Source organism: Eutrigla gurnardus, assembly GCF_963514095.1.
Source record: "Eutrigla gurnardus genome assembly, chromosome: 7".
In the NCBI taxonomy this organism is placed as follows: Eukaryota; Metazoa; Chordata; class Actinopteri; order Perciformes; family Triglidae; genus Eutrigla; species Eutrigla gurnardus.
The window spans coordinates 28,766,036-28,838,124 of record NC_139921.1 but is presented as its reverse complement, the minus strand read 5'-3'; the positions used below and the strand labels follow the sequence as shown (position 1 = coordinate 28,838,124).

At 38.8% G+C, this 72,089-nt stretch overlaps 2 protein-coding genes and 1 long non-coding RNA gene across 5 annotated transcripts; 1 reads left to right on the top strand and 2 right to left on the bottom strand.

Annotated features, from left to right (window-relative positions):
- Positions 1–27,406: 27,406 nt before the first annotated feature.
- Positions 27,407–42,166, bottom strand: nsd2 (nuclear receptor binding SET domain protein 2). 2 transcript variants are annotated; one of them, XM_084012565.1, is made up of 22 exons: positions 41,824–42,166; positions 39,708–40,341; positions 39,020–39,176; positions 38,733–38,893; positions 38,084–38,524; positions 37,593–37,812; positions 37,064–37,173; positions 36,855–36,963; positions 36,627–36,742; positions 36,130–36,219; positions 35,846–35,972; positions 35,003–35,203; positions 34,246–34,425; positions 31,575–31,731; positions 31,282–31,484; positions 30,741–30,844; positions 30,297–30,566; positions 29,710–29,826; positions 29,275–29,416; positions 29,036–29,142; positions 28,630–28,828; positions 27,407–28,167 (listed from the first exon to the last, which is right to left on the bottom strand). In XM_084012565.1, the coding sequence occupies exons 2-22, from the start codon at positions 40,308–40,310 to the stop codon at positions 27,842–27,844; spliced, it is 4,140 nt and encodes a 1,379-aa protein (XP_083868691.1). In that variant the 5' UTR covers positions 40,311–40,341; positions 41,824–42,166; the 3' UTR covers positions 27,407–27,841. The 2 variants fall into 2 exon arrangements, with proteins under 2 accessions (XP_083868691.1, XP_083868690.1); XM_084012564.1 differs by having other exon boundaries at positions 38,733–38,896; positions 41,824–42,164.
- A 1,377-nt stretch (positions 42,167–43,543) lies between these two features.
- letm1 (leucine zipper-EF-hand containing transmembrane protein 1) lies at positions 43,544–64,892 on the top strand. 2 transcript variants are annotated; one of them, XM_084013212.1, is made up of 15 exons: positions 43,544–43,889; positions 48,317–48,374; positions 48,805–49,306; positions 53,488–53,631; positions 53,989–54,126; positions 54,511–54,714; positions 54,799–54,918; positions 55,550–55,681; positions 55,904–56,062; positions 56,178–56,273; positions 56,801–56,833; positions 57,631–57,765; positions 57,841–58,034; positions 59,740–59,896; positions 60,451–64,892. In XM_084013212.1, exons 1-15 carry the CDS (start codon positions 43,805–43,807, stop codon positions 60,601–60,603), a joined length of 2,310 nt encoding a protein of 769 aa, XP_083869338.1. In that variant the 5' UTR covers positions 43,544–43,804; the 3' UTR covers positions 60,604–64,892. The 2 variants fall into 2 exon arrangements, with proteins under 2 accessions (XP_083869338.1, XP_083869339.1); XM_084013213.1 differs by lacking the exon at positions 56,801–56,833 and having other exon boundaries at positions 43,545–43,889.
- Positions 61,192–66,321, bottom strand: LOC311015775. The gene is made up of 2 exons (XR_014597409.1): positions 62,254–66,321; positions 61,192–62,220 (listed from the first exon to the last, which is right to left on the bottom strand). It is a non-coding gene; the product is annotated as an uncharacterized lncRNA (long non-coding RNA).
- Between the last annotated feature and the right edge of the window lie 5,768 nt (positions 66,322–72,089).

Below are 72,089 nucleotides of genomic sequence, written 5' to 3'. Positions count from 1 at the left end.
ATGTTGTAAAAATGATGTAAAAGTCCTAACATATGCTTCTATATCGCGTGTCAATCAAAATCTGAGTGTAGTGAGTGCAAAATAGTTATAAAAAGGCTAAGTCATATTCCCCCCACCCCAAAAAAAAAGTCATACTATAGCACGTCGAAAATTCACGAAAAAGTCAGTCAGAATATATTCATAAAAAAATATTTAAAATTGTTAAAGAGTCATAAAAATCGCTCATCTCGCTTGATGCACCAAGTCTCAGTGTAGTGAGTCCAAAACAGCCATAAAAAGCCATGATCAATTTTTTCAGGAAAAAAAAAGTCACACTATAGCATGTCGAAAAAAAAGTGAAAAATCGACAAAATTCATAAAATGTTGTAAAAATGATGTAAAAGTCCTAACATATGCTTCTATATCGCGTGTCAATCAAAATCTGAGTGTAGTGAGTCCAAAACAGTCATAAAAAGGCTTATTCATGGCAGGCAGGTGGTTGAGTGGTTTGAGTGCATGCCATTTACCCATGTCTGCATATATGCAGCAACCTCAGGTTCGAATCCCAGCTGGATATCCTTTGATATATGTCACATCCCCCTCTCTCTCCCATGTTTCCTCTCTATCCACCGCTAAATACAAAGGTGTCTATGCAAGAAAATAATCTTGAAAAAAAAAAAGCCTTGATCATATTGTTAAAAAAAGGTCATGCTATAGCATGTCAAAAATTCACGAAAAAGTCAGTCAGAATATATTCATAAAAAAAATATTTAAAATTGTTAAAGAGTCATAAAAATCGCTCATATCGCTTGATGCACCAAGTCTCAGTGTAGTGAGTCCAAAACAGCCATAAAAAGCCATGATCAATTTTTTCAGGAAAAAAAAAGTCATACTATAGCATGTCGAAAAAAAAGTGAAAAATTGACAAAATTCATAAAATGTTGTAAAAATGATGTAAAAGTCCTAACATATGCTTCTATATCGCGTGTCAATCAAAATCTGAGTGTAGTGAGTCCGAAACAGTCATAAAAGGCTTATTCATGGCAGGCAGGTGGTTGAGTGGTTAGAGTGCATGCCATTTACCCATGTCTGCATATATGCAGCAACCTCAGGTTCGAATCCCAGCTGGACATCCTTTGATATATGTCACATCCCCCTCTCTCTCCCATGTTTCCTCTCTATCCAACGCTAAATACAAAGGTGTCTATGCAAGAAAATAATCTTTAAAAAAAAAAGCCTTGATCATATTGTTAAAAAAAGGTCATGCTATAGCATGTCAAAAATTCACGAAAAAGTCAGTCAGAATATATTAATAAAAAAATATTTAAAATTGTTAAAGAGTCATAAAAATCGCTCATATCGCTTGATGCACCAAGTCTCAGTGTAGTGAGTCCAAAACAGCCATAAAAAGCCATGATCAATTTTTTCAGGAAAAAAAAAGTCATACTATAGCATGTCGAAAAAAAAGTGAAAAATCGACAAAATTCATAAAATGTTGTAAAAATGATGTAAAAGTCCTAACATATGCTTCTATATCGCGTGTCAATCAAAATCTGAGTGTAGTGAGTGCAAAATAGTTATAAAAAGGCTAAAGCTGTATCCGAAACCGCATACTACCGTACTGCCTACTACATACTGCGTTAGTATATACTGTATACTGCGTACTGAATGTGGGATTCAGTATGCTACTTCAGCAGACCGACGCCGTTCACACCGCAGTATGCAGTATGCAAGTTTCCCAGAATGCATTTCGTGGCGACCGGCAGCGGTAGTTGTAAAACAGGCGAAAAGCTGTTTTATTTCCCGCTGTAGCGCTGTTATTATGTCACTTTATTAAATTTTAATATTTTTTCATGCGAGAAAGTAACCGTTTAGATCCCCAATGTGCGGTTAGTTTACCCAAATGACGGCTGTTTAGTAATTTGCCTCGATGTTTTCGGAGAAGTGAAGCTCCGGAAGGAGCGGGTCGTCTCAGAGGCAGCAGCCCGTCTCCAGAGGTGTTCCGCCGGCCAACATGCGTCGTCGTCCCGGGGGAGACAGCAAGCCAGTTATCTTAACCGCTGTTTGTAGTGGACAGTATACAGTATATAGCGCTGTCTCGGGAGCTCTACATGTACAGAAATCACCAAATATTAATAAAAGAGAGTACTTTTTTTCATTTCATATGTACAACAGCCTGGATTTCTATTGTAGGCTACCTATATAGCTTTCGTCACAATAATCAAGTAGCCTATGCACTGTACCAGGCCCGGAGTGGCTAATCGGGAGGACCGGGACAATTCCCGGTGGGCCGGTCTGACTTTTGGGCCGCGAGGGCCGGTGTTCAATTATGATTTTTATTTATTTTTGTGCCGGTGTTCAGTCATGGCACTGAGTGGAGTGGATATCACGTGTATGCGTCGCGGGGATTCCCGCAGGTAAATAGACACAAGAACCCAGCCGAACTGTCGGGACTATCACCCTCCGAGCTGGCTGAAAAGCCCGCGGACATCGGTCAAACACCGGCCCGCCCAGGTCCACAAGAGTCCACACAGGCGGACTCTCCGTCGAACGCGAAACGCCAAGACGCGCCGCACGCAAACCAGCCGGGAAACAGACAGCTGAACACGGCCGAACTATGGGCACTTGTGCCCACAAGGCTGTGTGAAAATACACGGAATTACAAGGCTTTAGAGAACAGTGCGCTATTGTATGCTTAACATGTAAAGTTATAATTACATTATTTTAATATAATAGGTCGTGATCTAAAGTGGGCCGGTCTGAGGTATGAAACTCCAGGGCTGAAAATGAGTCCCACTCCGGCCCTGCACTGTACTTATGTAAACAAATATAAACGCCGTACTGCTCCGGCGTTTTTTTTTTTTTTTTTCGTCCCAGCTCCGGCGTTTGTATTTCCCTGGAAACGCTCTCTTGCTCCGTCATTACTCGATTTATCCAGGCTCCAGCGCATTGCATTGTGGGAAACAGTAGGCAGAGTAGACTGGTCGGATGCATACTGGAAATATTCTCCGAATCAGTACGACATCCGGGAACTTTTCGCATACTGCAGATTTTGCTTTTGTTTGCATACTGCATACTGCATACTACATTTTGGCCAAATCAGTACGTACTAGCAGTATAGTATGCGGTTTCGGATACAGCCTGTGTCATATTCCCCCCACCCCAAAAAAAAAGTCATACTATAGCATGTCGAAAATTCACGAAAAAGTCAGTCAGAATATATTCATAAAAAAAATATTTAAAATTTTTAAAGAGTCATAAAAATCGCTCATATCGCTTGATGCACCAAGTCTCAGTGTAGTGAGTCCAAAACAGCCATAAAAAGCCATGATCAATTTTTTCAGGAAAAAAAAAGTCATACTATAGCATGTCGAAAAAAAAGTGAAAAATCGACAAAATTCATAAAATGTTGTAAAAATGATGTAAAAGTCCTAACATATGCTTCTATATCGCGTGTCAATCAAAATCTGAGTGTAGTGAGTCCGAAACAGTCATAAAAAGGCTTATTCGTGGCAGGCAGGTGGTTGAGTGGTTAGAGTGCATGCCATTTACCCATGTCTGCATATATGCAGCAACCTCAGGTTCGAATCCCAGCTGGACATCCTTTGATATATGTCACATCCCCCTCTCTCTCCCATGTTTCCTCTCTATCCACCGCTAAATACAAAGGTGTCTATGCAAGAAAATAATCTTTAAAAAAAAAAGCCTTGATCATATTGTTAAAAAAAGGTCATAAATGTCAAAAATTCACTAAAAAGTCAGTCAGAATATATTAATAAAAAAATATTTAAAATTGTTAAAGAGTCATAAAAATCGCTCATATCGCTTGATGCACCAAGTCTCAGTGTAGTGAGTCCAAAACAGCCATAAAAAGCCATGATCAATTTTTTCAGGAAAAAAAAAAGTCATACTATAGCATGTCGAAAAAAAAGGGAAAAATCGACAAAATTCATAAAATGTTGTAAAAATGATGTAAAAGTCCTAACATATGCTTCTATATCGCGTGCCAATCAAAATCTGAGTGTAGTGAGTGCAAAATAGTTATAAAAAGGCTTAGTCATATTCCCCCCACCCCAAAAAAAAAGTCATACTATAGCACGTCGAAAATTCACGAAAAAGTCAGTCAGAATATATTAATAAAAAAATATTTAAAATTGTTAAAGAGTCATAAAAATCGCTCATATCGCTTGATGCACCAAGTCTCAGTGTAGTGAGTCCAAAACAGCCATAAAAAGCCATGATCAATTTTTTCAGGAAAAAAAAAGTCATACTATAGCATGTCGAAAAAAAAGTGAAAAATCGACAAAATTCATAAAATGTTGTAAAAATGATGTAAAAGTCCTAACATATGCTTCTATATCGCGTGTCAATCAAAATCTGAGTGTAGTGAGTGCAAAATAGTTATAAAAAGGCTAAGTCATATTCCCCCCACCCCAAAAAAAAAGTCATACTATAGCACGTCGAAAATTCACGAAAAAGTCAGTCAGAATATATTAATAAAAAAATATTTAAAATTGTTAAAGAGTCATAAAAATCGCTCATATCGCTTGATGCACCAAGTCTCAGTGTAGTGAGTCCAAAACAGCCTTAAAAAGCCATGATCAATTTTTTCAGGAAAAAAAAAGTCATACTATAGCATGTCGAAAAAAAAGTGAAAAATCGACAAAATTCATAAAATGTTGTAAAAATGATGTAAAAGTCCTAACATATGCTTCTATATCGCGTGTCAATCAAAATCTGAGTGTAGTGAGTCCGAAACAGTCATAAAAAGGCTTATTCATGGCAGGCAGGTGGTTGAGTGGTTAGAGTGCATGCCATTTACCCATGTCTGCATATATGCAGCAACCTCAGGTTCGAATCCCAGCTGGACATCCTTTGATATATGTCACATCCCCCTCTCTCTCCCATGTTTCCTCTCTATCCAACGCTAAATACAAAGGTGTCTATGCAAGAAAATAATCTTTAAAAAAAAAAGCCTTGATCATATTGTTAAAAAAAGGTCATGCTATAGCATGTCAAAAATTCACGAAAAAGTCAGTCAGAATATATTAATAAAAAAATATTTAAAATTGTTAAAGAGTCATAAAAATCGCTCATATCGCTTGATGCACCAAGTCTCAGTGTAGTGAGTCCAAAACAGCCATAAAAAGCCATGATCAATTTTTTCAGGAAAAAAAAAGTCATACTATAGCATGTCGAAAAAAAAGTGAAAAATCGACAAAATTCATAAAATGTTGTAAAAATGATGTAAAAGTCCTAACATATGCTTCTATATCGCGTGTCAATCAAAATCTGAGTGTAGTGAGTGCAAAATAGTTATAAAAAGGCTAAGTCATATTCCCCCCACCCCAAAAAAAAAGTCATACTATAGCACGTCGAAAATTCACGAAAAAGTCAGTCAGAATATATTAATAAAAAAATATTTAAAATTGTTAAAGAGTCATAAAAATCGCTCATATCGCTTGATGCACCAAGTCTCAGTGTAGTGAGTCCAAAACAGCCATAAAAAGCCATGATCAATTTTTTCAGGAAAAAAAAAGTCATACTATAGCATGTCGAAAAAAAAGTGAAAAATCGACAAAATTCATAAAATGTTGTAAAAATGATGTAAAAGTCCTAACATATGCTTCTATATCGCGTGTCAATCAAAATCTGAGTGTAGTGAGTCCGAAACAGTCATAAAAAGGCTTATTCATGGCAGGCAGGTGGTTGAGTGGTTAGAGTGCATGCCCTTTACCCATGTCTGCATATATGCAGCAACCTCAGGTTCGAATCCCAGCTGGACATCCTTTGATATATGTCACATCCCCCTCTCTCTCCCATGTTTCCTCTCTATCCAACGCTAAATACAAAGGTGTCTATGCAAGAAAATAATCTTTAAAAAAAAAAGCCTTGATCATATTGTTAAAAAAAGGTCATGCTATAGCATGTCAAAAATTCACGAAAAAGTCAGTCAGAATATATTAATAAAAAAATATTTAAAATTGTTAAAGAGTCATAAAAATCGCTCATATCGCTTGATGCACCAAGTCTCAGTGTAGTGAGTCCAAAACAGCCATAAAAAGCCATGATCAATTTTTTCAGGAAAAAAAAAGTCATACTATAGCATGTCGAAAAAAAAGTGAAAAATCGACAAAATTCATAAAATGTTGTAAAAATGATGTAAAAGTCCTAACATATGCTTCTATATCGCGTGTCAATCAAAATCTGAGTGTAGTGAGTGCAAAATAGTTATAAAAAGGCTAAGTCATATTCCCCCCACCCCAAAAAAAAAGTCATACTATAGCATGTCGAAAATTCACGAAAAAGTCAGTCAGAATATATTCATAAAAAAAATATTTAAAATTGTTAAAGAGTCATAAAAATCGCTCATATCGCTTGATGCACCAAGTCTCAGTGTAGTGAGTCCAAAACAGCCATAAAAAGCCATGATCAATTTTTTCAGGAAAAAAAAAGTCATACTATAGCATGTCGAAAAAAAAGTGAAAAATCGACAAAATTCATAAAATGTTGTAAAAATGATGTAAAAGTCCTAACATATGCTTCTATATCGCGTGTCAATCAAAATCTGAGTGTAGTGAGTCCGAAACAGTCATAAAAAGGCTTATTCATGGCAGGCAGGTGGTTGAGTGGTTAGAGTGCATGCCATTTACCCATGTCTGCATATATGCAGCAACCTCAGGTTCGAATCCCAGCTGGACATCCTTTGATATATGTCACATCCCCCTCTCTCTCCCATGTTTCCTCTCTATCCACCGCTAAATACAAAGGTGTCTATGCAAGAAAATAATCTTTAAAAAAAAAAGCCTTGATCATATTGTTAAAAAAAGGTCATAAATGTCAAAAATTCACTAAAAAGTCAGTCAGAATATATTAATAAAAAAATATTTAAAATTGTTAAAGAGTCATAAAAATCGCTCATATCGCTTGATGCACCAAGTCTCAGTGTAGTGAGTCCAAAACAGCCATAAAAAGCCATGATCAATTTTTTCAGGAAAAAAAAAAGTCATACTATAGCATGTCGAAAAAAAAGGGAAAAATCGACAAAATTCATAAAATGTTGTAAAAATGATGTAAAAGTCCTAACATATGCTTCTATATCGCGTGCCAATCAAAATCTGAGTGTAGTGAGTGCAAAATAGTTATAAAAAGGCTTAGTCATATTCCCCCCACCCCAAAAAAAAAGTCATACTATAGCACGTCGAAAATTCACGAAAAAGTCAGTCAGAATATATTAATAAAAAAATATTTAAAATTGTTAAAGAGTCATAAAAATCGCTCATATCGCTTGATGCACCAAGTCTCAGTGTAGTGAGTCCAAAACAGCCATAAAAAGCCATGATCAATTTTTTCAGGAAAAAAAAAGTCATACTATAGCATGTCGAAAAAAAAGTGAAAAATCGACAAAATTCATAAAATGTTGTAAAAATGATGTAAAAGTCCTAACATATGCTTCTATATCGCGTGTCAATCAAAATCTGAGTGTAGTGAGTGCAAAATAGTTATAAAAAGGCTAAGTCATATTCCCCCCACCCCAAAAAAAAAGTCATACTATAGCACGTCGAAAATTCACGAAAAAGTCAGTCAGAATATATTAATAAAAAAATATTTAAAATTGTTAAAGAGTCATAAAAATCGCTCATATCGCTTGATGCACCAAGTCTCAGTGTAGTGAGTCCAAAACAGCCATAAAAAGCCATGATCAATTTTTTCAGGAAAAAAAAAGTCATACTATAGCATGTCGAAAAAAAAGTGAAAAATCGACAAAATTCATAAAATGTTGTAAAAATGATGTAAAAGTCCTAACATATGCTTCTATATCGCGTGTCAATCAAAATCTGAGTGTAGTGAGTCCGAAACAGTCATAAAAAGGCTTATTCATGGCAGGCAGGTGGTTGAGTGGTTAGAGTGCATGCCATTTACCCATGTCTGCATATATGCAGCAACCTCAGGTTCGAATCCCAGCTGGACATCCTTTGATATATGTCACATCCCCCTCTCTCTCCCATGTTTCCTCTCTATCCAACGCTAAATACAAAGGTGTCTATGCAAGAAAATAATCTTTAAAAAAAAAAGCCTTGATCATATTGTTAAAAAAAGGTCATAAATGTCAAAAATTCACTAAAAAGTCAGTCAGAATATATTAATAAAAAAATATTTAAAATTGTTAAAGAGTCATAAAAATCGCTCATATCGCTTGATGCACCAAGTCTCAGTGTAGTGAGTCCAAAACAGCCATAAAAAGCCATGATCAATTTTTTCAGGAAAAAAAAAAGTCATACTATAGCATGTCGAAAAAAAAGGGAAAAATCGACAAAATTCATAAAATGTTGTAAAAATGATGTAAAAGTCCTAACATATGCTTCTATATCGCGTGTCAATCAAAATCTGAGTGTAGTGAGTGCAAAATAGTTATAAAAAGGCTAAGTCATATTCCCCCCACCCCAAAAAAAAAGTCATACTATAGCACGTCGAAAATTCACGAAAAAGTCAGTCAGAATATATTCATAAAAAAATATTTAAAATTGTTAAAGAGTCATAAAAATCGCTCATCTCGCTTGATGCACCAAGTCTCAGTGTAGTGAGTCCAAAACAGCCATAAAAAGCCATGATCAATTTTTTCAGGAAAAAAAAAGTCATACTATAGCATGTCGAAAAAAAAGTGAAAAATCGACAAAATTCATAAAATGTTGTAAAAATGATGTAAAAGTCCTAACATATGCTTCTATATCGCGTGTCAATCAAAATCTGAGTGTAGTGAGTGCAAAATAGTTATAAAAAGGCTAAGTCATATTCCCCCCACCCCAAAAAAAAAGTCATACTATAGCACGTCGAAAATTCACGAAAAAGTCAGTCAGAATATATTAATAAAAAAATATTTAAAATTGTTAAAGAGTCATAAAAATCGCTCATATCGCTTGATGCACCAAGTCTCAGTGTAGTGAGTCCAAAACAGCCATAAAAAGCCATGATCAATTTTTTCAGGAAAAAAAAAGTCATACTATAGCATGTCGAAAAAAAAGTGAAAAATCGACAAAATTCATAAAATGTTGTAAAAATGATGTAAAAGTCCTAACATATGCTTCTATATCGCGTGTCAATCAAAATCTGAGTGTAGTGAGTCCGAAACAGTCATAAAAAGGCTTATTCATGGCAGGCAGGTGGTTGAGTGGTTAGAGTGCATGCCATTTACCCATGTCTGCATATATGCAGCAACCTCAGGTTCGAATCCCAGCTGGACATCCTTTGATATATGTCACATCCCCCTCTCTCTCCCATGTTTCCTCTCTATCCAACGCTAAATACAAAGGTGTCTATGCAAGAAAATAATCTTTAAAAAAAAAAGCCTTGATCATATTGTTAAAAAAAGGTCATGCTATAGCATGTCAAAAATTCACGAAAAAGTCAGTCAGAATATATTAATAAAAAAATATTTAAAATTGTTAAAGAGTCATAAAAATCGCTCATATCGCTTGATGCACCAAGTCTCAGTGTAGTGAGTCCAAAACAGCCATAAAAAGCCATGATCAATTTTTTCAGGAAAAAAAAAGTCATACTATAGCATGTCGAAAAAAAAGTGAAAAATCGACAAAATTCATAAAATGTTGTAAAAATGATGTAAAAGTCCTAACATATGCTTCTATATCGCGTGTCAATCAAAATCTGAGTGTAGTGAGTGCAAAATAGTTATAAAAAGGCTAAGTCATATTCCCCCCACCCCAAAAAAAAAGTCATACTATAGCACGTCGAAAATTCACGAAAAAGTCAGTCAGAATATATTCATAAAAAAATATTTAAAATTGTTAAAGAGTCATAAAAATCGCTCATCTCGCTTGATGCACCAAGTCTCAGTGTAGTGAGTCCAAAACAGCCATAAAAAGCCATGATCAATTTTTTCAGGAAAAAAAAAGTCACACTATAGCATGTCGAAAAAAAAGTGAAAAATCGACAAAATTCATAAAATGTTGTAAAAATGATGTAAAAGTCCTAACATATGCTTCTATATCGCGTGTCAATCAAAATCTGAGTGTAGTGAGTCCAAAACAGTCATAAAAAGGCTTATTCATGGCAGGCAGGTGGTTGAGTGGTTTGAGTGCATGCCATTTACCCATGTCTGCATATATGCAGCAACCTCAGGTTCGAATCCCAGCTGGATATCCTTTGATATATGTCACATCCCCCTCTCTCTCCCATGTTTCCTCTCTATCCACCGCTAAATACAAAGGTGTCTATGCAAGAAAATAATCTTGAAAAAAAAAAAGCCTTGATCATATTGTTAAAAAAAGGTCATGCTATAGCATGTCAAAAATTCACGAAAAAGTCAGTCAGAATATATTAATAAAAAAATATTTAAAATTGTTAAAGAGTCATAAAAATCGCTCATATCGCTTGATGCACCAAGTCTCAGTGTAGTGAGTCCAAAACAGCCATAAAAAGCCATGATCAATTTTTTCAGGAAAAAAAAAGTCATACTATAGCATGTCGAAAAAAAAGTGAAAAATCGACAAAATTCATAAAATGTTGTAAAAATGATGTAAAAGTCCTAACATATGCTTCTATATCGCGTGTCAATCAAAATCTGAGTGTAGTGAGTGCAAAATAGTTATAAAAAGGCTAAGTCATATTCCCCCCACCCCAAAAAAAAAGTCATACTATAGCATGTCGAAAATTCACGAAAAAGTCAGTCAGAATATATTCATAAAAAAAATATTTAAAATTGTTAAAGAGTCATAAAAATCGCTCATATCGCTTGATGCACCAAGTCTCAGTGTAGTGAGTCCAAAACAGCCATAAAAAGCCATGATCAATTTTTTCAGGAAAAAAAAAGTCATACTATAGCATGTCGAAAAAAAAGTGAAAAATCGACAAAATTCATAAAATGTTGTAAAAATGATGTAAAAGTCCTAACATATGCTTCTATATCGCGTGTCAATCAAAATCTGAGTGTAGTGAGTCCGAAACAGTCATAAAAAGGCTTATTCATGGCAGGCAGGTGGTTGAGTGGTTAGAGTGCATGCCATTTACCCATGTCTGCATATATGCAGCAACCTCAGGTTCGAATCCCAGCTGGACATCCTTTGATATATGTCACATCCCCCTCTCTCTCCCATGTTTCCTCTCTATCCAACGCTAAATACAAAGGTGTCTATGCAAGAAAATAATCTTTAAAAAAAAAAGCCTTGATCATATTGTTAAAAAAAGGTCATAAATGTCAAAAATTCACTAAAAAGTCAGTCAGAATATATTAATAAAAAAATATTTAAAATTGTTAAAGAGTCATAAAAATCGCTCATATCGCTTGATGCACCAAGTCTCAGTGTAGTGAGTCCAAAACAGCCATAAAAAGCCATGATCAATTTTTTCAGGAAAAAAAAAAGTCATACTATAGCATGTCGAAAAAAAAGGGAAAAATCGACAAAATTCATAAAATGTTGTAAAAATGATGTAAAAGTCCTAACATATGCTTCTATATCGCGTGTCAATCAAAATCTGAGTGTAGTGAGTGCAAAATAGTTATAAAAAGGCTAAGTCATATTCCCCCCACCCCAAAAAAAAAGTCATACTATAGCACGTCGAAAATTCACGAAAAAGTCAGTCAGAATATATTCATAAAAAAATATTTAAAATTGTTAAAGAGTCATAAAAATCGCTCATCTCGCTTGATGCACCAAGTCTCAGTGTAGTGAGTCCAAAACAGCCATAAAAAGCCATGATCAATTTTTTCAGGAAAAAAAAAGTCATACTATAGCATGTCGAAAAAAAAGTGAAAAATCGACAAAATTCATAAAATGTTGTAAAAATGATGTAAAAGTCCTAACATATGCTTCTATATCGCGTGTCAATCAAAATCTGAGTGTAGTGAGTGCAAAATAGTTATAAAAAGGCTAAGTCATATTCCCCCCACCCCAAAAAAAAAGTCATACTATAGCACGTCGAAAATTCACAAAAAAGTCAGTCAGAATATATTAATAAAAAAATATTTAAAATTGTTAAAGAGTCATAAAAATCGCTCATATCGCTTGATGCACCAAGTCTCAGTGTAGTGAGTCCAAAACAGCCATAAAAAGCCATGATCAATTTTTTCAGGAAAAAAAAAGTCATACTATAGCATGTCGAAAAAAAAGTGAAAAATCGACAAAATTCATAAAATGTTGTAAAAATGATGTAAAAGTCCTAACATATGCTTCTATATCGCGTGTCAATCAAAATCTGAGTGTAGTGAGTCCGAAACAGTCATAAAAAGGCTTATTCATGGCAGGCAGGTGGTTGAGTGGTTAGAGTGCATGCCATTTACCCATGTCTGCATATATGCAGCAACCTCAGGTTCGAATCCCAGCTGGACATCCTTTGATATATGTCACATCCCCCTCTCTCTCCCATGTTTCCTCTCTATCCAACGCTAAATACAAAGGTGTCTATGCAAGAAAATAATCTTTAAAAAAAAAGCCTTGATCATATTGTTAAAAAAAGGTCATGCTATAGCATGTCAAAAATTCACGAAAAAGTCAGTCAGAATATATTAATAAAAAAATATTTAAAATTGTTAAAGAGTCATAAAAATCGCTCATATCGCTTGATGCACCAAGTCTCAGTGTAGTGAGTCCAAAACAGCCATAAAAAGCCATGATCAATTTTTTCAGGAAAAAAAAAGTCATACTATAGCATGTCGAAAAAAAAGTGAAAAATCGACAAAATTCATAAAATGTTGTAAAAATGATGTAAAAGTCCTAACATATGCTTCTATATCGCGTGTCAATCAAAATCTGAGTGTAGTGAGTGCAAAATAGTTATAAAAAGGCTAAGTCATATTCCCCCCACCCCAAAAAAAAAGTCATACTATAGCACGTCGAAAATTCACGAAAAAGTCAGTCAGAATATATTCATAAAAAAATATTTAAAATTGTTAAAGAGTCATAAAAATCGCTCATCTCGCTTGATGCACCAAGTCTCAGTGTAGTGAGTCCAAAACAGCCATAAAAAGCCATGATCAATTTTTTCAGGAAAAAAAAAGTCACACTATAGCATGTCGAAAAAAAAGTGAAAAATCGACAAAATTCATAAAATGTTGTAAAAATGATGTAAAAGTCCTAACATATGCTTCTATATCGCGTGTCAATCAAAATCTGAGTGTAGTGAGTCCGAAACAGTCATAAAAAGGCTTATTCATGGCAGGCAGGTGGTTGAGTGGTTAGAGTGCATGCCATTTACCCATGTCTGCATATATGCAGCAACCTCAGGTTCGAATCCCAGCTGGACATCCTTTGATATATGTCACATCCCCCTCTCTCTCCCATGTTTCCTCTCTATCCAACGCTAAATACAAAGGTGTCTATGCAAGAAAATAATCTTTAAAAAAAAAAGCCTTGATCATATTGTTAAAAAAAGGTCATGCTATAGCATGTCAAAAATTCACGAAAAAGTCAGTCAGAATATATTAATAAAAAAATATTTAAAATTGTTAAAGAGTCATAAAAATCGCTCATATCGCTTGATGCACCAAGTCTCAGTGTAGTGAGTCCAAAACAGCCATAAAAAGCCATGATCAATTTTTTCAGGAAAAAAAAAGTCATACTATAGCATGTCGAAAAAAAAGTGAAAAATCGACAAAATTCATAAAATGTTGTAAAAATGATGTAAAAGTCCTAACATATGCTTCTATATCGCGTGTCAATCAAAATCTGAGTGTAGTGAGTGCAAAATAGTTATAAAAAGGCTAAGTCATATTCCCCCCACCCCAAAAAAAAAGTCATACTATAGCACGTCGAAAATTCACGAAAAAGTCAGTCAGAATATATTCATAAAAAAATATTTAAAATTGTTAAAGAGTCATAAAAATCGCTCATCTCGCTTGATGCACCAAGTCTCAGTGTAGTGAGTCCAAAACAGCCATAAAAAGCCATGATCAATTTTTTCAGGAAAAAAAAAGTCACACTATAGCATGTCGAAAAAAAAGTGAAAAATCGACAAAATTCATAAAATGTTGTAAAAATGATGTAAAAGTCCTAACATATGCTTCTATATCGCGTGTCAATCAAAATCTGAGTGTAGTGAGTCCAAAACAGTCATAAAAAGGCTTATTCATGGCAGGCAGGTGGTTGAGTGGTTTGAGTGCATGCCATTTACCCATGTCTGCATATATGCAGCAACCTCAGGTTCGAATCCCAGCTGGATATCCTTTGATATATGTCACATCCCCCTCTCTCTCCCATGTTTCCTCTCTATCCACCGCTAAATACAAAGGTGTCTATGCAAGAAAATAATCTTGAAAAAAAAAAAGCCTTGATCATATTGTTAAAAAAAGGTCATGCTATAGCATGTCAAAAATTCACGAAAAAGTCAGTCAGAATATATTAATAAAAAAATATTTAAAATTGTTAAAGAGTCATAAAAATCGCTCATATCGCTTGATGCACCAAGTCTCAGTGTAGTGAGTCCAAAACAGCCATAAAAAGCCATGATCAATTTTTTCAGGAAAAAAAAAGTCATACTATAGCATGTCGAAAAAAAAGTGAAAAATCGACAAAATTCATAAAATGTTGTAAAAATGATGTAAAAGTCCTAACATATGCTTCTATATCGCGTGTCAATCAAAATCTGAGTGTAGTGAGTGCAAAATAGTTATAAAAAGGCTAAGTCATATTCCCCCCACCCCAAAAAAAAAGTCATACTATAGCACGTCGAAAATTCACGAAAAAGTCAGTCAGAATATATTAATAAAAAAATATTTAAAATTGTTAAAGAGTCATAAAAATCGCTCATATCGCTTGATGCACCAAGTCTCAGTGTAGTGAGTCCAAAACAGCCATAAAAAGCCATGATCAATTTTTTCAGGAAAAAAAAAGTCATACTATAGCATGTCGAAAAAAAAGTGAAAAATCGACAAAATTCATAAAATGTTGTAAAAATGATGTAAAAGTCCTAACATATGCTTCTATATCGCGTGTCAATCAAAATCTGAGTGTAGTGAGTCCGAAACAGTCATAAAAAGGCTTATTCATGGCAGGCAGGTGGTTGAGTGGTTAGAGTGCATGCCATTTACCCATGTCTGCATATATGCAGCAACCTCAGGTTCGAATCCCAGCTGGACATCCTTTGATATATGTCACATCCCCCTCTCTCTCCCATGTTTCCTCTCTATCCAACGCTAAATACAAAGGTGTCTATGCAAGAAAATAATCTTTAAAAAAAAAAGCCTTGATCATATTGTTAAAAAAAGGTCATGCTATAGCATGTCAAAAATTCACGAAAAAGTCAGTCAGAATATATTAATAAAAAAATATTTAAAATTGTTAAAGAGTCATAAAAATCGCTCATATCGCTTGATGCACCAAGTCTCAGTGTAGTGAGTCCAAAACAGCCATAAAAAGCCATGATCAATTTTTTCAGGAAAAAAAAAGTCATACTATAGCATGTCGAAAAAAAAGTGAAAAATCGACAAAATTCATAAAATGTTGTAAAAATGATGTAAAAGTCCTAACATATGCTTCTATATCGCGTGTCAATCAAAATCTGAGTGTAGTGAGTGCAAAATAGTTATAAAAAGGCTAAGTCATATTCCCCCCACCCCAAAAAAAAAGTCATACTATAGCACGTCGAAAATTCACGAAAAAGTCAGTCAGAATATATTCATAAAAAAATATTTAAAATTGTTAAAGAGTCATAAAAATCGCTCATCTCGCTTGATGCACCAAGTCTCAGTGTAGTGAGTCCAAAACAGCCATAAAAAGCCATGATCAATTTTTTCAGGAAAAAAAAAGTCACACTATAGCATGTCGAAAAAAAAGTGAAAAATCGACAAAATTCATAAAATGTTGTAAAAATGATGTAAAAGTCCTAACATATGCTTCTATATCGCGTGTCAATCAAAATCTGAGTGTAGTGAGTCCGAAACAGTCATAAAAAGGCTTATTCATGGCAGGCAGGTGGTTGAGTGGTTAGAGTGCATGCCATTTACCCATGTCTGCATATATGCAGCAACCTCAGGTTCGAATCCCAGCTGGACATCCTTTGATATATGTCACATCCCCCTCTCTCTCCCATGTTTCCTCTCTATCCAACGCTAAATACAAAGGTGTCTATGCAAGAAAATAATCTTTAAAAAAAAAAGCCTTGATCATATTGTTAAAAAAAGGTCATGCTATAGCATGTCAAAAATTCACGAAAAAGTCAGTCAGAATATATTAATAAAAAAATATTTAAAATTGTTAAAGAGTCATAAAAATCGCTCATATCGCTTGATGCACCAAGTCTCAGTGTAGTGAGTCCAAAACAGCCATAAAAAGCCATGATCAATTTTTTCAGGAAAAAAAAAGTCATACTATAGCATGTCGAAAAAAAAGTGAAAAATCGACAAAATTCATAAAATGTTGTAAAAATGATGTAAAAGTCCTAACATATGCTTCTATATCGCGTGTCAATCAAAATCTGAGTGTAGTGAGTGCAAAATAGTTATAAAAAGGCTAAGTCATATTCCCCCCACCCCAAAAAAAAAGTCATACTATAGCACGTCGAAAATTCACGAAAAAGTCAGTCAGAATATATTCATAAAAAAATATTTAAAATTGTTAAAGAGTCATAAAAATCGCTCATCTCGCTTGATGCACCAAGTCTCAGTGTAGTGAGTCCAAAACAGCCATAAAAAGCCATGATCAATTTTTTCAGGAAAAAAAAAGTCATACTATAGCATGTCGAAAAAAAAGTGAAAAATCGACAAAATTCATAAAATGTTGTAAAAATGATGTAAAAGTCCTAACATATGCTTCTATATCGCGTGTCAATCAAAATCTGAGTGTAGTGAGTCCAAAACAGTCATAAAAAGGCTTATTCATGGCAGGCAGGTGGTTGAGTGGTTTGAGTGCATGCCATTTACCCATGTCTGCATATATGCAGCAACCTCAGGTTCGAATCCCAGCTGGATATCCTTTGATATATGTCACATCCCCCTCTCTCTCCCATGTTTCCTCTCTATCCACCGCTAAATACAAAGGTGTCTATGCAAGAAAATAATCTTGAAAAAAAAAAAGCCTTGATCATATTGTTAAAAAAAGGTCATGCTATAGCATGTCAAAAATTCACGAAAAAGTCAGTCAGAATATATTAATAAAAAAATATTTAAAATTGTTAAAGAGTCATAAAAATCGCTCATATCGCTTGATGCACCAAGTCTCAGTGTAGTGAGTCCAAAACAGCCATAAAAAGCCATGATCAATTTTTTCAGGAAAAAAAAAGTCATACTATAGCATGTCGAAAAAAAAGTGAAAAATCGACAAAATTCATAAAATGTTGTAAAAATGATGTAAAAGTCCTAACATATGCTTCTATATCGCGTGTCAATCAAAATCTGAGTGTAGTGAGTGCAAAATAGTTATAAAAAGGCTAAGTCATATTCCCCCCACCCCAAAAAAAAAGTCATACTATAGCATGTCGAAAATTCACGAAAAAGTCAGTCAGAATATATTCATAAAAAAAATATTTAAAATTGTTAAAGAGTCATAAAAATCGCTCATATCGCTTGATGCACCAAGTCTCAGTGTAGTGAGTCCAAAACAGCCATAAAAAGCCATGATCAATTTTTTCAGGAAAAAAAAAGTCATACTATAGCATGTCGAAAAAAAAGTGAAAAATCGACAAAATTCATAAAATGTTGTAAAAATGATGTAAAAGTCCTAACATATGCTTCTATATCGCGTGTCAATCAAAATCTGAGTGTAGTGAGTCCGAAACAGTCAGAAAAAGGCTAAGTCATATTCCCCCCACCCCAAAAAAAAAGTCATACTATAGCATGTCGAAAATTCACGAAAAAGTCAGTCAGAATATATTCATAAAAAAAATATTTAAAATTGTTAAAGAGTCATAAAAATCGCTCATATCGCTTGATGCACCAAGTCTCAGTGTAGTGAGTCCAAAACAGCCATAAAAAGCCATGATCAATTTTTTCAGGAAAAAAAAAGTCATACTATAGCATGTCGAAAAAAAAGTGAAAAATCGACAAAATTCATAAAATGTTGTAAAAATGATGTAAAAGTCCTAACATATGCTTCTATATCGCGTGTCAATCAAAATCTGAGTGTAGTGAGTCCGAAACAGTCATAAAAAGGCTTATTCATGGCAGGCAGGTGGTTGAGTGGTTAGAGTGCATGCCATTTACCCATGTCTGCATATATGCAGCAACCTCAGGTTCGAATCCCAGCTGGACATCCTTTGATATATGTCACATCCCCCTCTCTCTCCCATGTTTCCTCTCTATCCAACGCTAAATACAAAGGTGTCTATGCAAGAAAATAATCTTTAAAAAAAAAGCCTTGATCATATTGTTAAAAAAAGGTCATAAATGTCAAAAATTCACTAAAAAGTCAGTCAGAATATATTAATAAAAAAATATTTAAAATTCATAAAGAGTCGTAAAAATCGCTCATATCGCTTGATGCACCAAGTCTCAGTGTAGTGAGTCCAAAACAGCCATAAAAAGCCATGATCAATTTTTTCAGGAAAAAAAAAAGTCATACTATAGCATGTCGAAAAAAAAGGGAAAAATCGACAAAATTCATAAAATGTTGTAAAAATGATGTAAAAGTCCTAACATATGCTTCTATATCGCGTGCCAATCAAAATCTGAGTGTAGTGAGTGCAAAATAGTTATAAAAAGGCTTAGTCATATTCCCCCCACCCCAAAAAAAAAGTCATACTATAGCACGTCGAAAATTCACGAAAAAGTCAGTCAGAATATATTAATAAAAAAATATTTAAAATTGTTAAAGAGTCATAAAAATCGCTCATATCGCTTGATGCACCAAGTCTCAGTGTAGTGAGTCCAAAACAGCCATAAAAAGCCATGATCAATTTTTTCAGGAAAAAAAAAGTCATACTATAGCATGTCGAAAAAAAAGTGAAAAATCGACAAAATTCATAAAATGTTGTAAAAATGATGTAAAAGTCCTAACATATGCTTCTATATCGCGTGTCAATCAAAATCTGAGTGTAGTGAGTGCAAAATAGTTATAAAAAGGCTAAGTCATATTCCCCCCACCCCAAAAAAAAAGTCATACTATAGCACGTCGAAAATTCACGAAAAAGTCAGTCAGAATATATTCATAAAAAAATATTTAAAATTGTTAAAGAGTCATAAAAATCGCTCATCTCGCTTGATGCACCAAGTCTCAGTGTAGTGAGTCCAAAACAGCCATAAAAAGCCATGATCAATTTTTTCAGGAAAAAAAAAGTCATACTATAGCATGTCGAAAAAAAAGTGAAAAATCGACAAAATTCATAAAATGTTGTAAAAATGATGTAAAAGTCCTAACATATGCTTCTATATCGCGTGTCAATCAAAATCTGAGTGTAGTGAGTGCAAAATAGTTATAAAAAGGCTAAGTCATATTCCCCCCACCCCAAAAAAAAAGTCATACTATAGCACGTCGAAAATTCACGAAAAAGTCAGTCAGAATATATTAATAAAAAAATATTTAAAATTGTTAAAGAGTCATAAAAATCGCTCATATCACTTGATGCACCAAGTCTCAGTGTAGTGAGTCCAAAACAGCCATAAAAAGCCATGATCAATTTTTTCAGGAAAAAAAAAGTCATACTATAGCATGTCGAAAAAAAAGTGAAAAATCGACAAAATTCATAAAATGTTGTAAAAATGATGTAAAAGTCCTAACATATGCTTCTATATCGCGTGTCAATCAAAATCTGAGTGTAGTGAGTCCGAAACAGTCATAAAAAGGCTTATTCATGGCAGGCAGGTGGTTGAGTGGTTAGAGTGCATGCCATTTACCCATGTCTGCATATATGCAGCAACCTCAGGTTCGAATCCCAGCTGGACATCCTTTGATATATGTCACATCCCCCTCTCTCTCCCATGTTTCCTCTCTATCCAACGCTAAATACAAAGGTGTCTATGCAAGAAAATAATCTTAAAAAAAAAAAGCCTTGATCATATTGTTAAAAAAAGGTCATGCTATAGCATGTCAAAAATTCACGAAAAAGTCAGTCAGAATATATTAATAAAAAAATATTTAAAATTGTTAAAGAGTCATAAAAATCGCTCATATCGCTTGATGCACCAAGTCTCAGTGTAGTGAGTCCAAAACAGCCATAAAAAGCCATGATCAATTTTTTCAGGAAAAAAAAGTCATACTATAGCATGTCGAAAAAAAAGTGAAAAATCGACAAAATTCATAAAATGTTGTAAAAATGATGTAAAAGTCCTAACATATGCTTCTATATCGCGTGTCAATCAAAATCTGAGTGTAGTGAGTGCAAAATAGTTATAAAAAGGCTAAGTCATATTCCCCCCACCCCAAAAAAAAAGTCATACTATAGCACGTCGAAAATTCACGAAAAAGTCAGTCAGAAAATATTCATAAAAAAATATTTAAAATTGTTAAAGAGTCATAAAAATCGCTCATCTCGCTTGATGCACCAAGTCTCAGTGTAGTGAGTCCAAAACAGCCATAAAAAGCCATGATCAATTTTTTCAGGAAAAAAAAAGTCACACTATAGCATGTCGAAAAAAAAGTGAAAAATCGACAAAATTCATAAAATGTTGTAAAAATGATGTAAAAGTCCTAACATATGCTTCTATATCGCGTGTCAATCAAAATCTGAGTGTAGTGAGTCCGAAACAGTCATAAAAAGGCTTATTCATGGCAGGCAGGTGGTTGAGTGGTTAGAGTGCATGCCATTTACCCATGTCTGCATATATGCAGCAACCTCAGGTTCGAATCCCAGCTGGACATCCTTTGATATATGTCACATCCCCCTCTCTCTCCCATGTTTCCTCTCTATCCAACGCTAAATACAAAGGTGTCTATGCAAGAAAATAATCTTTAAAAAAAAAAGCCTTGATCATATTGTTAAAAAAAGGTCATGCTATAGCATGTCAAAAATTCACGAAAAAGTCAGTCAGAATATATTAATAAAAAAATATTTAAAATTGTTAAAGAGTCATAAAAATCGCTCATATCGCTTGATGCACCAAGTCTCAGTGTAGTGAGTCCAAAACAGCCATAAAAAGCCATGATCAATTTTTTCAGGAAAAAAAAAGTCATACTATAGCATGTCGAAAAAAAAGTGAAAAATCGACAAAATTCATAAAATGTTGTAAAAATGATGTAAAAGTCCTAACATATGCTTCTATATCGCGTGTCAATCAAAATCTGAGTGTAGTGAGTGCAAAATAGTTATAAAAAGGCTAAGTCATATTCCCCCCACCCCAAAAAAAAAGTCATACTATAGCACGTCGAAAATTCACGAAAAAGTCAGTCAGAATATATTCATAAAAAAATATTTAAAATTGTTAAAGAGTCATAAAAATCGCTCATCTCGCTTGATGCACCAAGTCTAAGTGTAGTGAGTCCAAAACAGCCATAAAAAGCCATGATCAATTTTTTCAGGAAAAAAAAAGTCATACTATAGCATGTCGAAAAAAAAGTGAAAAATCGACAAAATTCATAAAATGTTGTAAAAATGATGTAAAAGTCCTAACATATGCTTCTATATCGCGTGTCAATCAAAATCTGAGTGTAGTGAGTGCAAAATAGTTATAAAAAGGCTAAGTCATATTCCCCCCACCCCAAAAAAAAAGTCATACTATAGCACGTCGAAAATTCACGAAAAAGTCAGTCAGAATATATTAATAAAAAAATATTTAAAATTGTTAAAGAGTCATAAAAATCGCTCATATCGCTTGATGCACCAAGTCTCAGTGTAGTGAGTCCAAAACAGCCATAAAAAGCCATGATCAATTTTTTCAGGAAAAAAAAAGTCATACTATAGCATGTCGAAAAAAAAGTGAAAAATCGACAAAATTCATAAAATGTTGTAAAAATGATGTAAAAGTCCTAACATATGCTTCTATATCGCGTGTCAATCAAAATCTGAGTGTAGTGAGTCCAAAACAGTCATAAAAAGGCTTATTCATGGCAGGCAGGTGGTTGAGTGGTTTGAGTGCATGCCATTTACCCATGTCTGCATATATGCAGCAACCTCAGGTTCGAATCCCAGCTGGATATCCTTTGATATATGTCACATCCCCCTCTCTCTCCCATGTTTCCTCTCTATCCAACGCTAAATACAAAGGTGTCTATGCAAGAAAATAATCTTTAAAAAAAAAAGCCTTGATCATATTGTTAAAAAAAGGTCATGCTATAGCATGTCAAAAATTCACGAAAAAGTCAGTCAGAATATATTAATAAAAAAATATTTAAAATTGTTAAAGAGTCATAAAAATCGCTCATATCGCTTGATGCACCAAGTCTCAGTGTAGTGAGTCCAAAACAGCCATAAAAAGCCATGATCAATTTTTTCAGGAAAAAAAAAGTCATACTATAGCATGTCGAAAAAAAAGTGAAAAATCGACAAAATTCATAAAATGTTGTAAAAATGATGTAAAAGTCCTAACATATGCTTCTATATCGCGTGTCAATCAAAATCTGAGTGTAGTGAGTGCAAAATAGTTATAAAAAGGCTAAGTCATATTCCCCCCACCCCAAAAAAAAAGTCATACTATAGCACGTCGAAAATTCACGAAAAAGTCAGTCAGAATATATTAATAAAAAAATATTTAAAATTGTTAAAGAGTCATAAAAATCGCTCATATCGCTTGATGCACCAAGTCTCAGTGTAGTGAGTCCAAAACAGCCATAAAAAGCCATGATCAATTTTTTCAGGAAAAAAAAAGTCATACTATAGCATGTCGAAAAAAAAGTGAAAAATCGACAAAATTCATAAAATGTTGTAAAAATGATGTAAAAGTCCTAACATATGCTTCTATATCGCGTGTCAATCAAAATCTGAGTGTAGTGAGTCCAAAACAGTCATAAAAAGGCTTATTCATGGCAGGCAGGTGGTTGAGTGGTTTGAGTGCATGCCATTTACCCATGTCTGCATATATGCAGCAACCTCAGGTTCGAATCCCAGCTGGATATCCTTTGATATATGTCACATCCCCCTCTCTCTCCCATGTTTCCTCTCTATCCAACGCTAAATACAAAGGTGTCTATGCAAGAAAATAATCTTTAAAAAAAAAAGCCTTGATCATATTGTTAAAAAAAGGTCATGCTATAGCATGTCAAAAATTCACGAAAAAGTCAGTCAGAATATATTAATAAAAAAATATTTAAAATTGTTAAAGAGTCATAAAAATCGCTCATATCGCTTGATGCACCAAGTCTCAGTGTAGTGAGTCCAAAACAGCCATAAAAAGCCATGATCAATTTTTTCAGGAAAAAAAAAGTCATACTATAGCATGTCGAAAAAAAAGTGAAAAATCGACAAAATTCATAAAATGTTGTAAAAATGATGTAAAAGTCCTAACATATGCTTCTATATCGCGTGTCAATCAAAATCTGAGTGTAGTGAGTGCAAAATAGTTATAAAAAGGCTAAGTCATATTCCCCCCACCCCAAAAAAAAAGTCATACTATAGCATGTCGAAAATTCACGAAAAAGTCAGTCAGAATATATTCATAAAAAAAATATTTAAAATTGTTAAAGAGTCATAAAAATCGCTCATATCGCTTGATGCACCAAGTCTCAGTGTAGTGAGTCCAAAACAGCCATAAAAAGCCATGATCAATTTTTTCAGGAAAAAAAAAGTCATACTATAGCATGTCGAAAAAAAAGTGAAAAATCTACAAAATTCATAAAATGTTGTAAAAATGATGTAAAAGTCCTAACATATGCTTCTATATCGCGTGTCAATCAAAATCTGAGTGTAGTGAGTCCGAAACAGTCATAAAAAGGCTTATTCATGGCAGGCAGGTGGTTGAGTGGTTAGAGTGCATGCCATTTACCCATGTCTGCATATATGCAGCAACCTCAGGTTCGAATCCCAGCTGGACATCCTTTGATATATGTCACATCCCCCTCTCTCTCCCATGTTTCCTCTCTATCCACCGCTAAATACAAAGGTGTCTATGCAAGAAAATAATCTTTAAAAAAAAAAGCCTTGATCATATTGTTAAAAAAAGGTCATAAATGTCAAAAATTCACTAAAAAGTCAGTCAGAATATATTCATAAAAAAATATTTAAAATTGTTAAAGAGTCATAAAAATCGCTCATATCGCTTGATGCACCAAGTCTCAGTGTAGTGAGTCCAAAACAGCCATAAAAAGCCATGATCAATTTTTTCAGGAAAAAAAAAAGTCATACTATAGCATGTCGAAAAAAAAGTGAAAAATCGACAAAATTCATAAAATGTTGTAAAAATGATGTAAAAGTCCTAACATATGCTTCTATATCGCGTGCCAATCAAAATCTGAGTGTAGTGAGTGCAAAATAGTTATAAAAAGGCTTAGTCATATTCCCCCCACCCCCAAAAAAAAGTCATACTATAGCACGTCGAAAATTCACGAAAAAGTCAGTCAGAATATATTAATAAAAAAATATTTAAAATTGTTAGAGTCATAAAAAACGCTCATATCGCTTGATGCACCAAGTCTCAGTGTAGTGAGTCCAAAACAGCCATAAAAAGCCATGATCAATTTTTTCAGGAAAAAAAAAAGTCATACTATAGCATGTCGAAAAAAAAGTGAAAAATCGACAAAATTCATAAAATGTTGTAAAAATGATGTAAAAGTCCTAACATATGCTTCTATATCGCGTGTCAATCAAAATCTGAGTGTAGTGAGTCCAAAACAGTCATAAAAAGGCTTATTCATGGCAGGCAGGTGGTTGAGTGGTTTGAGTGCATGCCATTTACCCATGTCTGCATATATGCAGCAGCCTCAGGTTCGAATCCTGGCTGGAGATCCTTTGATACATGTCACATCCCCCTCTCTCTCCCATGTGAAAAGCATAGTCGTAACGGCATTCAGGCAGCTGCGATGACAACTGTCACTGATCTGGGTTCATTAACAGACTGTACTGTCCGTACGTCAACAAAAAATTTCCATCACTTTTTTCGACACTATACAATGACTTTTTCCATCCCTTTTTCAACATTTTCCGACATACTGACTTTTTTTTTTTTATCACTTTTTGACATACTACCGACTTGTTTCGACACTATGCGATGACTTTTTCGTCACTTTCATTACTTTTTCCAACATACTATACTATGACTTCTTGACATTTCTCATCACTTTTTGACATACTATGACTTTTTAAAAAAAAATTTCCATCACTTTTTTTTGACACTATACAATGACTTTTTCCAACATACTACACTGACTTTTTTCGATTTTTTTTCCCATCACTTTCGACACTATGTTGACTTTTTCGTCACTTTTTTCAACATTTCATGACTTTTTCCCAACATACTATACTATGACTTTTCGTGACTTTGTTTTTTGACATACTACTGACTTTTTTCCACCACTTTTTCCGGCATACTATACTGACTTTAGAAAAAAAAAAAAAAAAAAATCACTTGTTTAGACTATGCGATGACTTTTTTCGTTACTTTTTCCGACATACTATACTATGATTTTCGTGATGTTTTCCATCACTTTTTGACATACTATGACTTTTTTAAAACATTTTTCCATCACTTTTTCAACACTATATGATGACTTATTTTGACATTATCATGACTTTGTTTCAACATTTTTACTGACTTCTTCGTAGTATTTGTTGAAAAAATTCTGTTGAAAAAAAGTAAAAAAGACAACACTACACACACAGAGAGCGATTTGATTCTCTGCTCAAGTTTCGGTGACAGTAAAGGGGTTCAAGCCATAAGAGCAAATTTAAAAAGGAGTGTTCGTTACCAAAATGACAATGGTGCATGTTTGTTCACTTTTTATTGCATGATTCAACAGACGTGAAATCCTGCACAAGTGTTTCAGCACTGCATCAAGAAAAAAAAACAAAACAAAACATACAATGTCAGAGAAATCGTATGATATTTACAATAGATGCATCACTATTACCACTTATACATTATGTACATATTAGTCTCTGGTTTACTATGACAGTAGTTACAGAATGAAACCCCTACTCACACATTACACTTCAGCTCTACAGGGAAATACAGTGCTTACAAAAATAACTGGCTGGACTACATTCACTCAACACAAGTCAAGGTTAGGATACATACAAAGTCGACAATACTCTCATGAGACTCGCTGCACCTCTGGACATGTCCCATTCACACGCCCTGGGAAAAAAGAACGACAACGCCAAAAAAAAAAAAGGTGCGGTTATTAAAAAAAGAAAAAAGGCTGCGTGTTTGGTGAGATTCAGGTACTAAAATTAAACCAGCCACATGTTTATGAATGACAAGACATATTAAACGGTGCAAGAATTGTTTGTAGCAATTTAACCAAACCTGTAAAAAGAGAGCCAGACTGAGGATTTTCGTTGATTTCAACAATTATCACGGTTAACCTGGTGAAAAGAAACAAGGGCCAGCTTTTGTGTTTTCCATCTTTTTTTTGTTTAACCATCGTGCATCCGAAATACTTTCAAGGCATTTCAGGCTCAGCTCTTACATAATCAGCACCAGTCTAATAGACTTTGGGCTCATCACTTTCCAACATATGCGAGTATGGCGCTTTAAGTACAGCCGAGGTTTACGAAGTGCAGCTGGAACACAGACAGTTAAACGTCCGACGTGTCCTAAATGTAACACTGTACTCTCCAGTTTTCTCAGCCAGTAAGTACAAAAATGGGAAAACTGACTAAAAACGAGAGTTGAAAGATGTTAGCCAGTGTGTCGTTAGCCTGCGTCAAAAGTATTAAAACAACAAGCAGAATGCAGACTAAAAACCTCCTGAGGATTAAAACAAAGTAAAATGTTGAGGTCCGTCAGCTACAGGTGAACTACTCGATGCATTTATCATGAATAAAAAGCTCAGCCGGTTGACAGAAATGCGAATCACATAATGTGTGTACATAAAATCTTTGTACCTCAGATTTCAGATACTTAGTTGGAAAAATAAACAGCACCTTATTGTTTAGGACTCAAAACAACAACACACAACAAAAATCGCACTTAATCCTTCATTTATCTGGTTTTAGCGTCGAGCAGAACACAAACCTCCCAGTAGTGTTTTTATGACAGACGGCGGTTTAAGAGCGCGGTCACTTTAATACTTATCGTCACCCCTCATTTTCTCTGGACAGGCAGGTTGATAAAAAAAAAAAGATTTAAATCTAAACTGTAAAACTGAACTAAAACAAAAACAACAGGTTGTAAAATAGCAAACAAATGTCTACGGTTAAATATAACCTACATAACAGAAGTAAAGAAGTCCTCCGAGGCATATCGTGGTGTTTTTGATATTACATCTGGTGTGTGTGTGTGTGTATATATACACACACACACACACACACTATATATAAAAAAAAATAAAAATCAATTTGGCAACCTGTTTGATGTCTTACACTATTCCAGTAATCATATTTTTGGTCTTTTGATATATTTATATATTATATATATATAATATAATATATATATAATATATATATATATATAATATACTGTATATATATATATATATATTCATATTCCAGCTGGTTCATGTTCTTTTCTGCAGATACCAACTGGTTTCTTTTGTCATTCTAAAAATCAGGGGGAAAAAAAAATATATTCAAAAGACAACAAAAAAAAAAGGCAGTTTGGTTGGTGAAATGATTAAAGTAGAAAATCCACCAGCTGACCTGTGACCTCTGCTGATTTGTGCTTTACCACAGATTGTTTGCCTCAGGGCAGACGAGTAGAAAATAAACCTGAAAATAAAAATAAAGGTTTGAGCGGCGAGCGAGAGGCCGCTGCCAGGCTTGTGAGAGATCAGCGGCTTTCCCTGATGATGAAGACGTACAGTGATGTTTGTGATATTGGAGACGTTATACGGGGGTTAGATTTGTTCATGAACCGGGGAGGAGGTGTCGAGAGCCTAGTTTCGGCTCACTTTTACGCCTCTGCTGCTTTCCTCTTGGAGCGTTTTGTTTTGGCCTCGGCTCCTTCTGCCTTCGTCGAGCCTTTGGGAGGACGGCCGCCGCCGCTGATGGTGGCAGTAGTGGGGGTCTTTGTTGTGGCGTCGGAGTTGACGCCCTGATCCTGGTTGTCCGTTCCCTCCAGCTCGTCGTGCTCCAGACAGCACAGCTGTCCCGTGGGGGGCCAGGAACGCAGCGCCCCCTCCTGGTGAGCCTTGCAGAAGGAGTTGGGGCAGAGCTGGCAGAAAGCCTCAGAGTTTTTGCCGCAGACGTCACAGTGGTGCCAGGGGCAGTCCCAGCGGCCTGCAGGGGGCACCGGCGAAGGAAGACGGACACAAAGGTTAGAATATGTCAACTAAAAACATGAACTAAAAACACTGGACAGAAGCAGGAATAAAGCTCTGGAAACTAATCAAAATAATCCTGAATAGAGGAACTGGAAAGTTATACGAGCAAAGACAAACCCTTGTTTAAATATAAAGCAAACTTTACATAAACATTACATAACAGTGACATTATGACTTCACAATCAAAAAAATTTATCTTTTTGGTTTAAAATGTTTTAGCCATTCGAAGCAGAGATTTCCTACAAATTAACAATTAAAATAATTTAATTTGAAATAAAAATATTCTTTAAAAAGATCTTAGTGGATGTGGAAGAATATAATTAAACTGCATTTGTTTATGTTTTCTTATTGATAAGCAATACACATTAATAACACCAATAATAATAATTACGGTGAACATCCATATTCCATTTCTTACCGAAGGGTCTCTTGGTGCGGTTCAGGCAGGACAGGTGATAAGCTTTGGTGCAGGTCTTCTTGCCACAGAGAACCAGCTGCCCTCCGTCTCCGCAGCGGAAACAGTCGTCGTCGGACTTCTTCTTCCCCTCCGCTTTCCTCCTCTTGTACTTTCTCTTCAACCGCTTTGCTTTCGGCTCTGCTGTTTGGCCGTTTGAGTTCTGCAGAAGGAGAAGACGCCGACAGGTTGGGATGAATTCAATCAATGTGTGAAAATCTAGTGTCATTTTATTCAACTTTTAAATCATCTTAAAAAAGAAAAAATGTCACTTATATTGTATGAATTTAAAGTAATTAAAGTAATTCAAACGATGTTTCTATGATTCTAAATTGATTAATGACCCAACAGCTCAGACGACGACGCTCACCTTGGGCCGATCACCAAGAAAGCCGCTGCAGTTTGGCGCTCCGCAGCGACAGACGGTCTTCTCATTCCCGAGGCAGTCCAGGTTGTAATTAAAGGTCAGCTCAGTCCCTGAAACACACAAACATATTTAGGAAGCTGAAAAAGATGCACACTTCTTATTTAGTTTCCCCCTTTAATTATTCTTCAAACAGACGGGAACGTGCAGACGAAGCTCTAAAATCAGCCTGGTTTCTAACTCACCAGCTGGGATGTCACAGACGGCGAACAGTCCGACCCGCGTGTCTCCGTTCACCGTCCACTTCTGCGTCTCACAGTTGGGCTGACAGCTGTGGTTCATGAAGCGCGAGTAGTTTCCCTTCGGACCAGCGTCAATGATCCGGTCCTTGGAAACACGAAGAGCAAGGGCATCCACGTTAATTTACAGCATTTAGGATAAATAGGTTGTAGTGGTAATGTTGGTCCAGGAAACTGCGGAATAAACTCTAATTAACAAATGTATTATTTATAGGATTCAGCTGTCAGCAGATCTGGAAATGTTGCAGATCTGGGTCTGGCAACATTCCCAACACAATACATCTGTGTTGATCCCGCTCCCGGTAGAAATAGCACCGCTGCTGAGGAAACAGCATCCTGAAACACTGCGGAGCAAATTAAAACGTCCACTCGGACACCGACCTTGTCGATGGTGAGCATGTAGAAATCAGAGATGTTGTTCTCCTGGGCGTACTTGATCCTCGCCCTGCACTCCTCCTCGTCTATGAGCTCGCCGATGTACTCGTTCACAAACTCGCCCTGGTTGAGAAACCGAACAGAAAATGTCAGATTTCCAACGATCCAGGTGTTTTTATAAAAAAAGGATGAGCGTTGGACATCGCCTTTAAAAATAAACTATTCACATCCCTTGAAATGTTTGTTTTATCCCATTAAATATTAAAGATATATCTACTAATAATACACAATAACCTACATAAATAAATACTTTTTGATAAAGTTCCTGAAATATCTATTTTTCTTGTCATTCATCAGTCGACAAAACGCCAATGAGCCAATATTGGAGGATTTAACTCATTACAGTAACTGAAATAGGGATTTGTACAAGAAAAATACATAAATTATTACCAACATTGTGCAGAAAACATAACTAAGATGTTTTAATTAAACTAAACTATCCAAAAACACACATTTGAACCTTTAATGGGATCAATGGTACGACCTACAAAAACAAACCAAACGTTTTATGGCAGGAGGGTCTCTGGCTTTACCTTCTTGATATCCCGGAGAGCGATCAGGCCCCAGCCCTTGCCGGGCGTCTTGATGATCTTGGTTTCTGGGTACAGGCGTTTGGTGAAGTCCTGGTTGCAGCAGCGTTCCCCGCTGGGACACACCTGAGGGTGGCACTCGTACTGCAGCATGCGGTTCAGACACTCGGACTCAAACCCGCACGGCCTCTCGTCCGTCAGCTTGCAGTTACACTTGGGGATCTCGGAAATGTCGGCGGTGTAGACCTGGACTTTACCAAACGGTCTGTTGACCTGAAAGGATGAAAAGTAAGAAGAGAAGACATCAACATCATGAAACAGTCATCAATTCTGTAAGTATATTTTTATAACTAGTGTAAAATCTGTATTTATGTGCTTTAATTCAATACTTGGGTTTAATCTTTAAAAAAACAGCAAAGCAAAGATGCACACGTGTAGATTTCACACCTTGATAAATTTATACGGGGGAGGCTTTCGGCTGTTCTCTTGTGCTTCCTTGGCCTCTCGTTTAATTTTGATCTCCTTGAATCGAGCTTCCGCCTCCAGCAGAGCTGCAGAAAAACAAGACGATGCAGAGGCTCGTTACATTTCAGTTCATCCACGGACACATGCAGCTCAAGATGATGCTCAACATGGGTTGATGTGATACAACGAGTGCAATTTCAAAAATGACTCCAAACCTGAAAAATAGTTAACTTATTATAACATTTCTAGATCGTGTCATTCTTTTTCACACGGACAATTTAAAGCTTGGATATAAATGTTTAGTTCTGTGAACTGTATATACCATTTATTATTTCAAAAAGCTCCCTTGCAATTTGCATAAAAGTTGAACTTGGAAATGTAAAATTATAAAAAGGAGAAACGTTTCTATAATTACTGAATGTGCTGCAGCTGCTAATCTGGCTTCATTTCTGTAGTTTTAATGACAATAATAATAATAATAGCCTATGGGATTGCATTTCTGGAAGGTGGTCTAGATCCTCACCGTTCTTGAAGACTTTGCCGATGCCGGTCCTCTGGTGTTTGCTGCCCCGGTCTCCCTCCATGTACGGAAACACTCGACCCTGGTGAGTCCAGAAGTAGTCCTTGGAGCCGAAGAAGAAGACCGGGAACTCTCCGATCTCGTGGCGAAGGTGCTGGATGTTGGTGGGGATGTTTCTGGGGTGGTGGATCTCTGCAGGCCACCATCTGAGGCAGGTGGGTATGAGTTATTTATTCATGCATTTAGTCTAGAAAGAGAACAATGTATGTATAAAATGGGGGATTTGTTTCTCTGACCTGTATGTTCCCAGTTTGACCCAGATGATGTCTCTGTATTTGGGTTTCTTTCCGGCCCGACAGTCGTTGCAGAACCAGCTCCCGTCAGGCATGGCGATGTTCAGACAGTCAGGGTGAAAAGCTGCAGGACAAGACTCGCAGCACAGCAGCTGCCCTCCTGCAGCACAACAATTTAAAAGGCTTAGTACACGTCGGCAGAGTCGAAAGCTGGCAAGAAAACGTACAGTGAGTCATCTGCTGCAAGGCTGATAAAACCAGCACAATAAAACACAAGTGTTTAGGCCGACCAGCAGCCAAAAAACACCGCCACGTCCTCACTCATTAATCAACCCACACACAAACACTGTTGGTAAAAGTTGGCGTCTATTTTCAGTACTTGGTTATTTAGCATGAACATTCTGCCAGTCAGAGCTTGACGAATTCTAAGACTGGCTTGCTTTCTGTCTCAGAAAATAACCCCAACATTCAATTACAGCCATATAGTTTAAAGTAGGGTTGCACGGTATACCGGTACTAATTTGGTACCGGGGTACTGAGGCATTTAAAACGGTACTATATTGCATTTTGACGGGACCGGTACTTGCAGCGCCGCCGGCAGTGCCCGCAACGGCGCGCCGAACAAGCCACGTGACGTCACCGCGTTGTAACTACAGCTGAGGACGAGGAGCGAGCCGCAGCTTGGGGAGATAAAAGGAAAAAGCAAGCAAGCCGGAGGAAACCGCTAGCAAGTTAGCGAGCAGCGTGGACTGGAACAACAAACGGAGCAGGAGGAAAGCTTGGAGAGCGCGAGAGAGAGCGAGCGAAGCACGGAGAGGAGAATGGTATGGCGTTATATTTGTGCCACATTTATGAAGGAGCAATGTGAGATTTTGAGCGCAGAAAAATATATTTTGCGAGCACAGAAATTATATTTTGAAGAGAAATGCTACGCGAGCAAAACATGTCATTTGAGCAGGCAAAAATATATTACTCTCACTCAGTTTTACTCATGCCCTCTCTCAAACTCTTGCTCGCTGCAGACCGCTGCACGCTCACTCTCAATCTGTCCCTTCTGTGCGCGCTCAACTTTGTCTGTACGCTCGCTCAACTTGGCACAGCGTTACAAATGTGCCACCATAGCAACCAATCAGAGACTTCGAAAAGCTCAATTCTGATTGGCTGTTTCGTCTCCAATCACAACACTTCCATAACACGCCGAACGAGTGGGATTTTAGATTTCCAGCCGGCAGAATGGCTAGAAATTCATAACTCACCTGACGCTGTGGTGTATTATTGTTTTCACCATTTGATTCTGCCATTCTGCTTTCAGTTTTATTACATCATTTTTTCTAGTTTTATTCAGAACAATCCAGCCTCCAGGAAACTTGTGTACTAGTTTTTTTGAGACAGGATGCGCCTGTTACACAGGTTTCAATCTTCATGCTCAGGTAGTCTCACTGTTGGAAGACATAACTCACCTGATTGAGAGTGCGCATGCAGCGGTCTGCAGCGCAGCGAGCAAGAGTTTGAGAGAGGGCATGAGTAAAACTGAGTGAGAGTAATATATTTTTGCCTGCTCAAATGAAATTATGTTTTGCTCGCGTATCATTTCTCTTCAAAATATAATTTCTGGGCTCGCAAAATATATTTTTCCGCGCTCAAAATCTCACATTGCTCCTTCATAAATGTGGCACAAATATAACGCCACAGACTGGCTGCTGCAACCGTCACCACGCTGCAACTTGCGGACAAACCAGCGCCGCGAAGTGCGATATAGCCGTACTTTAGCTTAAAACAAATGCGCAAAGCGAGGCACTTAAAGCCGATGCACCACTGTGTAAACGGTGTTTAAAAACATGCATGGTTAACGGCGGAAACACCTCCGACTTAGCCAAACACTTAAAGGACAAGCCCCCAGACCTGCACACTGAGCTCAGGGAACGACAGGTCATTTACTCAGGAAGAAAAGCCACATTCAGTGCTAAAAGCAAGCGCCACCGCCCTTCACTCTTAACAAAAGTAGCTCTGGAAGAAAAAAATAGAGCTGGTGTATTTATATTATTATATTTTATATTATATTATTGTATTTATATTTTCACATTTTTTAAATTGTGTGCATTAGAAAAGCTTGTCTTTGTGGTATTTTATTTTATTTACTGATTAATATGTTATTGTTCTAAGATTTTCTATTAAAATAAAGTCAGTAATGACATTTTTTTGCGTTCACTTTTTATTTGAAAAAGTATCGAAAAGTACCGAAACACATGTTGGTACCGGTACCACTAGTTTAAAGTGAAAATAACTGTTGTTAGTTGAGCTTTTCCTCTGACTTTCAGTAGCACTATGTGACTGACAGCTCTACACCGGCCCCAGGTGCAACTCCGGTTCAGTTGGTTTGGTTGCCAAAACGATTTCCTTACTCAAAGATGGAGGAGATACTAATTATTTCGAGACAACACTTCCATCTAGTCTCTCCAGAGCTATAAAATCACATTATTTCCCCTTAAATAAAAACCACCTAACATATAGACACACAAGTCAGATTGCTCTAGTCCTTGTTCAAAGTAAACAAGTGAGGAGGTCTGGTTGTGAACTGAATTCCTTTTCATTAGCAATCAACCCAGCAACATTTCAATAACAGCAATCGAAGATGCTTATGTTCAAACAGAGCGGTAGGAGAGGTGGGGCGAACCTTTGGAGCAGACGAAGCACCAGCTGACGTTGACGTGACTGTGGTGGCTGTAGCCCTTCTTGGCGTGGAAGTGGTTGGTGCAGATGATGGCGGTGTTGGTGATCATCTCGCTGCCCGCGGCCACACACAGGTCGCCGACGTGGTACGCCACGGGGCATCGCAGGCAACGCATCAACCTACCTACGATACGGAGGGAGAGAGACACCAGCTTTACACTCGGAAGAACAAGTGAAGAAAAGTCTAGAAAACTAGGTTAATTATGTTATTCAGTTCATCAGAGCCTTGCATTCATTTTCACGACATTCATTTATGTAATATTCTTTTTCATGTACATTCAGCTCGTTTTTTTAACCTTTAAATGTCACGCTTGCAATTGTGAGGTTCAAATGACATACGTCATTTGGGAATTTTTTCTACGTTTCTGGACATTTAACACTATAAAAATGCCCTCCCTTTGTTTTGATACTTCACATATCTATTCTGAAACTCTTTTAATGTCAGGATGTTGCTGACTGATAAGGATGATGCGTTTCCTTTCAATGCTGACTCAGAAATGTCATCCCACACAGCTTTGAAAAGCCACAAAACAATTCCAACAGTTAGTACGACATTTAGTCCACCAGAAATGAACAATTTAATCACAACTGTCTACATAGAATGATAGAAATATGAAACGCCGTATTCTTAAGGGAACCCAGGCTTGAACTAAAAGTACCTCTAAAGGTAAGGACAGTGAAAGAGTGTTGCAGAGGCTCACCTTTGCTGGACTTCTGCTTGGTGCGACAGCAGTAGTGGCAGCTCAGGCAGGTGTGGAGCGGACAGCGGAAGCCCTTGTTGTCGAACACGGTGAGGGGGTTGAGGCGGATGCAGGCCTCGTGGTAAAACTTCCCGCAGTGTTGGACATGGCAGCGCCGCACAGTGCCCTCCGACTGCTTACAGCTGAAACACGAGTGAATTCCTGAGAGGAGAAACGAGGAGGAAAAACCCCTTTACTGATACAGCTACCACCAACATGGCATTAAGCGATAACTCATAACACAATGCTGACATGTTCTCTTCTACAATAACAAAAACGTATCTCACTCATAATTGTAAGCGGAACAGCTAAATTGAAACCTTGTGGTTTTGCTAATTGGTCAGAGAAAGCCAAATTAGGGCAAATGTTTTCTTTCGGATTTTGAAATTTCATTGAGTAAATCAGTCGTAGACGAGACAAAAAACAAGAAGATATTATTCACCACTAGTGATGGGATGTAATAAGATTTTAAACGGTTGGACCTTACTGGGAAAGTTGCTGCATGTGTCTACATCGTGGCTGCTAACGCTACCGTACAGGTGAACTGAGGACTCAGACGTCCGTTTGTTTTTTTGTTGCATACATTGCAGCTGCTGGTAAATGATGAGTTTAATGTGTCTGAGCATTGTGTTGCTGTTAGTGCCTTGCATGCATGCTGTGGTTTATGATCAGTTAAGGAGGGTCAGCTAACAGTCATAATAATAATAATAATAATAAAAATGATGATCCCTAAGTTGCTACTTAATCAGAGGAAATAAGGGATAGAGAGAAGTTGTTAGCCTGGACAAAATGTGACCTCCTCACCTGTGCTGCACTCCTGACACAGCAGCTTCTCATCAGGTTTTAATGACGGACCCAGACAGTGGAGATGAAACATCCCACAACATTGGCCTTCACAGGGCACTAGGTCCTCACCGGCCTGCTCACACGTCTGGAGGAGAAAAAAAACACCTCAACTGAAAATATGTCCATATTCCACAGATAATTATACAAGAATGCAGGGTTGTGTGATCCATACTTTTTTGTTTTTTTTGTATTCAGAAACATTTAAATAAAAATTATGTAAAAAACTGAAGAGGCAGACCGACCTGGCAGACAAACTCCTTCTTCCGTTCGCCCTTCTTTATCCCGTCTAAGCTGTCACTCGGAGAATCAGGACGTCCTTCGCTCCCGGAGCCCTGTGGCAAACGTCATGTGGTCAATTTTTAAATCAGGCAATACTGATTCATAAGGATTACATACAGTCACTCCAACAACTAAAGTCAAAGTATTTCCAACAGATTTGAGCGATAAATTAATTTACGATTAAAACCGCCAATCTGAGTCCTGCTCATGAAGTTAAAAATTATCCAGTTCTCTTTAAAATCAAATGAATGTCTTGAAAGATTACTGAAGCTGACTTGTACCACTGATAATAAGCATAAGTAATTAAATCAATACCACCAACTTGCACCGACAGGCTTAATCTTAAAAACTCTGTTTAGCAGAATCAAACGGCGAACCAACAATTTAATAGTATTTAGTAGTAAATATCAGACTATTTAGTAGTAAATATCAGACTAATCTGAGGTTATTCCTCCCTCACCTCAGGATCAAGACATGGGGTGGTTCGCCTTCTCTTTGCCTTGGACGGTGAACTCTGATTCTCTCCATCCTGCTTCCTCTTCCTCCGACGCTTTGGTTTCTCTGCATCTTGGTCTTCTGTTAAAAAGTGTTTGGACAATGACAACCAAGAACTGCGGAGCCGTAATAAGAGCAGAATACATTCTGAAGAAATGTTGTTCTTCGATACAGACTAACATGATGTTCTTACCAGCGAGGAGAGCTTTTGACTTCGTCCGTCTCTTCTTGGTTTCCGTTACGTCTTTGTCGGTTTTCTTCCTCCTCCTCTGCTTTTTCTCCGTTCCTTCTGACGTCGTGGCCTGGTAGGTTTGCAGATGTGATAAACACATGAGGTATTAGTTTACAAAGACGTTTGCAGTTATGAGTCTGAAATAATATTGCATCAGAGGGAAACCTCACCTGTGTTTCAGCATCTTTGCTTGTTTTACGTCTCTTTTTAGGCGGCTGACTTTTGTCCGCCGTCGTGTCTGTCGGAACCACTTTAGGCTTCATCTTTCGTTGCCTCTTGACTAAAAAAACAACAACAAAAATGTCAAAAAGGTTAAACTCCCCGATTTATCTGCCGTTAATGGATGGGAAATGCTGACGAAACTGGGCAATTTCAGGAAGCTTTTAGAGTAGCTCGATGGCTGGATTTAAAAGCTGTCAGGATTTTGTATAGATTCTCTGCATTTCTAAACCTCAGCGCTATAAAGGATAAACTACCAACTTGTTTTTTCTCGCAACAAGAATGTACCCAATTTAAACAATCTGGAGGGGAAACTCTAAAATATACGGGTCACATTAAGAGAAATTCCACAATAACCCAACCACTTCACTACTTAATTAGCCACATGTGGCAAATTTAAAGCGGGAGATTCCGCAGCTCTGGTAAACACATACCAGCCAGATTTAACTGACCCAGACCAAGTTTAAACTTTCTACCAACCTGGAACTGAAACAGGAAGTGAGACTGTTTCCGAGATATCGTCTGTCGAAGAAACCAGCTTTGATTTCCTTTTCTTTACGGGGTCAGAAATGATGTCCGTTGAAGCTTTTTTCCTTCTCCTCACGGTCTTCGAGGGAGACTGAGCCTGTCTGGGTCTCCTCTTTTTCCTCTGAGGTATTACCGATTCAGCTTGTAGAGCTGGTGCAGAAGTGGTGGGATCCTGTAAAGAAAACAACCAAAAGTGTGAAATGACCCCATCTAAAATAGGCAATAGCTTTCTTAGGCAGACACAATACGACCACAGTATATGTGCCGGGGTTATACTGAGCTGAAAAGCTTTTTCCTGTGCTTTATTTCCACCTTACATTTTTTCTGATTTCAGACCTTTTCGAAACTTCTAAGTCAAGTAAGTCTAATATTAAAGTTCATCCATTTCCCTGCTCGACGCAAGGCTCCCCCCTGATAAAAACACTTTAGTGAGTGGTCCTAACCTGTGAGGCCAGCTGCGGAAGCAGCATTTCTTTGGAAGAAACCGCGTCTTTCGATTGCTTTGTCGGCAGGAAATTATTTAGATGTCCTTTGCCCCTTCTTCGCCATTCTCCCGAGTTGGGTTTTTTTCTGGGTGCTTGTGTCTTTTTCCCTGTTGAAGTGCTGTCTTGGGACTGAGGGGCGGCTACGGGGTCGTCAGTGGGGCCCACCAGTGGGGAGGGGGGATCTGGGCTAAGTCTACACACTGTTTCCTGGTGCATTTCGTTGCTCAGTTCAGGCTTCAATTTCTCCAGGATGGAGGGGTTCAAATGAGGCCCGTTGTCATCATACAGAAATGCAAAGTTCACCATGCGCTCATCCAGTGACATGCTGAAGGCCTCCTTGGCCTGAATGACGCCCATATTCCACTGAGCCTGGAGTTTACGGGGCACGGAGGGAGCCCTCTGTGAGGAGACAATAGCAATGTTATACGAGCCATTGACAAGCAATATTTCAAAACAAGATACATGAGAAAAACGACTTCAACTCTGATCAGAGAGAACTTTGTATAAAACATTTAGGAAGTGCAATGTTTCATGTTGCAAGGCTTCAGAGCCAAATCTTTCTAAAGCGCACCACATCCTCTACAAGCAGGAGAAAAAGCGGATTCACCTTTTTGCGGATGACACGGGAGGCCAGCTGTTTGCCCTGGCTCAGCTCCTGGTATTGATCCTCCCCAGTGAAGGACACCATGTTCTTCTCAAAGATGTAGCCTCTCTCTGGGGAATCTCCAAAATACTGCACATGGAAAAGGAGGCCTAACCTGCTGGTGACTGCTAAAAAAAAAAAAGAGGAAACAATATGATTATGTAAAAATGGTTAGAGGAGATAGAACTTTTTTTTTAACACTGGCCCCTAACTTGTTGAATTGACACAGATGATAAGAGACGGTGTCTCACCTTTCTGTTTTGGTTTTATGTGATTGTTGAATTCCGGGTCTGTGGTCACCATGCAAGGCCACCAGGGGTATCCCGACACCTTGGTCCAAACCAGATCCCCAACAGAAAAACGGATCTGTACAGGGGAGCCTCCTGTATCCTCCACCGCCAACTCAGGCTAGAGAAGAGAGAGAAGAATCAGTTAATACAAATAGAAACTAATCAAGGTTCAATAGCTTTTCCTTTCTAAAACTCAAGTATGTTCTGACAGACTATTACAGACACATATGCATCACTACCAATATTACATGCATAGTATTGGCAAACATTTATAAACATACAATACATTGAGTCTCTGCAGCTGTGCATTTGTTTTTAAAGCCTTGAAATGTTCCATAAATGTCCCACTTGTATTTACTTTATATTATATTGTATTCATTTCCATATGGTCTGAGGGCAAAAATATGAATGACCACTAATCAAACCAACATATCTCTGCCAGTCAAAACTCACTGTATTTTTAGCTGTCCTTTTGAGGCCTTGGTCATATGATACTTTTGTCAGCATAACTACACACTTCTGGGTTAATGTTTGCCGTTAAACCAGCATTAGAGATATTGCAGTTTATATATTTGCTACAGACAAACAGAAGTTCTCGTTTAAAAGCATTCTTCCGTTGCTTCTTAAAAAGGAGGAATTAAAGAACAACCTTGTCAGCTGCTCCAGTTCCCACTACAGCATTGGTGTGGTCATGTCGCTCCATGGGAATGGCAGAGGAGCTGAGGTTTGGTTTGTGAGGTCCACCCCTCCTTTTCTTCAAGTCCTGTTTCATCTCCGACCCAGATATAGTATCTTCGGTGGCCAAACTGGTCCCGTTGGCACAGCATGGCTCAAACGATGGTTGTTTGACCACCTGGGGTATTGTCACCTTCAATTCATGTTCAGCGTGAGGAGTGCAATTATGCTGATGGGTGCCATTTGCAACTGGGGCTTCCGTGCCCTTAAGCATAGCCGGCTCCGGAGCACAAAGCTTAGGCAGCGCGTCTTGGTCCCCATTCAGCACACGGGAGGTGAGGTCTTTGAGCCTCTCGTGGCTGTGGTTGTTGTGACTGTGGCCAGCCATCTTCTGAAGGACTCCGTCTTGTAGTGTGGCGGCCAGCTGGGCAGCAGCCTTGTCCATCATTAGCAGAGCGGGGTCACTGCTCATGTCCCCCCCGCCTTTCCGTACGCCGAGGGACTCGGGCGGCTGCTTCATGCTGATGGGGTTGGCCGGTTCGGGCATGGAAGGCAGGGAGCTACCTTTGCTGTCCATCCCATCTAGGCCCCCCTCCAGGCTCACCAAGCTGAACGGGACAGGAACAGAAACTTCTTATTCCACAGGTTCCACCAGAAACACACACAAAAAACATGCTGCTCATCATTCTGACAATTTGCAAAAAAGGACATTCATTGGATATGAATCCCTTTGAACATAACCGTATATATTATTTTTTAACAAAATGGCACTCTTGTCCCCAGCGGAGCATGAACGGAGAAGCTTGGAGGCGACGGAGAAAACTGCACCTGTCACCGAATGTTCTCGCCGCGTAGTTTCTGGATGCTTTTAGTCGGAAGCACTCTCTCTCTCTCTCTCTCTCTCTCTTGCACATGAATACTAATGCCTCAATGAAATCCCACACCTAATACACGTTGATCACTACCAGTTTCCTAGATTGCATCCCATGCATACGAACAAAAGCAAAAAAAAAGGGGGGCGGGTGGAAAAATGCCTCTTACCCGCGACAGTTTAAGTAGTTTTTTTCTCCTGGAAAAAGAAGAAGAAAAAAAGGGGGGACTAGCTAGCTCCTAGCTGCAGTCTTGTGGCAAAGCAGTAGGGAGAAATGCAAAGAAGGGTAGCTGGAGGCTCCCTAACCGCATGCAGCGAATGCCCAATGAGTGGGTGGCTAGCCGTGCAGCGTAACCGCCGCATCACCGGCTAGAAAAGCCGCGGAAATGGAAGCAGCTGACAAGTCGAAGTAACGCTTTACTTTGAGCTGGAGTGCGAGTAATTGATGGAGCCGAATGTATCGAGCTTCGGTTGGAAGCTAAACGTGTTAACGTTGCGAGTCTAATTGACGTCACGGCGACGTTAACGCCAGCTCAGTCGTTAACCAGTAACGTTTTAAATCGTTCCACTGTCCGACGTTAAGATGCCAACCTCACGTTTGTGTCATACGCTAAAAAGGGGGGATCCGTCTATAATCTGTGACTCAAAAAAAGGCACAATGTGTGTGGGGGGATCTCATGGAGAGCCAGCTACGGACCGGCGGACAAGCATTTTTCTTCTCCCATTCATACACGTAACCCCGCATCTCTGTCATCGCTACAGTCAGCCATTACGCCGCATTCCAGCAAATAGTCAAAGCCGCCACCCCAGAAGCTATAGCTTAAGTTGCGGTTATCGTACCGTAACCCCGGATCAAAGCAAATACGCGAATAAAGAAATAAAACGGGTGCGTGTTACGGCTGGGGCGTTAGCGGTTGTGCATTTACACTGTTTCGCCATCGTTTCGCTGATATACTCGATTTGTAGGCGCCATGACAGCTCGTTTAAAAAAAAGCTAACCGTGCTAGCCAAAGCTAGGTAGCATACCATTGAAGCGTTAGCTTGCTAGCTAGCACAGCAAGCTAACGTTAGCGGGTCCTCTCTCGCTAGCTAGCAGGTCTCTCTCCCTTTCGCTAAAATGGATGGCCAGGGAGAACAAGTGTAAGTGTAAAAAAAACCTCACGCCGGCTAATATCCCGCCGGTTGACAACAACACGAAAGACAGCTTCTTTGTCGTTACCTGTTGTGTCTCCTCCCGGGATCGTTTAGAGGGGAGATAAGTCCGTATTCATCCTGTACACAGCGGAGGATTTCATTCAAGTCGAATCAAAAGCTTGCGGGAAACTCAAACTCTCCGGCCAACCAGCGCGAAAAATACTCACTTCCGATTGGTCGAGAGCGTAGCGGCTCCAACCGGTCCTTTCAAAAAAAAAAAAAAAAACCCAACCGTAGGAAGTAGCTGACCCCGGTGTGTCCTCTGTCCTCTATCGCATCGTTTTCACGACTTTTCATCACACCGTTCGCGTCGCGCTTACAATGTTATTTATCGCTACTATAGTTAATCTATGGCTATGACGACTATTGTCATGTGTGTCGTCATGCATATTGTGTAATGCCTTTGCAAAACTACAACATCATACAGGTAGATAAAAAGGTGAAATATGTTTCTCCACTTAATTTTAATAACATTAAAAAAACGAATACAATAAAAATGTTAGTAGGCTGACGAAGAAAGTCTTTAGAGAAAGAAAAGTCATTATATGTGACATTTTTAGGCCTATTTTAGGGGGGCTGGAGCTACCCTAAATTGTTTCCCAAGCCCCCCCAAATAATTGTCTTTTTTATGTATTTATTTTCTGAATAATCTCATACTGAGGGAAGGGTATACATAGAGTTTTAGGATTATAGCATATAGAAAGAATATACTTTAGAAAGAAGCATTTCTGTAAAAACTATGTATCTTTTTTTTTGTTTGTTTGTTTTTACAGACACTCTATCCTCATTTTGCTGGAATAAATACATACAAAATACAGTTATTTGGGTAAACTTCATATTTATGATGTCAGATTTCACTGTGACCTTTAAAATCAATCAACATTGTTGGACTATGTGAAATTGTACATATTATTATAATATGGTGTGTATATATGGCTGCATATGTATATGCAGTGTCTTTTTCCATTTATTATATATTTTTATTTATGTAATTATGTGCTTTATTGTTTAATCTTTTTAATTATTGTTCGCACTGAACATTAAGGCAAATGGCCAGAAATATGTAATTTGTTGTTTGAATGCTCAAAAAATGTTACACACTGGCGTTCATTAAAAGAAAAGTGAATAAAAGCCTGCTTATTCCTGTATCCACATAAATACAGTAGGCCTACAGTAATCCAAGCTGCAGTGCCAACAGTGGACGCTAAGGGGCGTGAAACCAGAAGCCAACTGAAAAAAATACAACCCACTTCCTGCCAACCTGTTTGCCTTTCAAAATAAAAGCCACACACCCAGATGCAATATTAACCGCTCTGAGTGACAATGATGAATCATGTGGTCATCTCCATTACTACCTGCCTTTAAATATATATTAAATAGTAATTTGCACAAGACAGCTATAAAGACACCAATACATGCATTCTCAACGTAAGAATCTTGTTTTTTTCAATGGTCCATTGACAAGAACACACTAGAACTAGGTGTTTGACAAAATAACTCAAGAGTTGGCCATAATACCTATATTCATGTGATGTGTTTATGATGTGGGGGAAATGTTGTATTAGGTTTCAACACAATTCGATAATATACTCCCCCTTTTCCATTAATCAATGCATACATTGGATTTACTTTACGAACTCCTACCCGGAAACAGGGGCTTTTATTTTACATACACACCGGAAGTTTGGTCTTCAAACGCACCTCTCCAAGCTGCTTAACAAACACACAGGTTTGACGTCACTTGGCAGCCTGGTTCCCGGTTAACTGTCATCTACGTAGAAGGGAAGGGCATGACATGGAGCTAAATTTTCCGATATACAGTTATACATTCGTCGTAGCTTCTTAACAGCTGATTATTTTTTACGTATTTCCGCGTACTACGTTAGCGGTTTTCGTTTCGCTTCGTACGCCTTGAATTTAGCAGTGGCTAGCTAACGGGGGCTAGCTTCTAACTTACTGTATTAACAGTTAAACGGCAGTTGAAAGGGGGGAAAAAAGGCTTCCGCATGGCCTTAATCCTGTTTACGAGGTCCCGGGCACCTCTGATGAAAACGTCCAGGTCGTTAAAGAGTGAATTCAGGAATCGTAAAGGTAAGGTTCATGTTTGTTTGTTACTGTATAGTTAACTACATGTTTACGTTCGTGACGTAGACCATCCGCAAATAAAGCTGCTAATTAACGCTAATGATATTAGCGCCAAATAGGAAGTCATTATTGGCGTTGTTTAGAGGCTGCTTTTTTTTTTTTTTTTTTAGGAAGATGGTGGGGTGATTCAAGGTGACAACACAGTTTAAACACCGCTTATTATTCATTATTTCAAGCACAAATCCTTTCATTTGCATCCAAGCTGCTTGTTTGCACGGATATGTTTGGCGTTATTATACGATTATAAACCGGGCAGCTCGAGGCAGCTGACAGGCTTTTTTCCTGGTGAGATTTCAATGGAGGTGCATAAACATGAATTGGGATTCGGGTTACCTGAGGACACGCTGCGTCTGTTCTGGTGGGAGAGCGCCCCCACCTTCCGCTGCGGTCTGCGAGGATGCTCGTTGCTATGGCAGGTTCATCCTCCACAAGATCTGCTTTTACATTGGTCTCACACAAAGAGAAGAAAGGCTTTGCATCATATTGTGTTACCATCCATCTTTTTTTTTTATACCTTGCAACCCATGGGCAGGTAGACACAAACACTACACAGGTATTTATTTGTGCTGCCTTTTAGCAGTTTTATCTGAGCTTATCCTTGATTTGTCTGACCAACAGCCAAAATAAACTAAATGATTCATGTTATGATTCAGAGAATGCACTTTGAATGATTTGTTGTTAAAAAGTAGTGCCTCATTTTTCTGTCAATATATTGGTTTATTTTTTTAGAAGGGGACAGAGGTGTGGTAACCATGGTAGCTGCCTTTAATGTCTGTCTGAGTTATTAAAAAAAAAAAGAAAAAAGTAAAAATGACCAATGAAGCACCTTCATATATCAGGTACAAAACACAGTGGGTTAGGTGTTAAAAAAACAGCCACTCCTGTGGGGTTTCTTAAGTTTTTTATTTTTTTATTCACACATCACAAAATACTATGTGGCAATATTGTGACGTTATATCACTCGTATATAACCCTAGCAACATACACGCTTACATGGTAATCTTTTCAGTTGGTTAAAATAAACATGCATAAAGGGATTCCCTCACTGCTAAGACTTATTAATTAGTAATCAGCACTACTTTAAGTGCCTGGTTTTGAACTGGCCATTGGTCAAAGTACATGAGCAGCCACTGCAATCATTACATATTGTTGTACGTCCGACATAGATAATAAAGTCTCCTTGCACCTTTTATTGGAAGATGTTAGAGGACAAGCCACCGAAGAAATGGTTCATGTCTGCATGTCTCCAGTTGGTACAACAAAGCTGTGCTTATAAATAGATGAGAGAGTCAGAAAGGGAATTTGTCTGTCTGCACTGGCCGGACTGAGGCTAAGCTCTTGGCTCTAGGCCCAGATTATCAGACAAATTGTGGTGCTTCAGAGGTCAGTGCCTCTTATAACTCTTACTTTTAAAACACGCTGATCTTGATTTTCCCCATTGTGTGTGTGTGCTGTTACGCCTGTAGCCCGGAGGGCCACCAATGGGCTGTAAGGTCCTGCGTGACTGCTGAACATTGACCAGTATTGCAGTCTTTCTAAAGTGGCTTTGTAGGAGTTATCAAACCGAGGTTGCAAGGTCAGAAGCCGTAAAGATTATAGCTTTATCTAACACGGCGTCAAAAAAACTAAACAACTGGGGGAACAGTAAGGTCTCAGTTGTGATACAGTGCTTTTTAAAAAAGCATATGTGGATTGATTGATTTTGTAGATGTCTGTATCTATGTTGAAATAGCTGATAGCAAAAGTAACAATGCGTTGAACTGGCTCCAGCCTTCACACACACACAGGGAGTGTTTTACCATCAAACAGTCAGACAGACAGCTGCAGGCTGCGGGTCACACATGAGGTAGTTGTTGCAGTAAGTAAAAGTCAAGCAGGCATGGCGGGGCATGACCTACTCATGACCTTCTGAGGCCAGACCTAGTTTGGTTTGAATCAAGACCAGATCCAAGAGAGATCCAACACCATGAAGACCAATTCATATAGTAATGATACAGACGTTTCTGTGGAAGTGTTTCCAAGTCGTCAACATTTTAACAAATTGGAATGTAATTATAAAATAGTTTTTTAATCTAATACTACAAATACTAGCCCATAATAATATCCACTACAGAGGCTGTTTTTGTAACTGATACTGACAACGCTGTCTTCACCTGTCTCGCCTCTCCTCCGCTCCTGTCTGTGTGGAGAGGCTGAGCCTCCCTCCGTGAAACACGAGAGCAGAAGAGGATTTTAATGATCGTGTGAAAATGTTTAAGCGACAGCGCTTGTTATTCTGCAGCGGCGGTGCGGATATATAAAGACGGGGGAAACACTGATTATTGCAGCCTCATCTTCTTATGCAACTGTGCAGAAATACTGGTTTTCACAGATTGTATAGACATGCAATCAAAAGTTATGCTGCATATCTGTGATTTTGGGCTACATAAATTTAACTGACTTACAAGTTCACACAAGGATTCATAGCACCAACATGGCCTATTAAGTACACGTCATGCAAGATGTAATGTCATTTTAACGGGCGTCTGTTTGTGAACGCAACACGTGAATCATCCTACAAACCTTAATTGGAGGACCACAGCATCCGTTTTTGTAATAGTGCCTTAAATTTGCCCGCTGATTAAGAAAACACCCTCCAAAAACACTTCAAATTTATTAAATTGATTTAATTTGATGCCTCTGGCTCATTACTAAAGGACCTAGAATGTGGAAGTATTGGAAATCGTTCCTGTGTATAATTCCTCAACAATGAAATCCCAAAACTTTCTTCTAATTGTGTGTTTTGTTTGTGCGAAACCTTAATGTATTTGTTTGTGTTACGCTGCCCTCTTGGCCAGGTCTCTCTTGGAAAAGAGATTTTAAATCTCGTTCAATAAAGGTTTGGAAGAGAAAACCGGTTTTTATTTTATCCCCAAAGTATCTAAATTGTGATTACTAATAGTTGTGCAACCAGAATAAGAAAAATGATCCACCTAATGTGACGTATATTGACTAATTGAGTCGTGAATGTGAAACCAAAACTGTAAAAAAAAACACTCCAGAGGTTGGCCTGCCAGTTCAGCCCAGCTGAATGCTATATAGGGCTCGGTAATCTACTGTAGTTCCAGCGCTTTCTTTCTGCGCTACAGCCGGGCCGCCGCTCGGCTACAAAGGTGACACTGTTCCAGTAAACTCTGTCCTCCTGGCCGCCGGCCACATGTTCAACCAGGTCTTGCTGGGTTCACTCCAGCCTGCCATGTGAGAGCCAGAAGAAGAGGCGTGGCTAGCCCATGTGCTCTCACACGATTGGTTGGAAGTGTCTCAGCACTCCGCCTCCTCTCTGCATGTACGTCACGCTGACAACGGTCTCTCTCGTGGGGTGGCTTGGGAGCCCCATGGCGGGCCTCTCAGGGCGTGAATAATACACTTAATTTAGTTGTCAGAGATCTGTATAGATGGCGTTCACATTACAGAATAGTTTGACAAGATATTACATATAGCAAAATCTCTAAATGTAGAAAAATACAAATGCAACCAATATAGAAATTACTTCAATACAGAGATCTGAAAAGGATTCTTTGTATATTTTGCATTTCTGTATGAATCCATGCATTAATACATATTTTTTAAAGTGTTTTTTTGTCCTGAGTACAAATAAAGGCATCAACTGATCATGTTGTAATGACATGTAAACTGTAACAGGGAGGCTCTGTTGTCTGAAGCAAACTTTATATTTCAAGCTTGACAAAGGCAGTGCATACCAGATCCACACCTCCAGTTAATACCTTTCACAATAAAAGCCCCGAGACGTACACACTGTGTAACTGTTTACCAGAGGGAATAAAATGAAGCCTGATCATTTTGGTTAATAGCTGACAGTAGCTTAGACTGTACAACAATTTACTGTCTTGGCTCAGAAGGATCCCGGTAGTATCCGATCCATTCAAACCTTTTAGTAATAATATTAATAATACATTGTATTTACAGAGCGCTTTCACTCAAAATCACTTTCCAGGCGATCAATACAGAAAAACAGTTTCATGTTATGTTTTGAATGTGGTATTTTATTTAAGAAGAACAGTTTTGATGAGAAATAAGCACACTTTGTCATTCCCCTCCGTGTGTAAAGGTCTTGTCTAACATTTTCATGCTACTGTGTGATGAAGGTGTAGCATTAAAGTGATGCCTGAAACAAGATAGCAGCAGACGTCATATCCTGTTATTGATATTTAAAAAGCACTGTGTGGGTTTGCTCTTATCATATCTGGGTCAGGGAATAAAAACAAATTCCTGGGTATGCTCTTTGTGTGTTTGTGTGCCTGTCCGTCCATCTAATGGCTGTTTATCAGAATACAGCTGCTGATGTTTTCTTTCTTTCTTTCTCTTTCTTTCAGGGAAAGTACAAGATGGAGCCTGTTTCAACTGCACAGCGCTCAGACTCTCCAGTCAAAAGTAATTAAATGTGGGGCTTCCACTGTGTCTGTATTTCCTGCAATATTTCCCTGAGACACTTCAGATTTTAAAAACCTCTAGCATGCAGTATATTATAACATTTTAACACTTGAATCCAGTTTTTAAAGTCTTTAAACTGTGCTGTCTCAGATTTGTGCACCTAATACACCTTTAATTTTCCCCCAAACCCCCCAAAACGGTTTATACATTTTTGTTATTCCAGTAAAAGTCTTACAATATTTCACTTAATGAAACATGCAGACACAATTCATATCATATACAGCATTTAAGAGGATATTTTAAAACCATTTGTCTATTTTTATTATGAATATATACCAGAATTTGATCAAATTGTCTTGATAAAAAGGTACCCCAATGGTTGATATTGTATTTTAATAATCTGTATTTCACTGTTTTATTCTTCTCTAAGACGACTTGGCAGTTTCGTCCAGGTCTCTTCCCTCGGTACTTCCGTCCCCTTGTCAGATGCAGGATGTGTGGGCCCCAGCCAGAGCCCGGACTCTCAGCGCCTCTACTGCGCTTTTGTGTTGGGGGCCTCCCCTTCATCGGGGGCCTCCTCTTCATCGTGCACCACAATCACAACGGGGGGCCACTGGACGATAGCGCGAGCCCGGGACGTCCCCGGCGTTCGGTGGATACACACCTCCAGGAGGAGGTGGGACGACTCCAAGGTGGAGAAGTCGCTGCGCTCGTTGAAGGACAAGAAGAAGAAGCTGGAGGAAGGGGGTCCGGTGTACAGCCCCACGCTGGACGCGGCCCCCGTGAAAAGGACGCTCCGGCAGTGGGTGGTAGATGAGGTCAAGCACTACTACCACGGCTTCAGGCTGCTGTGGATCGACACCACCATCGCCGGGCGGATGCTGTGGAGGGTGCTGAACGGGAACCCGCTGTCCCGCCGCGAGAGGAGACAGGTGAGGAAACGATAACCTGCTGTCTTGTCGGGTTTGAAAGATGACGATTTTATTTAATGTGTTTATTTAAATAAGGGACACGCTTTGCTTGTCATGCATTTAGATGCAACCACACCGGGCCTTTAGCAGACACTTATATACAACACGACTTACAATAAGTACGTTTGTTGGGAGAAATTGCAACAGTATATGGCTATCAGTACAGTAAAGGCCCCTACACACCGCCCAGACGTCCAACTGCCTTATCCGCCCACTCTCCGCCCACTCTGTTGCCTCTCGTCTGACCCGTTCGGCAGAAAAGTTGCGTTGTACACACCGCTTCGATGTGCTTCCGACACCACAGCAGCGTGTACGTTCTGTGCTTGCGCAAGATGCAATAAGCCTCCTTAACAGCGGGTGGCGCTAGTCTCGTGCCAGTACTCCAAAACAGGAAAACAGGAAATGATGGAACGGAGTGCAGATAAAAACAATGCACAATCAGCTGCTCTTCCGTCTCTTCGCTCCACGTAGCCATTGCTTCGATAAATGTGCAGAAATAACCAAAAGTGCGATGCAACGACGAAGTAAAATCTGTACTCTGCGCCATCTCTGTTTATGTGGTTTGTTGTTTACCATCGTCACTTCCGCCCTCTCACACACCGCCATTGGATACTCTGATTCGCTAGCACACCGCCAATCAGAGTATCCAATGGCTCAGACGTCCAACAGCCCACCTCCTCAGACTTCGCATGCTCAGTCTGATCAGACAACGTCCGCGCGGCTCCGAAAGCTTCCGACGCAGCTGTACACTACAAAGATATGTGTTCCCGACCTCGTCCGAGCCTCTCCAAACGCTTCAGACGTCCAACGGTTGGGCCGGTGTGTTCCTGCCTTAAGGATTACATAAGAACACGTTTCAACCACACCTGATTGCTAAGTTAACCTGTAGCTGGTGAACAACAGAGATACGTGCAAGTACATACAAACAAGCAATGAGTACTACTCATCCCATAACAACAGCATTGTTCCACACTTGGCTCGTGAGCAGCTGTGTTACATGTGAGTTTATTTGGCTCAAATAAGGGTGATTCTTAAAAATTCAGACTGCATTTATCTACAGTAGAATAAAAGCGTGTTTCTACACTGAGTAGCATCTAGCTTCCTTCTCTCTTTCAAGCTGATGTCGGCCAAAAAGATTCAAAAAGACAGCCAGAGATGTTGCTTTCAAGCATTTTTCATGCAGCTGAAGTTGCTGGCTAGCAAGGAGAAGCCTGGTCACTAATGTAAACAGCATTATGTGCTGTGCAGGAATGGAAAGCTACAGTAACGAAGGTGGGCGGGGCTTAGCAGACTTAAATTCCTCGTCCACGTCTGGGAAATTTCAGCAGGCGGAAACCATTCGTCGGCTCAGTGAGAGGAAGGGATATTTGAACACACAACGTGGTTAAAACCTCGAGCCGGTTTCCAGTTAAAGGAATCTTTTTTTCCGGTCTGACTCAGAGCGGATAACCAGCGGTAGTTTGGAGAGCAGAGATGACTGCCGGGGTTTAAGTCTGGGCGGCTAACACCATCTTGTTCTCTAATGTTTAATCCACAGCTTCTCAAACGTAATGGGATCAATTATAGAAATTGGCTGCACGCTGAGTGTTTACTCACCAGACGCTCAGCAGATTGTGCTGCTCGACTAAAGCTCTTCAGGAAAAAGATTTACGTGTTACATCTTTGATTACAAATCTCCTTTAAAATGGGAAAATGTGCCACTTTTTTAATGTGAGGTCTCCGATCAGTGTCGATTTGAAGAAATATATTCCTCTGGTGCAAAATCTGTTGTTCTTCCTGCATCCGGATCGGCCGTTTGACGTGACGGTGACGTGGTTGGGTGACAGGAGCTCATGTGCAATGCATCCTGGTACATGTAGGCTCTGCTGTCACAGCTACAAAAGCTATAAAACTGCTTTCTTGGTCAATACAGCATGACTGAGGAATGTATTGCTTCAGTGCGGTACATTTGCACATCCAGATAACTTCAGCTTCACCCAAGTTTCTCAACATTGTGGTGAAATATTTAGTAAAAATGTCACATGTCACACCCCCTCTCTCTCCTCTGTTTCCTATCCGTCCACAGCTAATAAAAGGTGTCTATGCCACAAAAAATCTAACAAAAAAAGTGATAAAATGTCCCTATGGGATTTTCTTGGTTATACAGTGATTATGCTAAAAAGGGTATAATCTGGGTTTATTTAGATTTTAATTGATGTAATTACTCATATGAGGATAATGCAAACCAATTTGAGGTTTTATAATCATTAATTCAAAGCAGACGCTGAATAAACACCGCTTTATTAAAAAAAAAAATTAGGATTCACAGTCAACTAAAGTGGAAACACAAGTTAAACTTAATTATTGTACCTCCTAAATGAATGCTCAGAGGGGTTGTTTGCATTGAGGCCTGGTGTCTCCACTGCAGCAGTCTGATGCAGCAGTCGCCAGCACTGGTGTCATTTGAGGGGGTGATGAGCGGGTCAGCTGAGGACACGTTTCCTGTTACCACAGCCCTCAATAATGCAGGATGGTGCAGACGTAGTGGACACAACTGGCACTGCTGCTGCTTAACTGCTTTTGCTGTTGATCTAAATGATGGTTTGTTTATGCGAGTCTGATTAAATAAAGAATTGATACATCAAATAAATAGTCAGATAGGTTTAATTGGACGGATGCAGTAATGAAATCTGTCTCAGTTTAATAAAGTCTCAGATGCACCTGAGAACGCGTGTCGATCTATAGGTTGTTTATGGATTATATGTTCATTAAATTTGGGCAATGGAAGGAAGCTTTTCCGGCCACATTAACAGACAGGATGCACTGTACATTATCTGTATCATTATCTATGAAGGCCTTCTCTGATTGGCCTTTAAAGAGAACACTATTTAGTAACATATATCAGCTGATCGATTAGAGAAAACATGATGGCAATAAACTTCAGCAAAGCCGTTCACAACACAAAACATTAAAAGAGGATGGATAAAGCAGTTTGAAATGCAGCGTCAAAGCTGAGTACCTACTTAACAATATGATATGATATGTGATTATGCTAAAGTCACAGTGGAAATGAGCCTTATAGCTGCTGGCCAGTGCTGACGATGTTCGCAGTCCCCCCTCCTCCCTCATCAAACCCACACCACCAACCCATCTGCACCTTTTCAAATGCAGCTGACTCCCTCCGAGCGCATGTCCCGAGCCCATCTACACCCCCATTCATCTAACCTGGACTGCCTCTGCCTCCTTAATCTCCTCCTTTCATATTCACTTACAATACTCAGGCCTCCGTTTAAGGCTTCTTCTATTTTAATCTGCCTCCCCCCTCCTCCTCCTCCCTCGTTTGATGTGGAAGACTGGGAGATGATATACATGTCAATGGGGCTGTGGACAAAGGCCTTTTCACTCACGCTGGCCTAAATCCTTCACCCTACTGGTCCACTGATATGCAGGTGGAGAAGGGTGGAGAAAGAAGGACTGGTGTGTTTTGGCCTTCTCCCCCTCGGGGCCGTTTCCTGTAGAGATGGCTGGGATTGTGTCCGTGGACAGTCGGTCAGTAAGCCACAGTGGGACAGCCGTACAATGAAGCACACCAGTGTTAGCCCGGCGCCTCTGTGCTCCGAGGATTGTTCAGGTTTTGTGCTTAACAAATGTCCTTCCTGTTGGCTCAAGGGGATTTTTCTAAACCTTGTGAGGCAGAATGTTCACTTTGGTCCACGGCTCCATGCAAAAATAATACACCAAATGAACTGGGAGGTTTCTGTTGCCGTGGTGATGTATGGGGACAGGGGTTAAAAAGTGCTGACTGTTTGAAAGCAGAGGGATTGAGCAGGGGGGGGTGATTGTACCGCGAGACAAAGGTAGATGAGGTAAACATTTTCACATGGCTCCCTGGTTTGGATTCTCCTCTCAGTGCTGCCCTCTGCTGGAGGCTCGCTCACACTTCAGCCTGGTGGGAGTGAACCGGTGCTTCAGTGTAAAACACAAAACACAAGCAGAAACTGGCCGTCATACCAGTTTATTATATATTAAAAATACATTTTATTTAATAAGAACCACGAGAATTTTAAATAATCTCCACAGTTCGTCAAGTCGTCTTTCTTCATCTGATTTTCCTAACTCCTCAGGAGGCATTTCTAACTTCTAATCTACATTTTTCTCCCCAGTTCCTCAGAACGTGTGCGGACGTCTTCAGACTCCTTCCCTTCCTGGTGTTCATCATCGTCCCTTTCATGGAGTTCCTGCTTCCCGTGGCCCTGAAGCTCTTCCCCAACATGCTGCCGTCCACCTTCGAGACGCAGTCAAAGAAGGTCATCAGAGCTTTATCGTAAAATGAATAGTGGGGATTCATTTTGCAAACCGCTGTTAGCTGCAATTAATAGTGGCAGTCCAATTTTAGACATCTATATTGTATGCCAATGTGGTTCCAGACACAGGAGCTCAAATAAGTACAAGTAACTATTATTTCCGTCATCCATTAAGCTGCTGATTATGTTCTATATTGGTCAAGGTGATTTATTCAGATTGCATATTCTATTTAATCCAAAATAAAATAACAAAGATCTTCAATTTACTTTCCTATATCACAGAGGCGAAACCAATAATTGTAGAGGACGGGTTTTTAACGCCATATTGAATTTCTGACATGTTGTTTTGATTTTTTTTAGGAGGAGAGGTTAAAAACGGAGCTCAGAGTGAAACTGGAGATGGCCAAGTTCTTGCAGGACACCATCGAGGAGATCGCTCTGCGGAACAAGGCCGACCAGGGGAACGTGACCGAGGAGTTCTCCACCTTCTTCCAGAAGGTTGGTGTCAGTGGAGGTGGACTCGGTGCTGCCCCCTGGTGGCAGAAACCACGAAGTGTTTCCAAGTATTGTGCATAAGAAAAGTAATTGTAAAAAAAACAGTTTAACACTCATTCTAGTAACTTTATTTTACCCAGTCATAAGTAAAGCTGCAATGAAATAAGCTTTTTGTAAATAAAGTTCTGTCTTATCTTACTTTGCAAATAGAACAGGAAATAAATACATGTTCTTTCCTTTATTTCTTGTGGGTGAGAAAGCACTCCGTTGAAGAATCACCTCATGGTTTTGTAAATATATATATATATATATAATATATATATTGACGTGAAAAGCCATGCCTGCTGTAGCTTTTCAGACCAAGTCACAACTTTCTCATCTCTGTAGATCCGAGACTCCGGGGAACGTCCCAGTAACGAGCAGATCATCAAATTCTCCAAACTGTTCGAGGACGAGCTGACCCTGGACAACCTGACGCGACCTCAGCTGGTTGCCCTCTGCCGTCTCCTGGAGCTGCAGTCCATCGGCACCAACAACTTCCTGCGCTTCCAGCTCATCATGAAGCTGAGGGCCATCCGCGCAGACGACAAGGTACGAGCCTCAATGTGCATTTATTAGCTTTTGAATGTTTGCAATGTTAAATGGCGTTGATGACGAGACGCTCTGTCGATGCAGCTGATAGCGGAGGAAGGGGTGGAGAGCCTGAACGTGAACGAGGTGCAGGCGGCGTGTCGCGTCAGAGGGATGAGATCTCTGGGAGTCACCGAGGACCGACTGAGGGAGCAACTCGTCCAGGTAACGACGACAGAGATGTTCAGGATTTAACCTGCAGTCACGTTTCCTCGGTTACAAAACACAGAGGGCTGGTTATTAACAACCATCATCTACTATGTGACACATGCAAGGATTCTTTTTAATTTCTCAGAAATAGAAGTAAAAGCTAAGATGATATGAATAAGAAAATAAAACAAGTAATAAAATGTTTGTTGTTTTGTAAGTTGTAAACACAAATGGTGCAAATAAATACTGAATGGATAATTATATACAGTATTTACATAAAAAGCTGACTATACTGTGTATACAGTGTGTAGGATTTATATTACGTACACATTAAAAATGAATTCAAAAGCATTTCTGCGGTATGTTCCTTAAATATTGACTGCAAAATCACATTAACATGACTGCAGTTTAACTAATCTTTTAGCACCCAGTCATTTTAATGTCTTTAAAAAGGATACACTTTATTGAAGAAATGAAGAAGTAAAGCGCACATGTAGTCTAATCCGAGAGGAATCTCTGAATCCAACACAATATAGCCGTCTATTCTCTGATTCCTCTTTAATCTCACACACAGAGGTCATATGAGATTTGTAGGTGTCATTGTCATCACATATTTGTCATAACCTCCGTCGTGTTGTTGTTTTAGTGGCTGGAGCTGCACCTGAAACAGCAGATCCCCACGTCCCTGCTGCTGCTGTCCCGAGCCATGTTCCTCCCCGACACGCTCTCCCCGGCCGACCAGCTGAAGACGACGCTGCAGACGCTGCCCGAGATGGTGGTACGTTAAAGGGAGAGTTCGGAGGGTTTTTAGAGGGTTTGTATGAGCTTTAAGATAGGTATAGGTATCTAGAAAGGGCCCATTGACAAAGAAACCCCCAGTGACTTTACCGAGCAGAATAAAGAAGCTGAAGGTTTGAGTCTCCTGCTGCCGGTAGGAAAAGCAGCGTATTTTAATAGTATATAAGTGTTTTTATTTATTCCATCTCTCTCTCCTCTCCAGACGAAGGAGGCCCAGATGTTGGTGGCGGAGATGGAGCTCTCCAAGGTGGACAACAAGGCCAAGCTGGAGACCACGCTACGGGAGGAGGCGGCCATACGCCAGGACAACAAGGACCGGGAGATGGAGAGGCTGGCGGACGCCGCCGAGAAAGCAGCCAGGGTAACAACGCAGAGATCATTTCTTTTTTTATTATTTTAAAACCAATGTAAGAAAAGGAGTCACGTCTACGTTATCCTGCATATAACGAGGCCGGTTTCTTCCACTTTCATTCCAGGAGGAAGAGGAGCTCGAAGCAGAGCCGGTGAAAGCCGACATGGCGGTTCATTCAGAGACACTGAGGGATACGGCGCCCGTCATAGAAGCAGTCAAGGTAACGTCTCCAAACATGCAGCTGTGAGATCACTGGGTTTTCTTTGTCGAAGGCACGAGTACGATTTGTCGACGGAGGGATGTTAACGCAACATTCAAAGAAAATCTGTGTGCCTTTTTTAAAATGTTGCTTACAATTGTGTTGGTTTTTGTTGCAATTTGGACGTCCTGGTTTCTGTTAAACCTCGGAAGACAAAAACTATCTCTGTCCTCTCTAAACCGGCACTTAGCATTAGAGATGTGTACTGAATGTAATACTTTCAGTAAATGTACCATGTTTGATACAATATCTCATCCTATCTTGAATTTGTTTTTTTTAAACTTACATCTCCTAAATCAGTCATTAGTCAAAATCATATTTTCTTTTTTGCCAAATACTGTTTTTAACACAACTTTAACCACCAGCACAAAACATTCATGATTGGTGTTCTTGTTAACTGATTATAACCGAAGACTGTCACTCTCACTTGTTGCCGCCTTCTTTTTTTATTTTATTTTGATCGCTCCTGCGTCTTCCGCATCACGCAGTTTGAACAGTGGCAGAGATTCCTGCGCTTCCAGGTCAGATTTAACGATGTTTAATGATGTTTCTCCCCCTCACGTCTGCACCAGTTCATCCCTGCACGCACAGTGTCTGGTCTTTCCTCTGAGCCGACCCGCCCACATGAGGGTCAAACAGTGTCCTTGCATCCTGACATTTAAAAAAAGACCAAAGATCATGGTTCAAAGTACAGGAAGTGACCCTCAAATGTAAGGTTTTGGAATTTCTTTGGACAAGAATCTGATATTTTTGACCATTTAAGTCGAAGCATGTTTAAAAAAATAAGAAATACAACTAATTGTAGTTGTGATAAACCACGGTCAGCATGTCCCCACTTATTATACGGAGCGCCCGACTCGACCCGAGCTCTGAACCGGTTACAGGAAATGCAAAACTCTGTTTGGCCCTCATCTATAAAAAGGAATCTTCCACGTCTTTTTCCCCGTCGATCCTTCCAGGCGACGTCACTGACCGAGTCCAACCTTTCCCCCTCTCTAACTAGCAGCCCTTTGTAGCTTCACAGAGGTCTCTTGGTCATGTGGTAATGTGTTTTATATGGGGTTTATATGGGTCCCACTGTCCTGTAGAGCTTCCCTCTTTTACCCATGTTGTGTGTTTAGCTTGGTCTCTTATGTGGGTTTATATCAAATGCACATGTGGTGCTAACTGAGACCACTCTGTACACATTCTGGGGGGGGGCTGACATGTCTCTAGAAAAGCTGCTTTTGTATCTGGATATTGGAAATAGAAGCTTTTATCCAACCAGTGGATATCGTCTGTGACGTTCAGGAGCTTGAATGTAACGTTTGTGTTCCAGGGAGAGGAGATCACCAAGGAAGAGATCGACCTGTTAAGTGACGCATGCTCGAAGCTGAAGGAGCAGAAGAGGCTGCTGACGCTGGAGAAGGAAGAGCTGGAGGAGCTGAAGGACGACGTCCAGGAATACAACGAGGTGCGTTATATCAACGATTGTACGATTTATTGTATTTGTTTAAGAGTTCCTAATATTTCAACATCTGTTTTCCAGGACCTGGAGGAGATAAAGAAGGAGCTTTCTAAGACGGGCCAGGAGAAGGCGCTGGAGGAGTCGAAGGCGAGTCAGCGTCTCTCCAAGAGAGTGAACCGCATGATCGGTCGCATCGACAAGATCATCGGGGAGCTGGAGAAGGACAAGGTGATCCTGGACGGGCAGGTGGACAGCGGAGTGACCCCGCCCATCGGGTAAGAGCTGCCTTCACTGTTTTAACCACCACACCTCTGTCGGAAACAAGTGGGAAGGTGGAAATATGACATATTCCCTATATATTGACAACAAGGTCCAATATGTTAGTCCGTTTCTACCCTCAAGCACAGTGGAGCTCACAGAGGCAGACCATATATCACAGTGTTCGTGGGTCTTTTGTTATACGATTTGTGGACAATAAGAAAATGACAATCATCTCAAAAATACAAACTGTAACTTGATAAAAAATTATTTAGTTCAGAAGGACTTTTATTGTGAGTTGGTGTCACTTAAAAATGTTCTCTTTTTTTCCGTTTGACTCCTAAACTCCATGTCCTTCATTAGATTTATAAGAGATGATACATTCATAATAAAACACTGTAATAAAAGCATGAGAGAAACAATCAAACAAATAGTCAAGTTCAAGAGGTCAAGGTCATCAGATCTGGAGTTGGAGTCAGGAAGTGTTTAGCCGATAGCTTAGCATAAAAATCTGGAAGTGTCTATTATTGTTAATCTTCTAATCTGAGCATATTCACCAAACATGTTCTGTGTGTTTGTGGGGAAAAAGAAGCTGCTGTCTCTTTTGGCTTTGCACCATTTTGTTTTATTTACTTCATAACTAACGTCACTCGTCACGCCTGAGCCGCTGACGCTTCATCAAAAAATTAAAATGTTTCTCATGTGACATAACGGGACATTTATCAGTTACTCCAGTTTAAATGATTATTATATGCTGTTTTTTTGTACTGGAATTTTATCCTGTAACCATCATCATCATCATCATCATCATCTCATTACTTTCATACTTTCATCAATGTTGGTGGAGATAAAACAAGGGTTTCCCAGAAAAAAAAAACATAAAAATCACATCCTGTCGTTCTGTCGTTCCAGTGACTAGTTTTCTATTAAAACCAAACCCTGTTTAATTAAACATTTTACAGATTATTCTTTGTTAAACAAAGCGATGTCACAAGGTAAGCCGAACCTCGGGGTAAACCGCCGTTTTCTTGCTGGCTGAATGCTAACATCGCATCGCAGTTTTTTTTATTTTTAAACTAGCTTTGATTTCTGCTCCCTGAACCAGTAATCTCCCCTAATAATTAATAAAATCAGATAGTATAGTAGAATATAGAGAGATATTACTCTTAGCTTTCATCTGGATTAACAAATATCAGATGTCTTGATTTAACAACGCAAACAGTTTATGTTGAAATAATAATTGGCTGAATTTATTCATTTTTTCTGCCATTTCTGAGTTACATAATGTTGTATATATAGTTATATATCATATATATTTAACCCCTATTTACCAGCTTTAAAACACTTAAACCATGTATTAATTAAGGATGCACCGACCCGACGTCCTCCAGTCCTGATACTGATATCGTTACATCTATATATATAAATATTATTATTTTAATAATACATTGTACTCTAAAACCTTTTTAATGCAGCAACAAATTGGAGACTTAACGGGAATAATATTCCTGAATCCAGCTGTTGGTTCAGTCATCAGAGCATCCGCGTCGCTGCATCCCGAGTATTAATAATAAAGCATTAATGAACTGTAGACTTTTAACCCGCGTGGACAGAAAAGCTCCGTTTTGATTGGTGTGATTCTGGGAGGCGTGACATACAGCATGTTTGACTTCTCCACCACATTTCCATTGGCCTTGGTTACAAAGCGCCTCCTGTATGCAGTCTGTTCTACACCTTCAGGGAGAACCTGATCAGCATCGACGAGCTGATCGGCGTCATGCGGCAGATCCAGAACATTCCAGAGCACAAGCTGCAGAGCATCGCCGACGCGCTCGACGACAACAAGGACGGCAAGATCGACATCGACGACGTCATCAAAGTACGAAATACCTGGAGTTTCTTTAATTACTAATAGAATGCTTTCCCCCTCACAAAATGTTAGGGATCATTTATTTATATTCGTACATCGTAGTTGTTGTTGTGATCTTAAATCTGCAGCTAATTTGTGATGCTCCATGTTATTAATCATTTAGAAAACAATTTAATTTTGATATAAATGACTGTATTTAAAATGAGGGCTGAACAATATTGAAGAAAAATCAATTATTTTTGACTGATCTTACAATCGCAATATGATTATGTTTTCTCAAGTCTGTAGAAAGATTTGTAGTTTCGAGAATATTACATTTAAAATGGCTTTTAACAAATATTGCGCCTCCTGTAAATTAGAAAATTACAGTCGGTCCATATTTCAATAAAACTTCTATTAATTGTTCAGCCGTCTAAAAGGCTCTGAAAACAGCACATTAGGACATTATCACATTCCATATTTTATAAAATTATTATTATATAGAAACATCTGAAACAGCATTTTAATAAAAGGCTTTGATGGCTTCCTTTCATGGTGGATTTGTATTATTATTCTGATCTCAGGTGGTGGAGCTGATCGACAAGGAGGACATCGACATCTCCACCACTCAGGTGGCCGACATCATGGTGATGCTGCAGAAGGAGGAGAAGCTGATCGAGAAGGAGAAGGCCAAGGAGAAGGCTGAGAAGGAGCAGGCGGCCACGCTCAGCAGCTAACTTTCTGTAAAAAACAACAAAAAAAGACACGTAGCACTTGTAAAAAACTAACGCGGTCACGGAAAAAACTGGACGGCGGATCGTTGTGGACGACTCGACCGATGGAGAGGTAACAGCTCCGCTCTCGAAATGTCATTTCACCATAAAGTCAAAGTTCCCAAAAAATAGAAAATGGGAAGAAAGAGAGAAAAAAAGGCATATTGCCTTTAAAAACGCACAAAATTGAAAAAGAAATTGCCATTATGTTTAAACTCTTCTGGACTGATCATGTATTATATGTTGATATTTTTTGTGTAATTTTACTCCATAATTTATTGATAAGAGGGAACACAATGGCACGAAAAAAAAATGTATCCCAACTTAAGAGACTTAAATTGATCAAATAATCGGGAGTTATATAATTTAAAGTTTGAGGTGAACCTTCCTGCCTTTCATTTCATTCACGTCATCATCTCAGAGGAAATGAGCATCATTTCTGGACTTTGCACAGTAAAAAAAAACCATCAATCACATCAGTTCACTCAGTTTCATTTTTTGATTTTTTGTTTCATCCATCGTTTGTAAAGTAAAGTGTTACTTTTCCCCCTGAATCGCTCTTGGACAGAGTAGCTGATTCCAGCTAGAGGAGGATGGAGTGGTGGCTGCAACCAAATATAGTTATGCACATTCATTAAAATGCTTAATATTAAAAATCATAACTTTATCATTCCCGCTTAAAGCTTTTGTAAAAAGGAGGATTCATACTTTAGAGATGCTGAATATTAAAAACTAGCTTTGTACTTTAATTAACGTGATAATCTTTTGTGTCATTATGTCATCATATCTGTCCCCGTTGTGTTGATAGCTCTCTGTAACAAAGCCAAAGTTGCACTGTGGCACATTTAAATCAGATTCTAATGCAGTAATCAGGTTTTTACGAGTTGAAAGTATTAATTCTGTTCGGAGGGTGAAAGTGGCTTTTTTTTGGAGAACGTCAGGTATTTTATTTTGTAGTGATTTTGTAATCTCGTAGCTTAAATGCACAGTGGCCTTCCCTCGATGCAGATATTATGGATCATATATGGTTGTATATTTATTTTTTGAGTATTAGAAAGGAGACCGTAGATCTGATATCATTTACTTGATGTAATCTAGTTCTGGGCTCCAGAAGGTGGTTTTTGTTGTAGATCAGGTGGTTTGAGTCACAAAACGCTGAGTCATCACTTTGTTTGTGTTTTCATGATTTGTGATGAACGGCGTCTGAAGGAGAGATTTCAGATCAAAACTCTTTACGTTCATCTCGCTTTGTTCAACTGCGTTCACACCGCAAGAAGCTCGGCCGTTGTTTCCATGACAACACATTCTAATTAACGCTGCAACCAATGATTATTTTGATTGTATTTAATTATATAAAATATAGGATATGTAAAAAAATTAAAATGGCACTAAAATCGACCTTATATTTTGTTAGTGTTATTAGTTATTAGTGAACCACGAATAAATAATTCATCATGAATCATCAAAAAATGGATAAAGACATTTTAAAAAACTGTTCTTTCTTACTTGATAAGTCAAATTCTGTAGTTTTTCAAATAAAAGCTCTATTTTTCATTTCTACCATAACAGCGAACTAGAAATCTTTTCACTTTCCCCCCGATGTCGGCAATTCACCTCTGATCAACTTTATTGCGAGTTTTGATCAAAGGTGACGTTTTCCAGTGATTTCTTTCGTCCAATCAACAGCTTAATAGATGATTTATACAAGTAATAGATTAACCAATGAAACTCTGTCATTGTTTAATCGAATCATTTCACCACTAATTTCAACCGATGTTGTCGAGTGAAAGAAACTGCTATTTATTTTTTGAAGCCTTTAGATCATTAAAGCACTTCTTAATGAATTCATGTTTAAAACTTACAGCTCAGCTGACCACTGAAATATTATTTTCATGTCTGCTTGTTTTATGAATTCATTCATATTGTCAGGTAAACGAGTAAAAGGCAGTCATTTAGTTGTTTTGGTCACACGTCGGTCCTGCTGAGTCGTCGTGTTTCTTGCAGCGTGACGCCTCAGAAAGGAGTCACAGCGTTGAATAAACGCGGCCGTCGCTCGGTTACGTCTCCACGGCAACCAGAGACGAGCTCAGGTGTAAACGCCAGAAGACAAAGTGGTGCTCGAGATAACGACGGAGTGGACGACGCTCCGCTTTTTTAAAATCCGTTTTCCCGGAATCCGCCGTGGCGCTGGCGGATGATTAAGAGTCTCGTCTCGTTCTCCCATCATGCATCTGTCCCATGGGGGGTTAAGACCCTCAGCCTGGGACCAGTCAGACTGATGGGTGCTGGGTAAACACTCGCCCATACATGGGGCCGGAGCCAGCTCCTCTGGAGGGTTGTGTTTAGGTTGGAGACGATCCGGCGGGGGACGTGGCACGCTCTCCGCCGCATCAATCAGCCGCCGGCGTAAACACGTCGCCGCCGCAGCGTGACAACGGCTCGATTACACTCCAGCAGAGAGAGAGAGAGAGAGAGAGAGAGAGAGTGGTGTTTGTGGCGCTGCCACTGTTTCTAGGCACCGAGGGGGTCAAAGGTCAGAGGATGCATGACAGGGACGTATACCAGAGTACGTGAGGCTGATAGACATCGATAGAAAAGGCTCAAGGAAGTTTTAAACCCCAAGAAATGTAGTTTACAATCGAATGAAACAGAAAAAGCAGCAAAGATTTCAGAAGTTAAAACGCTGACAATCGATTTATCAGTTATTAGAAATAATCGACTAAACATCTTCTACGTGCTTATTTCTTTCCAGAAAGTCCTCCCTTAAAAAACCCAGCAAAAAAATGAAGATATTAAATTCATTTCTAAATTATATATAAACTATTTTCCAAGTTTTTCTATTCTACTGGCCTGTATATATACAGTAGATGTATGAAAAGCTGTCAGACCTTCAAAATAAAACAGAGAACATGAAGGAAACCTGAATGCCAATCACTGAACACAGACTGAAAAGAAACAAAGCTTTTATTTCCAAAAGCCCAAAACAAAGATGCTGAGAGTCCACCGCCGGCAGCAGTGTTGCACTATGTTTAAAAGAGGACGAGGAGAGAGAGAGAAGCGTTTCCACGGCGACCTCAAACTAGTTTGTCATCGCAAAGCCTTCGGTCTCGCTTTGTGCTTTAAGTGACTTTTAATTTGACGTTAGAAGAAGAAGGAACGGCTGGTTTTCAGCTCGCTGGCGTGTTTCTGGGTATTAATACCACTGTGTGAACGAACGCAGATTATTTTTGATACAGTCGAGTGTGTGTTGTTTGGACTCAGCGTGTGAATGTGAGGAAACGAGAAAAAAAACCGTCCTGAAAAAGATTCCTGCTGAGTTTGAGGATTTTTGTGGATCTGCTAGAAGAACAAATATTTAAAGCAATAAGTAATTTTTCCTCCCTTTTTTTGAGATGTGTTTGGATTTGTCAAAAGCACATTGTAGCATAGAAAAGACATAATGTGTGGATTCTGCTTCTCTTCGTCACATTAGGCCGATATCCTGCTTATTTGGGACACTTTTTCCACTACTATTTGCACAAGAAGAATGCTACTTTCTTTTTTGTATGATATAGATATTATCTGAGTGGAAGACTCTTTAGTTGCAGAGGGAAAAAGGCTCGGACCTCTTTCTGGTCTGGCAACTGGAAAATGAAATAGTTGTAGATAACTGCATTTTAAATCAAAGTGCAGCCACCGTGTTTGAAAACGGGAACGTTGTGGTTCTAAAAGGCAGAAACTAACCTCCGCTCTTCATCTCAGATTATTAAAACCTCATTATATGCAAGAATGGTGAAGGAAAGACGCGATTTGCAAATCTAATACACTGCACTTTTTGGACATGTTTAAAAGCCACTATAAGTTTTTCCCGATATTATAAAAAAAACAAAAATAAAGTGTTTCAAACGTGCTTTTGAAAGTAAAACATAAATCAGGAAATATTCTATTTATAATCTCTTACTTGGCGACATTATATTTATGCAAATCATATTTGAAATGAAAAGAAAAATGAGGCATTGAATCAATATAACATAGAGCCTACTATAGTTTTTTTTTTTTTTTAGATAATTGTCATGTTATTTATTTATTTATTTATTTCATCAAATTTTCCAAAGATTTTTTTTGTGTCCTATATAAGAAATAACAGGGTACTGGATTTAATTTTTAGTTTTACTTGACTCTTGAATGTGTTTTTTTTTTTATTATCACGTTCATGTAAACAAACATTTACAAAATGAATCATACGTGTTGAATAAATTATGGATGATCATGGATTCATGTTTTCATTTGTTTGTTTTTGCCTCGTTTTACATCCCATCACTCATCTTACATCACTTGTTACATCATCACTCATCTTACATCACTCGTTACATCATCACTCATCTTACATCACTCGTTACATCCCATCACTCATCTTACATCACTCGTTACATCATCACTCATCTTACATCACTCGTTACATCATCACTCATCTTACATCATCGCTATGAAATAATCTCTTATAAAAAAGGAAGCGAGGTGGAGCGAGTTACATTTCTGATGTAGCATCAAAAAGATGCAGAGACCTCCGTAACCGATGGCAACGGTTCGATATCCAAGTAGTTATGTATCTGCACAGAATATTCAGTGTCATACACTGGACCTGTGTGTGGTAATATATATATATTTGGAGCTTTGTTGATTCTATTCAGAAGGTAGATGAGTTTAAATGTAGCTCTCGCTGTCAGTTTGAGGTCCGTTTCTTAATGCAGCCTTAAAATAGTAATAAATACAACCTTGAAACTAAATCTCCTTACGTGGAATTTCTGTGGTTGAATTTAAACAGCCGCCGCCGTTCAGAACGTATTCGGAGCCCAAGTGGCTGGAAGCTGCAGACGTCCCGTAAATTAAACAAGGTCTTGTTCCTCTCGTCCCTCGTCACGTCTGCAGAGAATCAAAGATGTTTGCACCTCAGACTGTAGATGTGGCGGTCTGGTGGGGGAGGGGGGGAGGGGGGGTACGATATTGTGATGAGGAGGTGTTGAGTCGGGGAGAAGATGTTGACAGTTTTGTGTGTGCGGCTTGTAATTGACTTCATGCAGACAAAAGTCCCAAATCACTGAAAAACATCAGTATGATGTCAGAGGTCAGAGGTCAGCTGCCTTCGGGATTACTGTGTGTGAGATCAAACGTGTCTCTTTCAATTTCATTTTTGTGAAGGTTGTTTTTAAACTTGAGAGTGAATAGATGCAGGAAAAAAAAAAGGGGTTTTGAAACTGAACTGATAGACTTTGTATATAAATATATATATTTATAGGAATTTGTGGTCGGAGGTTTTTGCAGCTGGAGGAGGTTGGTGGTTAAACCGGATCCCAGATTGAACCATGTTTGCACAGTTTGTTCTTTAAGGGGAAAGTAGAGAGCTATTATTATTATTGTATATAAGATTTTTAAAAATCGTATGTTTTCGGAGTTATTTAGAAATGGCTTCCTTGTTTTCACGGCAGAATTCAGCAAATGTAACCCGACGGGTTTGGATCGTATGTGGTTTGAGAAGTGTGTTGACAATCAGGACTGGAGGAGGATTTCAGGGTCACGAGGTCGAGAGTTCGGAATATTTAATGCATTCATTATTTGCCCCAGAGGCCTAAAAAATAATTCACCTTTCTTGTATTTCCTTCTTCTTCCATCCCTGTTTTTTCCTTTCATCCATCCATCATTAAATCAATTCTTGTCTAACTTTTATTAAAGTTACTCTGAGGAAACATTTAAGTTCCTCCTAGCAGCTTTGCACAAATTAAAATGAACTTTTTCTAACGATTCCAACCAATAATCACCTTTTCTCGACTCTTAAGTTGGCTTTGTAGAACATCGTAAACGGTGTTATTTTAAATAACTATGGTTGGACGCTTGAAAACAGCAGAGTAAAGAGGATAATCCGTATTTAGGCCTTCTTTTAAAAAGTAGGATTTTGATGTAAATGTTTAAATGTCTCCTGGTGCAGCAGTAAAGCACCGTCGATGACCGCATGCTGAAGAAAACTTTATCGCTTGCATGCCAGTTTATGGATCCAAATGTCGTATCGGTGAGTGTGATGTTGTAAATCTCACGTTATTGGAGGCTGATGTGCTGCTGAATGTCGGACTGTCGTCGGATGTTTCTCAGATACGTAAACTGGAGACTTTGTTCACGTTAAAACTTGAAGAAGAAGAAGAAGAAGAAGAAGAAGAAGAAGAAGTGACTCGGTTTGTGCTTCATGTTTCTTGTTTCCTCTGGACATCCAGACTTTCCTCTCTGATGATCCCGGCCTGGAGATCATTTAGATTCTGGCTGTCGTCCCCGGTTACCGACCTTAAAACCAAGTTGTTCTCTAAACACATTTATCGTTAAACGTCTTGTTCGGGGTCCAAAACGGAGATTGTGGTTTCACTTGTTTTGTTTGTTTTCCTCCAAAGCAGGATTTTATTTTATTTTTTGTGTGTTTTGAGGGTCGAAATGTCATTTTAGAAGTTACGATTTCATAACAAAGGATTAAGGCTTTTATTACCAGGAAATATGATTTTCTACTCGTCAACATTATGTTTGATGGTGTTTAGACTGAAGCCACTTTAAAAAATGTGGGTTAAAGTACAAAAGAAAATTTCTTCCCACTCAGCGTTCTTGCAAACAAAGCTTAACGATAAACAAAGGAAAACATGATTTGCTTATTATAAGAAAATAAATGTCCTGGCCTGGTCAAGCAGACTAAGGATTTCCTCTATACCATTCAGACACATCATGATTTAACGATCAAAACCCAAAATATTCCTGGCATATCTGGTAACAAACTCCAGATAAAACGCTACTTAGCTAACTTTTACACTGTAACATAAAACATTTGTAATAAACATAATTTACATTTTTTGTGGGTTTTTCTGTGGGGCTAGCAGAGGTTCAAGCTCCCACAATTCAATGCGTAATTTCTGAAAAAAACAACAAACAAAAATCGATTAAAAGGAAAATATTACATTTGAAGTGAAATGAAGAAAGTCCAAAAAACATAATTCAAGATCTGAACCGTCACAATCAACCAATGGGAGAGAAGCAGGAAGGTCTCAAGTTGGTCACATGTCTTCACACGTCTTGCAGTGTGCCGTCAATCAAACAGCCTTACAGCTGGAAACGGTGTCACGGCTCTCACGCCTTCAGTGCCTCTTCTTCTGCCCGTTCAAGGAAAAACTATTATTTAACGTTATTTTCTTTTCTGTTCTTGGTATTTAATTGAATTTCAGCCAGTTGTCAGACTGTTAACACCCATATGGAATCATCCTATGATGCTGTTTTTGTGAACAAATGTGAAGAGACGTGTTTCTAATTTAAGTCCGATATTCACTCTCCTTTTAGCTCCGTTTTTGGTCTCCACCGTCTCCCGATAAATCTATATATCGGCTGGATGCTCCGAAACAAATAGGGACTTTAAAAAAAGAAGAATTGTGTGATAATTCTCTGCAGGTTCGTCACTTTGCTGTGGAAACATTTTACATATAAAATAATCTGAAGAATCTGCCCAACAAACACATTCCCACTGGTGCTAACTGCTAATATAACACCTGTTAATTTAACAACCCCCCTTAATTACACCTTAAGGGCTTTTGCAGTAATGCAATAATGATTAATAATGCTAACAATAACAAAAGGCATAAAGAATGTACATCTAATTATTTTCATCGTTAATCCTGTAATTGCTTCAGTTTGTTCTTCCATCGAATGTCCCGTCACGTTACAGGAAGCTGGAAGAAAAAAAAAGACTCGCAGCCTGAAAGAACATGTGGTTGTAACTTTGTCGTTTTTACACTGAGATGTTTTATTCATTGTGAGAGAAACAGATGTAGAGCTTCACAAAGACGCCTGTAGAAACTGTAGAAACTCTGCTTTCTAGCCTGTAAAGCTGCTTCTGCTCCTGAACGAAGCAGGAAACCGACACCGACACATCTGGATTGTTGGTGATCACGCTGTTATTCATGACGCTTGAAACGAAACTGCAATAAAAATCACTCAACAGCTTCTCTCTGTGTGTCTTTTCTAGCAGCTGCAGAGGTTTGAATCAGAGCGACGCTGATGCTTTGGGCCGCTGTTCACCGTTATTAGATATTAGATTCCTCCCTGTAATCCCTGATAATTACATTTCCCCGCATGCTTAATGTGTTCGTTAAGTCCTTTATTAATGCTGTAATTTAAATTCCTCATCGAAAAACAGTGTTTATGCTGTTGAATGTGAACATTGTTCACTTAGATTAAGATTTCACTCAAGAGTTTCCATCATGAACAGAATAAAACTAGAATTACTTATTATTATTATTATTATTATTATTATTACTACTACTACATGTCTGTCAATGTGATTTTATCAGACATTCCTGTGAAATTCTCATAATTAGGAAATTAATTCTAGAGTTATGGTCAAAAAATGTGTTTTGTGAGGTCACAGTGACCTTTTGACCTTTGACCTTTAAACAACAGATTCTGGTTTGACCACCCAAGTCCACAATTGTGCTAAATTTAAAGAAATTCCTGCAATATTGCATTCACGTGAATGGATCGCGTGTACCCAAATGATAGCCAATGATGAAGCACAAAAAGCAAAGTGGCGACCTGTCAATCACCAGATAGCCCCGCCCCCTAAAGCATCCCCTGCTTTTTGGTCTGGTGGACTCTAAATGGACCATAATGTACTAAATGAACATCATGCTGAAAATTAAAATAATTACTAAATAACATTTTTTATTTAGTATGAATTTCATTGAAAAGTTGGACTCCAAATGTGCTTAAAAAATGTGGAATATTAAAAAAAACTTGACTACACTTTGCTGTCTTTAATGTATGAGAAGAATCCAAAGTAATAGCAATATTTGAAAAGGACGGAATAATTATAATTTGTATGTTGAATAGTACCAAAAATAAAATATTTGTATGTAAAAAATACTAAATGTGAATAAAAAATAAAATATATGTTGCTTTTATACCAACATTTATACCAAATATCAGCCTCAAAAAACCCCCCATTAACATCATTAATTTCAGTGTTTGCAGCCTGGCCACCAGATGGCAGTGTGTGACAGTCTTCTGATAACTGTGAGTGATGAATAGGAAAGCACCAAAAGTGTAATTCCTCACACATTTGGTGCTTCAGGTCAGGTGAGAGGCGTTTCTTTTACCACATCATGTAATCAGAAGAAAACCTAATTGCTCGTCTGTGATTGGCTAATGGCTCCGCTCTACTTCCTTGTATGGAGACTCCACCTTCCTGGCATCTCAGCAGGGAAAGCAAACCATTAAAAAAATAAAGAAAGTGCTTCTTCATGAACCGAATTAATGACGGCGCAGTTAACTTGTCATTTAGGGGTAAAATTGGCACAATGCACATTGTTATGCTTGTTTAAAAATGTCACTATGATTCAGGCTGCACTGGATAAGTTGCGGTTTGGAGGAAGAAGTCGAAGTTACTCAAAAACACCACAATAAAAAATAAAAATGTTACTCTGCAAGAAAGTTAAATTGGAGGACCAAAACGGTTCCAGATGTCAGAAATTTAAGTAACTTATTGTGGAGAGTGGTCTTTTATTTTGTTGTGTGTTAACGCGTCAATAATGAAAATCCAAACTGAAAAATTGATGCAGTAAGTTCACCTGATGGATTACTTCCTGCCAAAACGTCTCAAACCATAAGTGGTTTTATGGATATCCTGTAAAGTTGACATTTTGGGGATTTTCTTTTTTACCCGACAACCACATTAAAAAAATAAAAAATAAAAAAAATAAACCTGTAAAGGCATTTTTATGTTTATTTTTCTCATGCGCTTGAATGATATTTTCAAAATAAAATCCTGCACATCATCTCTTCTCTATCGATCGCAGCGTGTATTTTTGTAGTTTGTAAATGATGAAAACATTTAACTATGTATAAGTATGTAGACGGGACTCCCTCCCTGTTTAAATAACCTCTATTTGACTCTAAATGAACCTGTCAATCAGCAGGTAAGCCCCGCCCCCTAAAGCATCCCCTGCTTTCTGGTCTGGTGGACTCTAAATGGACCATAATGTACTAAATGAACATCATGCTGGATTGAAGAAGACCTCAAACTAGAGATTGAGACCATAAACTCATGTTTACAATGTTTACTGAGATAATACATCAAGAGAGAAGTAGGACCATTTTCTCATAGACTTCTATACAACCAGAGAGGAGTCGCCCCCTGGTGGCCAGCAGAGAGAAGTAGGACCATTTTCTCATAGACTTCTATACAACCAGAGAGGAGTCGCCCCCTGGTGGCCAGCAGAGAGAAGTAGGACCATTTTCTCATAGACTTCTATACAACCAGAGAGGAGTCGCCCCCTGGTGGCCAGCAGAGAGAAGTAGGACCATTTTCTCATAGACTTCTATACAACCAGAGAGGAGTCGCCCCCTGGTGGCCAGCAGAGAGAAGTAGGACCATTTTCTCATAGACTTCCATACAATCAGAGAAGAGTCGCCCCCTGGTGGCCAGCAGAGGGAATGACAGTTTAAGGCACTCCAGCCTTGGCTTCACTTTTCAGAACGTCATTAAAAAGGACAAATGTGACGCAGAGGAAGCAGGAAAGTAAAGCACCGGTGCTGAAACGTCGTTGGCTGGATGGTAAGTCTTCACTGAGGTCTCTCTGTAGCGGAGAGTCTCCAGACCCGGTCTCCCTTCCAGACCAAACACACATCCATCTACGGTGACCTCTGCTATCTGGCGTCGGCTTAACCTTCACTCTGGCGTCCGTAAACAGGCCCGTCACCGCGGGGCCACCCAGCCTCCGCGGTCGCTCGCTGCGAGTCCGTATTAGTGGTGATGATGAACAGTCACCAGCAGGAGTTTTTAAAGAGGTCATAAAACTTCTCTTTTCGCTCTGCATTGTGGGAGATATCGACTGGAATCTACTCAAACCACTGCAGCCACCAGGATATAGTCTGAGTCTCCAAACAGACCGTTCTCTACAACACACTGTATGTAACCTAGAGGAACTTCATGCTAAACACTCCTGAATTCACAACATGTTACCATTAGATAAAGCCCCATATGCATACTTAAACATATGTAATTAATACATATTCTTCTGTAGTATCGTCAAAATGTATGGAAGTTTACAATCCACATCTTTTCTCAAGTTTTGAGTCAGAAATCTCCACCTAATCTATATTCTGAAGGTTTTTGCAGAGAGGGTTTGCTCATATATCATTCATAGCCTGATTTATACAAGATTTTTTTCATAAAAACGTATTTATGGCTTTAATATCCAAAATTCTCTCAGTGAAAACCAACAAGAATCGTAAACCCGGCTTTATCCAATGTTCAGATTTCTGTTCGGGGAAGTTGATAATATGATAATTTGCATATTCAAACTCAACATTAGAAACTGTCATTTTGATTTACACATATTGTAAAAAATGAATTTTATTCCTCAAGTGTATCAAGATATTGTACTTTTTACTCC

Bases quoted from the DNA above. Each gene is read 5' to 3' on its own strand.
- letm1 (XM_084013212.1), top strand. From the start codon at position 43,805: ATGGCCTTAATCCTGTTTACGAGGTCCCGGGCACCTCTGATGAAAACG. The intron at 43,890-48,316 runs GTAAGGTTCATG...TCTTTCTTTCAG, and splicing joins TGAATTCAGGAATCGTAAAG to GGAAAGTACAAGATGGAGCC. The intron at 56,834-57,630 runs GTCAGATTTAAC...TTTGTGTTCCAG, and splicing joins AGAGATTCCTGCGCTTCCAG to GGAGAGGAGATCACCAAGGA.
- nsd2 (XM_084012564.1), bottom strand. From the start codon at position 40,310: ATGGACAGCAAAGGTAGCTCCCTGCCTTCCATGCCCGAACCGGCCAAC. The intron at 36,220-36,626 runs GTGAGGGAGGAA...CGTTTGCCACAG, and splicing joins CCCCATGTCTTGATCCTGAG to GGCTCCGGGAGCGAAGGACG. The intron at 35,204-35,845 runs GTGAGGAGGTCA...TTCTCCTCTCAG, and splicing joins GTGTCAGGAGTGCAGCACAG to GAATTCACTCGTGTTTCAGC.